Source organism: Moschus berezovskii, chromosome 12 (assembly GCF_049115385.1).
Source record: "Moschus berezovskii isolate FMDL1 chromosome 12, NW_MosBer_1.0, whole genome shotgun sequence".
NCBI lineage: Eukaryota > Metazoa > Chordata > Mammalia > Artiodactyla > Moschidae > Moschus > Moschus berezovskii.
Genome location: NC_142471.1, coordinates 1637579 through 1709667, shown reverse-complemented (window position 1 = coordinate 1709667; position 72089 = coordinate 1637579). Strand labels below are relative to the sequence as shown.

The window sequence follows — 72089 nt, the reverse complement described above, 5'->3', positions numbered from 1 at the left end:
GGGACGACAGAGAATGAGGTGGCTGGATGGCATCACCGACTCGATGGACATGAGTTTGAGTGAACTCCAGGAGTTGGTGATGGACAGGGAGGCCTGGTGTGCTGTGATTCATGGGGTCGCAAAGAGTCGATCACGACTGAGTGACTGAACTGAACTGAACTGAGTGAGTGTCCCACAAGGTCACATCTTTACTGACAGAGCTGCAGAATTAAATCCTTCCTTTGGCTCATTCACATGAAATAAGAGGACTTCTGTGGTGTCCAATGGTTAAGACTCTGCACTTCCACTGCAAGGGCCATGGATTTGATTCCTGGTCAGGGAAGTACTGCATGCTCCAAGGTGCAGCCAAAAAAAATCCACTTCCCTTTACTCCCACATGGAAGAAGATACATTACATTCTGTGAGAGCCACCTGTTATAAACCACAAAGATGACTGAAGAAAACTGTTGTCTATGATTCACAATAAAGATGTTTCAAAATATAATTTAGATGTACAAGATGTTAAAATAGCAAGAAAAGTACAGCACAAGATCCTGAGACCAATGGCAAGCATTACCCTTCATCCCTCGCTGTGATGTTGAAATGTACTATGTAGCACTCATCATTTCTGCTGCGTGACACCTCTCTCTGCAATGGACAACTTGCTGGAAAGTCTCCTCTTGCTCTTTCCTTTTCTTGTACAGACGCTTTGTCTCCTTAAAATGGAAATACGCATACAGAATATAGTGTAGAAGGACGACAGTGACTCGTGAGCGCTTCATGATTCATTTATTGGAGACCTGGGACTCAGATTTCACATCAGGATGAAGAACTTTCTGACAAACTAAACTGGGCCAGAAATGTGATTGACTGCTCTGTCAAGTAGACTGTGGAAGACCCTTGTTGGGACTCAAGCACTAGTGGAACTGAAGTGAAGTCGCTCAGTCATGTCCAACTCTTTGCAACCCCATGAACTGTAGCCTGTCAAGCTCCTCTGTCCATGGGATTTTCCAGGCAAGAATACTGGAGTGGGTTTCCATTTCCTTCTCCAAGGGATCTTCCCAACCCCGGGATTGAACCCGGGTCTCCTACATTGCAGGAGCAGGAGTGGAGAATAAACTATATCAGCAGAGTCACTTAGCCATTAGGAGCAAGGGCTCTGCAGTCAGACAGACCTGGACTGAGAACCCAGCTTCCCCACCTATCTCCACTGTGCCCCAGGGGAGCCACCTGCCTATGTAACCTCAGCTTTTGAACCTGAAAAATGGGAATGGTAGCAACTCCTCTGTCATAGAGTTGTTGGAACATTGCAGCAAGATGTACACTGGGGGATTCACAAGACTTCTAAAACTGTTTACCTCAGACTGGGACTTGAACCCGTGTGCCGGAATTCGAACCCAGCCAAGACCCATAATCTTCCAACTGAGATCACAGACCTGGTTTCAGGACCAAATGAAGCTCAGGTTCTTGATGTTTCATCACAGAAATAATTAAGTAGGAGACAAAGTGATAGCTAAGAAGTAGATTTATTCAGAGAGAAACACACTCCACTGACAGAGTATGGGCCATCTCAGAAGGTGAGCACAACCTTGAAATGTGGTATGGTTAGCTTTGATGGACTGGGGAATTGCATAGGCTAATTAGTGGTAGGATTCAGTTCAGTTCAGTTCAGTCGCTCAGTCATGTCCGACTCTTTGCGACCCCATGAATCACAGCACACCAGGCCTCCCTGTCCATCACCAACTCCTGGAGTTCACTCAAACTCATGTCCATCGAGTCGGTGATGCCATCCAGCCATCTCATTCTCTGTCGTCCCCTTCTCCTCCTGCCCCCAATCATTCCCAGCATCAGAGTCTTTTCCAGTGAGTCAACACTTCACATGAGGTGGCCAAAGTATTGGAGTTTCAGCTTCAGCATCAGTCCTTCCAATGAACACCCAAGACTGATCTCCTTTAGAATGAACTGGTTGGATCTCCTTGCAGTCCAAGGAACTCTCAAGAGTCTTCTCCAACACCACAGTTCAAAAGCAGCAATTCTTTGGCGATCAGCTTTCTTCACAGTCCAACTCTCACATCCATACATGACCATTGGAAAAACCTTAGCCTTGACTAGTCGGACCTTTGTTAGCAAAGTAATGTCTCTGCTTTTTAATAGACTGTCTAGGTTGGTCATAACTTTCCTTCCAAGGAGTAAGCATCTTTTAATTTCATGGCTGCAATCAGCATCCGCAGTGATTTTGGAGCCCCAAAAAATAAAGTCTGACACTGTTTCCACTGTTTCCCCATCTATTTCCCATGAAGTGATGGGACCAGATGCCATGATCTTTGTTTTCTGAATGTTGAGCTTCAAGCCAACCTTTTCACTCTCCTCTTTCACTTTCCTCAAGAGGCTTTTGAGTTCCTCTTCACTTTCTGCCATAAGGGTGGTGTCATCTGCATATCTGAGGTTATTGATATTTCTCCCGGCAATCTTGATTCCAGCAGTGGGAGGATTATTTCAACTATTCTGGGGAAGGGGTGGGGATTTCCAGGGGTTGGACCACCATGCAATTTTTGGTCTTTGATGGTCAACCTTGGAACTGTCATGCTGCCTCTGGGTGTGTCATTTAGCTTGCTGATGTGTTATAATGAGTGTATACTGAGGATCAAGGTCTAGTCAAGGTGACTTGTCTAACATCTTGGACCCATTTGGTTCTCATCAGTTTATATTGTGCCCTTGGGCTATGTCATTCTTCCGAAGGTTGTGCCCTGCCCCCTTCCCTTCTGTTTCACTTTCATAAATGTTAGGAAATTTCATTGATTTTGTGCCTTTTGAAAAAAGAGCAGAAGCATTTCAGTATAGACCAGGTCCGTCTAGTCAAGGCTATCGTTTTTCCAGTGGTCATGTATGGATGTGAGAGTTGGACTGTGAAGAAAGCTGATCGCCGAAAAATTGATGCTTTTGAACTGTGGTGCTGGAGAAGACTCTTGAGAGTTCCTTGGACTGCACAGAGATCCAACCAGTCCATTCTAAAGGAGATCAATCCTGGGTGTTCATTGGAAGGACTGATGCTAAAGCTGAAACTCCAATACTTTGGCCACCTCATGAGACAAGTTGACTCACTGGAAAAGACTCTGATGCTGGGAAGGATTGGGGGCAGGAGGAGAAGGGGACGACAGAGAATGAGATGGCTGGATGGCATCACCGACTCGATGGACATGAGTTTGAGTGAACTCCGGGAGTTGGTGATGGACAGGGAGGCCTGGCATGCTGTGATTCATGGGGTCGCAAAGAGTCGGACACGACTGAGTGACTGAACTGACTGATAGACCATCTGACAAAGGGCATTTAAGTGAAACAGATGAAACCAAGGTCACAGTCCCCACTCTCTGGAAAAGTATAGAAATCTTAGCACGTTTTTGCTGCCTTTCATCTCATTTGGATAAGATAATATTCTCCATAAACACTTCAGAGAAATATACCGTGTTCATGGATTGGAAGAATAAATATTGTGAAATTGAGTACATTACCCAAAGTAATTTGTAGGTTCAATGCAATCCCTATCAAGCTACCAATGGTATTTTTCACAGAGCTAGAACACATATTGCACAATTTGTATGGAAATACAAAAAACCTCGAATAGCCAAAGCAATCTTGAGAAAGAAGATTGGAACTGGGGGAATCCACCTGCCGGACTTAAGGCTCTACTACAAAGCCACAGTCATCAAGACAGTATGGTACTGGCATAAAGACAGAAATATAGATCAGTGAAACAAAATAGAAAGCCCAGAAATTAATCCACGCACCTATGGACACCTTATCTTTGACAAAGGAGGCAAGAATATTCAATGGAGAAAAGACAATCTCTTTAACAAGTGGTGCTGGGAAAACTGGTCAACCACTTGTAAAAGAATGAAACTAGGACACTTTCTAACACCATACACAAAAATAAACTCAAAATGGATTAAAGATCTAAACGTCAGACCAGAAACTATAAAACTCCTAGAGAACATAGGCAAAACACGCTCTGACAAATCACAGCAGGATCCTCCATGACCCACCTCCCAGAATATTGGAAATAAAAGCAAAAATAAACAAATGGGACCTAATTAAAATTAAAACCTTCTGCACAGCAAAGGAAACTGTAAGCAAGGTGAAAAGACAGCCTTCAGAATGGGAGAAACTAATAGCAAAGGAAGCAACGGACAAAGAATTAATCTCAAAAATATACAAGCAACTCCTGCAGCTCAATTCCAGAAAAATAAACGACCCAATTAAAAAATGGGCCAAAAAACTAAACAGACACTTCTCCAAAGAAGACATGCAGATGGCTAATAAACACATGAGAAGATGCTCAACATCACTTATTATCAGAGAAATGCAAATCAAAACCATAATGTGGTACCATTTCACGCCAGTCAGAATGGCTGCTATCCAAAAGTCTACAAGCAATAAATGATGGAGAGGGTGTGGAGAAAAGGGAACCCTCTTACACTGTTGGTGGGAATGCAAACTAGTACAACCACTATGGAGAACAGTGTGGAGATTCCTTAAAAAACTGGAAATAGAACTGCCATATGACCCAGCAATCCCACTGCTAGGCATACACACCGAGGAAACCAGAATTGAAAAATACACATGTACTCCAGTGTTCATCACAGCACTGTTTATAATAGCCAGGACATGGAAGCAAGCTAGATGTCCATCTGCAGACAAATGGATAAGAAAGCTTTGGTACATATTCACAGTGGAGTATTACTCAGCCATTAAAAAGAATACATTTGAATCAGTTCTAATCAGGTGGATGAAAGTGGAGCCTATTATACAGAGTGAAGTAAGCCAGAAAGAAAAATACCAATACAGTATACTAACACATATATATGGAATTTAGAAAGATGGTAACGATAACCCTGTATGTGAGACAGCAAAAGAGACACAGATGTATAGAACAGTCTTTTGGACTCAGTGGGAGAGGGCGAGGATGGTATGATTTGAGAGAATGGCATTAAAACATGTATATTATCATATGTGAAACGGATCGCCAGTCCAGGTTCGATGCATGATACAGGATGCTCGGGGCTGGTGCACTGGCATGAACCAGAGGGGTGGTATGCGGAGGGAGGTGAGAGGGGGGTTCAAGATGGGGAACACATGTATACCTGGGGTGGATTCATGTCAATGTATGGCAAAACCAACACAACATTGTAAAGTGAAAAAAAAAAGTAAAAAGAAAATCTAAAATGGGGGCAAAAAGAAACTTAAGATTCTGCTTACATCATGAGGAATGCTGGGCTGGAAGAAGCACAAGCTGGAATCAAGATTGCCGGGAGAAATATCAATAACCTCAGATATGCAGATGACACCACCCTTATGGCAGAAAGTGAAGAGGAACTCAAAAGCCTCTTGAGGAAAGTGAAAGAGGAGAGTGAAAAGGTTGGCTTGAAGCTCAACATTCAGAAAACAAAGATCATGGCATCTGGTCCCATCACTTCATGGGAAATAGATGGGGAAACAGTGGAAACAGACTTTATTTTTTTGGACTCCAAAATCACTGCGGATGCTGATTGCAGCCATGAAATTAAAAGACGCTTACTCCTTGGAATTAAAGTTATGACCAACCTAGATAGCATATTAAAAAGCAGAGACATTACTTTGCCAACAAAGGTCCGTCTAGTCAAGGCTATGGTTTTTCCAGTGGTCATGTATGGATGTGAGAGTTGGACTGTGAAGAAAGCTGATCTCCAAAGAATTGCTGCTTTTGAACTGTGGTGCTGGAGAAGACTCTTGAGAGTCCCTTGGACTGCACGGAGATCCAACCAGTCCATTCTAGAGGAGATCAATCCTGGGTGTTCATTGGAAGAACTGATGCTAAAGCTGAAACTGCAGTACTTTGGCCACGTCATGCGACAAGTTGACTCAGTGGAAAAGACTTTGATGCTGGGAAGGATTGGGGGCAGGAGGAGAAGGGGACGACAGAGAATGAGATGGCTAGATGGCATTACCAACTCGATGGACATGAGTTTGAGTGAACTCCAGGAGTTGGTGATGAACAGGGAGGCCTGGCGTGCTGTGATTCATGGGGTCGCAAAGAGTCGGACATGACTGAGCGACTGAACTGAACTGAACTGCAGGAGGCATACTCACTATGCTATTAAAGTGCTTCAGGGTACTGAATGGATTTGTTCTTACAGAGGATAGGGGTATTTTGATCTGGAATCCAAGGAAAGAGAGCCAAATAAATGAGATGTTGATTTGGAAAAAGAAAAATAATAATCTCCATAAATACTTCCTGCTTAGTCAGTGTATTAGATAGAACAGGAAACCACCACCTTCTTCAGTAGACAAACACAGACATCTCAGGATCTACTACTCAGCCAGAATGAAATAATGCTTTTTTGCAGTAACGTCAATGGACCTCAAGACTATCACAGTGTTACTGAGTCAGTGAATCCATGAGACTGAGGTGTTTAGGCAAGGAATGCAACTTTATTTGAAAAGCCAGCTGACTGAGAAAATGGCAGACTAACGTTTCAAAGTAACCGTCTTTTCCAGGCCTGCCTGGATGCCAGGTTCTTTCATAAAACGAGAGAGAGAAGCTGTGAGGAACTAAAGTCAAAAGAGAATACAGAGGGAGAGGTAGTGAGGAAGTAAAGAGGGCCTTCAGTCTTGCAGACATCTCTGGGAAGAGCCAACCTTTGAAAAGGGATGTATTAATCTCTTCTTTTCTGTAGCGGTTCACAGGTAGGCAGCGTCAGATTATCTATGAGCCTAACAAAGGCACTATAACAGTCATGGTAGAGGGATTGGGTCCCTTGAAGCAGGCCATTATATGATTATAATAAAATCAGCAATGAAAAGCAAGTCAAAGAAATGGTTCCAAAATGGAGTCAGAGTTGGTTCTTCTGTGCAGCAACACTAAATGAAATAAATCAATGGAGAAAGACAAGTACTGTATTATTTCAGGAAGGGGGGGCCCCTTTCAGGGCCCGAGAGTGGGCTCTTGTCTAACACTCAGAAATGAATTGTCTGAGGAGACACGCAGCTGACAAAGCAAAGATTTTATTGGGAAGAGGCACCTGGGTAGACAGCAATAGGGTGAGGGAACCAGGAGAACATGTGGCTCCCAGTCATGGGTTTTATGGTGATGGGATTCGTTCCTGAGTTGTCTTTGGCCAGTCATTCTGACGCAGTCCTTCCTGGTAGCACACGCATTGTTTTGTTCAGCCAAGGTGGATGCCAACAAGAAGGATTCTACGAGGTGGTCGGACATGTGGTGTCGTCCTTTGACCTTTCCCAAATTCTTCTGGGAAAGAAGTGGCTTACTGGTGGCTTATTAGTTCTGTGTTTCTTCCCAAAACCTCCTGTCATAAAATAATTCACACAAATGGTTATGATGGTGCCTGGTCAGGGTGGGCAACTTCAGTCAGTGTGCTTCCCCTAACAATATGATATTGTTCAGTTCACTCCAGTTCAGTCGCTCAGTCGTGTCCAACTCTGCGACCCCATGAACCAGAGCACGCCAGGCCTCGCTGTCCATCACCAACTCCTGGAGTTCACTCAAACTCATGTCCATCGAGTCAGTGATGGCATCCAGCCATCTCATTCTCTGTCATCCCCTTCTCCTCCCGCCCCCAATCCTTCCCAGCATCAGAGTCTTTTCCAGTGAGTCAACTCTTCGCATGAGGTGGCCAAAGTATTGCAGTTTCAGCTTTAGCATCAGTTCTTCCAATGAACACCCAGGATTGATCTCCTTTAGAGTGGACTGGTTGGATCTCCATGCAGTCCAAGGGACTCTCAAGAGTCTTCTCCAGCACCACAGTTCAAAAGCATCAATTCTTTGGAGATCAGCTTTCTTCACAGTCCAACTCTCACATCCATACATGACCACTGGAAAAACCATAGCCTTGACTAGACGGACCTTTGTTGGCAAAGTAATGTCTCTGCTCTTTAATATACAATCTAGGTTGGTCATAACTTTAATTCCAAGGAGTAAGCGTCTTTTAATTTCATGGCTGCAATCAGCATCCGCAGTGATTTTGGAGCCCCAAAAAATAAAGTCTGACACTGTTTCCACTGTTTCCCCATCTATTTCCCAAGAAGTGATGGGACCAGATGCCATGATCTTTGTTTTCTGAATGTTGAGCTTCAAGCCAACCTTTTCACTCTCCTCTTTCACTTTCATCAAGAGGCTTTTGAGTTCCTCTTCACTTTCTGCCATAAGGGTGGTGTCATCTGCATATCTGAGGTTATTGATATTTCTCCCGGCAATCTTGATTCCGGCTTGTGCTTCGTCCAGCCCAGCGTTCCTCATGATGTACTCTGCATATAAGTTAAATAAGCAGGATGACAATATACAGCCTTGACGTACTCCTTTTCCTATTTGGAACCAGTCTGTTGTTCCTTGGCCAGTTCTGACTGTTGCTTCCTGACCTGCATACAGGTTTCTCAAGAGGCAGGTCAGGTGGTCTGGGATTCCCATCTCTTTCAGAATGTTCCACAGTTTATTGTGATCCACACAGTCTTTGCTTTGGAATAGTCAATGAAGCAGAAATAGATGTTTTTCTGGAACTCTCTTGCTTTCTCCATGATCCAGCGGATGTTGGCTATTTGATCTCTGGTGCCTCTGCCTTTTCTAAAACCTGCTTGAACATCTGGGATTTCACGGTTCACATATTGCTGAAGCCTGGCTTGGAGAATTTTGAGCATGAATTTACTAGCATGTGAGATGAGTGCAATTGTGTGGTAGTTTGAGCATTCTTTGGCATTGCCTTTCTTTGGGATTGGAATGAAGACTGACCTTTTCCTGTCCTCTGGCCACTGCTGAGTTTTCCAATTTTGCTGACATATTGAGTGCAGCACTTTCACAGCATCATCTTTCAAGATTTGAAATAGCTCAACTGGAATTCCATCACCTCCACTAGCTTTGTTAATAGTGATGGTTTCTAAGGCCCACTTGACTTCACATTCCAAGATGTCTGGCTCTAGGTCAGTGATCACGTTATTGTGATTATCTTGATCGTGAAGATCTTTTTTGTACAGTTCTTCTGTGTATTCTTGCCACCTTTTCTTAATATCTTTTGCTTCTGTTATGTCCATACCATTTCTGTCCTTTATCGAGCCCATCTTTGCATGAAATGTTCCCTTGATATCTCTAATTTTCTTGAAGAGATCTCTTGTTTTTCCTATTCTGTTGTTTTCCTCTATTTCTTTGCATTGATCGCTGAGGAAGGCTTTCTTATCTCTCCTTGCTATTATTTGGAACTCTGCATTCAGATGCTTATATCTTTCCTTTTCTCCTTTGCTTTTCCCTTCTCTTCTTTTCACAGCTATATGTAAGACCTCCTCAGACAGCCATTTTGCTTTTTTGCATTTCTTTTCCATGGGGATGGTCTTGGTCCCTGTCTCCTGTACAATGTCACGAACCTCCGTCCAGAGTTCATCAGGCACTCTATCTATCAGATCTAGTCCCTTAAATCTATTTCTCACTTCCACTGTATAATCATAAGGGATTTGATTGAGGTCATATCTGAATGGTCTAGTGGTTTTCCCTACTTTCTTCAATTTCAGTCTGAATTTGGCAGTAAGGAGTTCATGATCTGAGCCACAGTCAGCTCCTGGTCTTGTTTTTGCTATCTGTATACAGCTTGACCATCTTTGGCTGCAAAGAATATAATCAATCTGATTTCCGTATTGACCATCTGGTGATGTCCGTGTGTAGAGTCTTCTCTTGTGTTGTTGGAAGAGGGTGTTTGCTATCCTCATTTTGCCCCAAATAAACCTTAACTCGCAACTCTCAAGTTATACATCTTTTTTAGTCAATACTGCCATCTTGGACCCATTTGATTTTAATTGGTTTATGTTGTACCCTTGTGCTATGTCATTCTGTCAAAAGTTGTGTCCTACCCCCTTCCCTCATGTTTCAAGCTCTTTTCCTGAGCCCCATCCAGGCCCACAATGTTGCCTCTACAATATTCTGGAGGGACAGCCAGAAAACAGTTGGCCCTTGGGAAGGAAATACTGTATAATACCCAATCCATTAAGAGATTCAGGCCTCATCTTCCCTGTTTCCCACAACATGTGTGTCAACAGCACCTCTCAGTGAACCCTCAAGGGTGGGTGACAGGCACACAATGCCTGCTAGACATCCATCTGTTGGTGGCATCCCTTCAAGGGCAACTGGGCTTCCAAGGACAATGTTTGCTACTTTGGGAGTTAGCTCTGTAGGCTGTTTGGTCCAAAACCCTTACCACCCTTCTCCTAAAGCTACAAACATATCCCCTGGATCACATCCCCACTCTGCTTTTATGGAACATCTGGTCTATTGTCTCTTATCATTTTGTGCTTAAGCCACTTACTAACTCCTACAACCATGACAGTGCCCCTTCTGTAGGCAACATCAGTCCACCCAGCCTATTATTAAAATGCTCTTAATGCCCCAACAGAACCAGATAACCCACTCCTTTGTCATTATTTCTGTTATTGCCTAAAGTGGGTCTATGACAATGAAATGTTTACCGTTAGAAACACTAAACTGCTCTTATGGAGGGCTAGGGGAAGAAATCAGTGACTTACATTCCCTCAGAGCAGTAAGAGGATAAGCCTCATGGCTATTTCGCCAGATTCCCAGTCTCAGGGCACAGGCTTGGATTGCTTTACATCATGGTATCTATTCCCCTCTGCTGTGGACAAACTGGTAATGAGTTAAGATTACAACCTCTTAATCCTACCCAGCACTAGTCATGCTGAAGACCTTGGGGATGCCCAGCTGCAGCCTAGGGATCCCAGGATGTCAACCTGCCTTGATCTGCCTAGGGATCTGGTCCCTGGGAGGCTGTCATGCATCAACCTGCTTGGGGATCCGCCAGTCCAGGGGTCCCAGGAAGTCAACCTGCCTTGAGCTGCCTGGGGATTCAATCTCCAGGAGGTCGTCATGCCTCAACCTGCCTAGGGATCTGCACCCTGACCCAGGTCTGCCTAGCTCTCGGTTGCAACAGTACTGGGTAGGATAAACTTCAGAAAGACTCATCCCTAAGGAAGTCCACCCATGGAAATAGAAGGAGGCTGTTAGTTGTGGAGCTGTGCCCGGTCTCAGCAATTATTCAGGAGCCCAACAAGAACCCCATTGCCCTTCTGGAAAGGCTAAAAGAGGCCCTCCAAAAGTTCACCAATCGGGACTTAGACTCTTACGAGGGACAGGTGATTTTAATGGACAGATTCCTGTCCCAATGTGCATCAGACATCAGGAAAAAGCTACAACAGCTACAGCAGCAGGACCCTGCTGCCTCTTTAGATGAGATGGTCCAGCCGGCCAACAATACCTTTTATAACAGAACAGGAGAGAGAGGCCAAGGAAGGAAAGAGACAAGCCATGCCCCGATGCTGGCCACCCTCCAGGGAAGCCCTGTGGCAAACCCCAAGTCCTTGAAGGACAAGGCACGAGGCAAATGCCTGATTTACAGACAGGCAAGACGCTGGGCCAAAGAGTGTCCAAACTGTGGCAAGTCTCCTAAAATGGCTTGCTACCAATGCCATCAGTTGGGATATTGGGTGGCACTCCGCCCTCAGGACCCAAGAAACTCAAGGTCAAGTGCCAAGCCTTCCCTCAAGATGGTTCAACAGGACTGAAGTGGTTGGCCCATCTGTCACAGATAACCATCACTGGCTAGAACCAAGGGTAAAACTGGATGTGGCAGGTAAGTCCAGGAATTTCTCGGTTGACACAGGGGCTACCTACTGTGTCCTGACCTCCTGTTCCAGAGCCTTTTCCCCTCAATCCTGTTCCATTTTGGATGCTAGAGGAAAAACAATTACAGAAAGACTCACTCGAGCACTTCTTTGTTGCTGGGATGGACAAATATTTTCCCACCAGATTCTAGTGGTCCCTGAGTGTCCTACTCCGTTATTAGGAAGAGATCTTTCCCTGTCTTTGAAATCTTGCAGCTATTTCAGTCCTGATAGAATATGTTTTAAAACTTCCTCTTAGGGGTAAACTAGCTATTTTTACTAGCCACCAAATGAAATAACTCCTAAATGGGAGAGACCATTCATGGATGTCTGATCAAAGGATCCTCAGATATCAAGTATTACTGATGGAAAATCCAGGCCTGACTATGTCCCCTTGTGAGGTTCTTAACCCAACTACCCTCCTGCCTACCCCCGAGGGCTCTCTCCCCTTTCACTCTTGCCTAGAAACCTTGGACCACTGGACAAAACCCTGAGAGGGATTGTCAGAAGATCCTCTGGCCAATCCTGAAGAAATCTGGTACACTGATGGAAGCAGCTGTGTCTTGGATTGAAAAAGAAGAGCTGTATATGCAGTAGTCTCCAATTTTGAGGCCATAGAGGCTAAACCTCTGCCACCATGTACTTCAGCCCAATTAGCTGAGCTCATAGCCCTGACTCAAGCTTTAGAGCTGGGAAAAGGAAAAAGAGTAGCCATTTACACTGACTCCAAGTATGCCTTTCTGGTGCTACATACACATGCGGATATTTGGAAAGAAAGGGGCCACTTGACCACCCGCGGGTCCCCAATCAAATATGGTGATCAAATTCTTGGAGGCAGTCCATCTGCCCACTGAGGTTTCAGTCTCCCACTGTAAAGGACACCAAAAAAGGAGCACAGAAGTGGCACGAGGGAACGCAAACAGCTGATCAGGCAGCTAAGAGAGCAGCATTACAGAACCATGATCTAATAGGGGTTGCCACCTTAGTTCCACAGACTAATTTGCCAGAAACTCCTTCATATACTGAAGGTGAGACTCTTAAAGCTAAGAGTGAGGGCTTTCAAGAAGATCATATGGGGTGTTTCCCAAAAGAAGGACTCCTTTTTCTGACTGGGAACCTCCAATGGAAGTTGGTTAACTCCTTACATGCCACCACTAATTAAGGGAAGAAGGCCCTCCAAAGATTGCTAGAAAGGTCCTTCAGAGGAACAGGCCTCCAAACGACTATAAGGCAAGTGGTCTCCTCTTGTCCCACTTGCCAATTAAACAACACCCAAGGAGCTCGAAGACCCGAGCTGGCCAAGCCCGTTCAACGGCATGGGACCAGGAGAGGACGTCACACAGATGCCAGTTTCTCAAGGGTATAAATACCTATTTGTCATGATAGATATATTCACAGGATGGATTGAAGGCTTTTCCACCTGGACTGAGAAGGCTAAGGAGGTGGTAAAAAACTGCTCCATGAAATCATTCCGAGATTTGGTTTGCCCAGGTCATTACAAAGTGACAGCGGGACATCATTTACTTGTAAGGTCACCCACGGGGTCTCTAAAGCATTGGACATTACTTATTACCTCCATTGTGCCTGGAGGCCTCAGTCTCCAGGAAAAGTAGAAAGAGCCAACCAATTCTTAAAATCAGCGATAAAAAAGATAACCCAGGAGACCTCCCTCTAATGGAAGGAGGCTTTACCAATAGCTGTTCTCCGCACCTGTATTGCCCCTAAGGAACAGTCCTTATGAGATGCTATATGGGAGACCTTTTGTTTATGTCAATAACCTCTTCTTAGATCCAGAGGCTCAGACCCTCTAGTGTTACGCCATGGCCATTGGGCAGTTCCAACAAGAAATACACATGTAGGGTGTCTGCTGCTGCTGCTGCTAAGTCACTTCAGTCGTGTCTGACTCTGTGTGACCCCATAGACGGAAGCCCACCAGGCTTCCCCATCCCTGGGATTCTCCAGGCAAGAACACTGGAGTGGGTTGCCATTTCCTTCTCCAATGTGTGAAAGTGAAGTCGCTCAGTCATGTCCGACCCTTAGCGACCCCACAGACTGCAACCTACCAGGCTCCTCCATCCATGGGATTTTCCAGGCAAGAGTACTGGAGTGGCTTGCCATTGTCTTCTTCCAGGACTCACCTGGAAGAAGAGCCACCACTGTATGTTCCAGGGATTCAAGTCGTACTAAAGTCTGGAAAGATGAGTCCCCAAAGGTTCAACTCTAGCCCACATGGAAGGGCCCCTACCCTGTAATACTTTCTACCCCCACAGCAGTCAAGGTACCAACACGACTCCTGAATTCACTACTCACGAGTCAAGCCATGGAAGAAAACAGAAGAGGACACTCAATATACCTGTGAGCCCCTGGGAGATCTCAGATACCTATTCAACTACAAATGAGTGCTATTCCAATAAACGCCCCCAAATTAAGTTTCTGGGGATAAGATTTCTCAGGATAGCTCTATCCCTTGAGGGGGGAACATTAGATAGTTAAAATAGGAAAAAGGAGTCCAAAATACTGGTGGCTAAAAGACAAAAAGAAAAGATATTCCAACTGTTCTTATCATTTTGGAAATTATGTGGGTTTTAGGAGTTTTATCCCTGGAACCAAGGACAGACACTATATGTGTGTGTGTGTGTGTGTGTGTATACATATATATATATATATATATATATATATATATATATATATATATATATATATATATCAGTTCAGTCGCTCAGTCGTGTCTGACTCTTAGCGACTCCATGAACCACAGTACGCCAAGCTTCCTTGTCCATCACCAACTCCCGGAGTTCACTCAAACTCATGTCCATCGAGTCGGTGATGCCATCCAGCCACCTCATTCTCTGTCGTCCCGGTCTCCTCCTACCCCCAATCGCTCCCAGCATCAGAGTCTTTTCCAGTGAGTCACCTCGTCGCATGAGGTGGCCAGAGTATTGGAGTTTCAGCTTTAGCATAAGTCCTTCCAATGAACACCCAGGATTGATCTCCTCTAGAATGGACTGGTTGGATCTCCTTGCAGTCCAAGGGACTCTCAAGAGTCTTCTCCAGCACCACAGTTCAAAAGCATCAATTCTTCGGCGCTCAGCTTTCTTCACAGTCCAACTCTCACATCCATACATGACCCCAGGAAAAACCATAGCCTTGACTGGACGGACCTTGGTTGGCAAAGTAATGTCTCTGCTCTTTAATATGCTATCTAGGCTGGTCATAACTTTCCTTCCAAGGAGCAAGCGTCTTTTAATTTCATGGCTGCAAACAGCATCTGCAGTGATTTTGGAGCCCAAAATAATAAAGTCTGACACGGTTTCCACTGTTTCCCCATCTATTTCCCAAGAAGTGATGGGACCAGATGCCATGATCTTTGTTTTCTGAATGTTGAGCTTCAAGCCAACCTTTTCACTCTCCTCTTTCACTTTCATCAAGAGGCCTTTGAGTTCCTCTTCACTTTCTGCCATAAGGGTGGTGTCATCTGCATATCTGAGGTGATTGATATTTCTCCCGGCAATCTTGATTCCAGCTTGTGCTTCTTCCAGCCCAGCGTTCCTCATGATGTACTCTGCATATAAGTTAAATAAGCAGGGTGACAATATACAGCCTTGACGTACTCCTTTTCCTATTTGGAACCAGTCTGTTGTTCCATGGCCAGTTCTGACTGTTGCTTCCTGACATGCATACAGGTTTCTCAAGAGGCAGGTCAGGTGGTCTGGTATGCCCATCTCTTTCAGAATGTTCCACAGTTTATTGTGATCCACACAGTCAAAGGCCTTGGCATAGTCAATGAAGCAGAAATGTTTTTCTGGAACTCTCTTGCTTTCTCCATAATCCAGCGGATGTTGGCAATTTGATCTCTGGTGCCTCTGCCTTTTCTAAAACCTGCTTGAACATCTGGAAGTTCACAATTCACATATTGCTGAAGCCTAGCTTGGAGAATTGTGAGCATGACTTTACTAGCGTGTGAGATGAGTGCAATTGTGCCGTAGTTTGAGCATTCTTTGGGATTCCCTTTCTTTGGGATTGGAATGAAGACTGACCTTTTCCAGTCCTGGGGCCACTGCTGAGTTTTCCAAATTTGCTGGCATATTGAATGCAGCACTTTCACAGCATCATCTTTCAGGATTTGAAATAGCTCAATTGGAATTCCATCACCTCCACTAGCTTTGTTAATAGTGATGGTTTCTAAGGCCCACTTGACTTCACATTCCAAGATGTCTGGTTCCAGGTGAGTGATCACACCATCGTGATTATCTTTGTCATGAAGATCTTTTTTGTACAGTTCTTCTGTGTATTCTTGCCACCTCTTCTTAATATCTTCTGCTTCTGTTAGGTCCATACCATTTCTGTCCTTTATCGAGCCCATCTTTGCATGAAATGTTCCCTTGATATCTCTAATTTTCTTGAGGAGATCTCTTGTTTTTCCTATTCTGTTGTTTTCCTCTATTTCTTTGCATTGATCGCTGAGGAAGGCTTTCTTATCTCTCCTTGCTATTCTTTGGAACTCTGCATTCAGATGCTTATATCTTTCCTTTCCTCCTTTACTTTTCGCTTCTCTTCTTTTCACAGCTATTTGTAAGGCCTCCTCAGACAGCCATTTTGCTTTTTTGCATTTCTTTTCCATGGGGATGGTCTTGGTCCCTGTCTCCTGTACAATGTCACGAACCTCCGTCCAGAGTTCATCAGGCACTCTATCTATCAGATCTAGTCCCTTAAATCTATTTCTCACTTCCACTGTGTAATCATAAGGGATTTGATTTAGGTCATATCTGAATGGTCTAGTGGTTTTCCCTACTTTCTTCAATTTCAGTCTGAATTTGGCAATAAGGAGTTCATGATCTGAGCCACAGTCAGCTCCTGGTCTTGTTTTTGCTAACTGTATAGAGCTTCTCCATCTTTGGCTGCAAAGAATATAATCAGTCTGATTTCGGTGTTGACCATCTGGTGATGTCCATGTGTAGAGTCTTCTCTTGTGTTGTTGGAAGAGGGTGTTTGCTATTTGTATGTCACTTCAATGGCCATGGATAGTAAGAGTTGGTGTGTCTCCTCCATTCCTGTGAAATTATAGAATATACGTACATATATATGTGTGTATTATATTCTATAATTTCACAGGAATGGAGGATACACACCAACTCTTACTATCCATGGCCATTGAAGTGACATACATCATTTTTAGAGGAAAATGTAGGGAAGCTGGCAGAGGTCTATTGACCATGTGTCTGCCAAGGTCAACCCCCTGGACCTGCAAACACGACCCCTCTGCCCCTCCTCCTGGAGCCACTCCTCTGGTGTCCTGAGCAAGCTCCGAGTTGTCCCTAACTCAATGCAGGCCTTTGTTCTCCCAGCCCTGGACTGCCTCTCAAATAGACCCTGAGCGCTTCTCCTTCTGGCCTGCCAGGACCTGCCTTGCAGGGTCAGGGCTTTCTCCTCTCAGTGAGGGCACAGCTTCTCCAGGCAGGAAGGGCAGGTTTGTGCATGTGTTTTAATCACATAACACTGTGGTTTATTTAACTTTCCAATTATTTTTCACATGAATTGCCAAGATATTTCTCCCACACTTAAATTTTGTTTTGTTTTTAATTTTTATTAGAATATAGTTGATTTACAATGTTGTGTTAGTTTGAGATGTATAGCAAAGTGAATCAGTTATATATATATACATATATCTCCTTCTTTTTTCATATTTAAAATTTTAAATCCAAAGTCCACATTCATCTTGGTTGGTATTTTATTCATTGATCTGATCTAATTTATTATTTATATTTCATATTTTATGAAATTGCAGAAATGCTTCTTGGGCCTCCTCTGAGGCATTAGCTGAGCAGCACTAACTAAACAAGTTGGGTTGTGAGGTTGGCATGACCTGCAAATTCTGAACTAGCGCAGACCTGCAGCCATCACCGGGTCCGTTTCATGATGGTTACAAATCACTCAACAATCAATCCCAGGAGTCTTCTGGGGAGCAATGCCGGGCAGACATACAGTTTCTTAGGATCTATTATAATTTCCTTTAAAAATGCTTTTCTTACCTTTTTGTTTGATTTCTACCATCCTCAATAATTCTTCAAAATCACTAAAGAAAAGGGGGTTCCAAATGACATTTAGGAGCATCTTCAGAAGGCTCAGCCATAGACTCTCTGGGCCTGGGGTCTGGGTGTTTTAAGCATCATGCCCTGCCCTGTTGTGCTGTTGCCTAGAAAGAACAAGGCAGAGGGAAACCTGATTTCCATTAAAATGTGCAAGAACTGCTCCAAGGGCATAAACTGAGAAAACTGAGTACTGGAGCATTCCCAACAACACTGCCTTTGACAGGTACAGAGTTTTCCAACCTACCAGCTGGGGTCCTCAGGGACTGAATTTCCCTTGGGGCCCTGGTTCCCTCAAGGGCTCAGATGGCGTCCCCGGGCAGCAAGCCACTTGGAATTAGGAGGTAAATGACATCATGGCCAGATTCAGACTGGGGTATCTGTTCTGACCTCCCCAAACTTCATGCTCTGTATGACCCACTTGCCAAGGCAGGCATCATCGTGTGTCACATTTGTAAATAGCTCCAAACACCTAGGGGCTTCAGGCCCCTGAACACAAAAGGGATGTCTGTCTTTCTTCAGCGGTTGCTTTGCATGAAATAAAATCAATGAATCAAACCCATACAGAACCGAGGATTTTCAGATCAATTCCTTTTTGAAGTTAGATTTGGGGTTTTAGGACAACAATGGTCAGCACCTGACCAGAATTTTTGTTGGAGGTTAGGGAGCTAAGTTTGGGAGATGTGTAAGAACCGAGATACTGAAAAGAAGACAGCTTCCAAAGAAACTAATGGCTTGATTGTGGCCAGGTGGGCGACTCTGTACCATCTCACTGATGGCGGCTGAAGGTCCTGATCTGGCTTCTCAGAACCGAAAACAAAGAAACAAAGGTGGACTTGACTGGGGAGTTCATTTGAAGAGTGGCCAGCAGAATTGATCGATTCTAACTGCCAAAATCCTTGCCCCATGGCTTTCTACACAAACTCAGGCAGCTTGTAAAGTGCCCAGGACTGTGATCTGGAACAGAAGCACTTCACCCGTGGAGGAGTGAAGGGCCTCAGAGATGCTGAGTGTCCCCTGAGTGGCTGCCCGGCTGGCTTGTGTGCCCAGCAGGGGGCTGCTTGCAGTTCAACCCACAGAACGTGGCAGTTCTGGGTCAGCATGGCAGTTTATCATTGACCACAGCCTCAGGTGTGAACCAGAATGTGTGTGTGTGTTGGGGGTGGGGGGGGCACCGAGGTCCAACTGCAGAGGGCAGCAGATCTGGTTCAAGCCTGTCCCTTAGTCCTGTGGGAAGCGAGGGCACACCTGGGCTGGATCAGGGTGGAGAGAAGCCCCCAGGGAGGATGCGGCCACCCAGCCGAGGAATGATGCAGGAGCCAGGTGGATCCAGCTCCCAAAGAACAGGATCCATCCAGTGGGGATCTTCAAGGCCACCCCTCACAGGGGCCGGAAGAAGAGTCTTGATTTCTAGATGAGCATCTGGACTTGCTTTCCTACAGGAGGTCAGACAGCTGGGTTCACTGGGAAGGTGGAGACCAGCAAAACTGCAAGGGTGAAAGCTTATAGCATGGCTTTCCTCTCTCAGGTCCCCCAACCCCTGACTCCTCTGCTCCCACTACAGTTAACATGTGGTGGCCAAACTTAATGAACTTGGTTCCCAAACCCACACCATGGGGCCACAAAAGTACCTCCTCTGGGGTCTGTCCCTCATAATCCAAGGTCCCCATGGGTTCTGATTTCCACTCAGAGCTCAGAAACCTGAATCTGCAGGCCTCAGCAAACCTACTGCCTCCCCACCTCCCCTTTCAGCCGCCACATGGACTGAAGAAGCAGGAACAGCAGCCCCCAGCCTAGAAGGTGGGGTTCCCGGATATAAGTGTGAGGACCACCGTGGAGCAAGAATCAAGGCCATGAGGGAGCGCAAGTACCTCTCTGAACAGTGTTTCACATCTGAGTGCCCAGGCCTAGGCTGACTCTGAGGTCAGCTCCAGAATCCCTGATGCCCAGGCAATGCCCAAGAAGACTCAAGAATCCATCCTGGACTAGATGTCCCAGGTCTCTGCACTGGAACAACAGGTCCTCCAGGGCAGGTGCCGTTCTGATGATTCTAGGACTGAGTCCAGCGTGTAGGAGTGGGAGAGGTGCTTTTCCCTATTTACCACCACCACGCAGGGCTCTGACCCCAGCTGGGGGTCCTACGAGTCAACTCGGTTCTGACACTCTTCACCCGGAGAGAGCATCAGGTCCCACAGGCTGAAGGCTCATCCCCACAAGACCACCCCCACTTCAGATGCCAGTCACAGGTCCAGGCTGTCACCTGTGCTTCTGACCAAATGCCTATAATTTGGAGGTTCCTAGAACCCCAGCCTGGGGCTTGATTAATTTGCTGGAGCAGCTCACAGAGGTCAGAGAAACATTTTACTTACTAGATTCCTGGGTTGTTGTTGTTCAGTTGGCAAGTTGTGTCCGACTCTTTGCGGCCCTATGGACTGCAGCACATGAGGCTTACCTGTCCCTCACCATCTCCTAGCTTTTCTCAAGTTCAGTCCATTGCATCAGTGATGCAATCCAACCATCTCATCCTCTGTTGCCCTCTTCTCCTGCCTTCAGTTTTTCCCAGCATCAGGGTCTTTTCCAATGAGTTGGCTAAGTACTGGAGCTTAGATTCCGCATCAGTCCTTCCAAAGAATATTCACGGTTAAATGGAGGAGATGCAGATGGCAAGTGAGGCATGGGGAAGGACTTGGAGCTTCTCTGCCCTCCATGAGGGCACCACTCTCACCAGACCACCAACCTGGAAGCTCTCCAGACTCTGTCTTTTTTGAGTTTTACGGAGGTCTTACTCCATAGACTCTATTGATCAAACCATGGGCCACTGGTGACTGAGTCAATCTCCAGCCCCTCTCCTTCCAGGAAGTCAGGGGATGGGGCTGAAGGCTGCACCCCTCTATTCATGGTTGGTTCCCCTGCAACCAGCCCCCATCTGCAGGCACTTCCAAAGGCCTCCTCACTGACATCAGCCCAGCAGTGGTGGAAAGGAGCTTGTAGGGAGTAACAGGACACCCATTTCACCTTGTGGATCAGAGGACAAGAGCCCAAGCAGAACAAAAGATGCTTCTGTGGCTCTTACTGTGCAGGAAATCCCAAGGGTTTGGGGAGCTGTGAGTCAGAAGCAGGGACGAAGACCAGATGAGTATTTCTCATTATAAATCACAGGGTCACAGTGTCCTTTACTCAAAGCAGCGCGTATTTTCTAAGCACAGAGGTGGCCTTTCACTTTGGGGACCACCCCAGTCACCTTGTTCCCTATCAAGGCTGTAGGAGGGATTCTAGTGACACTTTCAGAGAGTCATAGGTTTTGGTAAAATTTACCAAGTGAGATATTTTAACCACAACTTTCCCAGTGCACTCCCTCTCGTATGTGATGGGGTGGCTGCTGGTAATTTGGGGCCTGGCTGCTGGGATGTTGAGACAGGGATACTTAAGTTAGAGTTGGGGCTGGGGGCTTATGTACTTGGTTGCCCCCATCATCGCCATTCATCCCAGGGCTGGCTCTGACCCTGAACTCTGACCCTGCCCTCTGCTGACCAGCCAGGATTCCGAGGCCACGGTGTAGCCCCAGGGCTGCACTGTGACCCTTACAAGCCTCACTGATCCCAGCCCTGGGAGATGTGGAGCCACAGCCTCGAAACATGTGGCGGTGGGATTTCCCTGGTGGTCCAGAGACTAAGAGCTGCACTCCCAGTGCAGGGGCTCCAGGTCCAACCCCCTGGTCAGGGAGCCAGACCCCCACATGCTGCAACTGAGAGTTCACATGCCACAACGAAAGGTCCCACATGCTGCAACTAAGAGCCGGTAGAGCCAAATAAAACTGGTCTGTGTGAATGTGGTAGAGATGAGTCAGCCAGCTAGTTAATATGATTATACTTTTTTCCTGTATCTTGTGTATTTGTGGCCTTTGGAGGTTTTTAAACTCTTAGAATTTGCTGTTTTCTCATGCTAAATAATTTATTTTGAACCAATTTTTCAAAGAGTTTTGAATTCTTTTTCTTAAAGAGCCTCTTCCAAATCATGCAAGCTTCAGGCCCATGTGCTGACCATAAACTTGGTCTGGCTGGCGTTCTTCCAGGCTCTAGGGGTATGGCTGTGAGAAAAACAGACAAGTCCCCTGCCTTATAGGTTTGCCAGCACCCAGCACATGCCTAATAAGTACTGTCCAAACCCAGTTGCACCCTGGAAAGAGTCTGCCCCTTAGTGGGACCAAGGGCTGACCTCAGCTGTGCTCAGTGTCACCGGGACAGGCTTTCAGAACCGCTGCCGTCCCTTGGGAGTTGCGCATCCAGGCTGGCTGAGCCGCCCCGCCTCTGCAGGGCACACACTCTGGGAAACACTTCTCCTGAGGCGTGAGCTGATGGCCCGCCCTCCCCTGTGTCCTGTCCCATGACCTGAGACATTTCCTCACAGGTGACTTTTTGTGTTTCTTGGGTTCATCTTGTTCTTTCAAACATTCAACTTCTACATTTAAGGCCCACCATTTAATGTGGCAGTGTCTTTGAGAATATATCTGCTGCCTTATTATTCCCTTAAGAGAAATTCATGACAGTAAAATCACAGAATAAGAAATTGTTATGGCTTTTGATTTTACTTTCCCAAGTTACTTTCTTAAAAATCTCCAGTGTACAAGCCCCCAGCTGTGTTGGGGAGAGTGTACCTCACCACTCAGTACTGAGTTGGGTGTTTGCTTCTTAAATATGGCAAATTTGATATATGGAAAGTGGCAACTCTTTGCTTAAATGGTCATGACTTTGGTCACTAATAGAATTAAATATTTTTCTTGTGTAGTTTTTATTTTATATATTTATTTGTATTCTTTGTGCTTCTATATATTATCTGAAATTATTGTTTACACATGTCCTTTGCCTGTCTTTCTGTTGATTTTTTTTAATATCAATTTTATGTTTTCTTAGGTAAAACTGTATGAACCATTTCTCTAATTGTGGTGAGTATTTTCCCTACTGATTGTTAGAAAATGAATTTGATGGCTGGGTTCCATCAGTTCTACCGCCTCCATGGCAGACAGATGGCTGACGCTAGATCCATTCAGAGTACTGGGGCGTGAAGGGTAGTGGAGGATCTGACCTACAATGAGATGAGCACTGAAGTCTGCAAGGATTTTTCTGCTAGCACAGCACAGAGCTGGCACATCCCAAGGCCTCCCTCTCCAGGTGGGCAGCCACGCAAGGCCTGCCCGTGCCTCCTCCAGAAGCCACTCCTAAAGGGTCCCTTGCATAAAGCCTTAGAGGGGCTCCTGCTGGGAGTGGTGGGAGCCAACCCCCTAGGCAGGACAAAGGAAGCCTTTCCTGCTCCGGCCCCTGCCTGCCTTTCCATCCTCACCTCCTCGAGCCCATGCTGTTCTCAGCCTCAGCATCAGCATTGCTTGTTGCTTCTGGTGCCTTGAATGGGAGAGACCCTCCAGCGCCAGTGTGTTTCCCTATAAGACCCCTGCTCCACCTCCAGGGCTCAGTGCAGGCCTTGTGGCTTCAGGAAGCTTCCCTCCTGCTGCACCACCTCATCGCGCTCACGACAGGGGTTCTAACTGCCTGTCTGTCTCTGCACTTTGCCACGCGCACCCTGATGCCAGGCGCTGCTCCCCCTCTGTATTGGCAGCCGCATCTGGCAGGCACCCTGTGTATTCGAGGGGGCGGAAGCGGGTGGGGAGGCGGCTCTGGGTCTCTGTGGATCTGGTGCTGCAGAACTGCTCTTTCAAAGTGCAAGTCCTTTCACACACAAGGGCACCGTCACTGCTGTGGGAGATGGTGGTGACTTCAGGGTCATTATTAGAATGAAAGCAGAAATCATCCGCAGGTCCACCCTGGGCAGGCAGACAGCTTTCGTGGAAGATAAAACCATTGGTTAAAGGTGACATTTCTCACCTGACATGAGAAATGAATATATGAAGCAAGGGTGGTGTGATTACACTCTAATTTCACTCTTTTTCTAGAGTTTCAGCAGCCACTAGATGTAAGTGCCAAGAGGACCACACCATTTACTCATGTGATCAGATCCCTACATGGTTTGTCACCTGAAATTTTCAACTGTGGGGTCCAGTGAATGCGTGCTCTGCTGGGGGCTGGGGCAGGGCCAGGTCTGCTGTGCTAGATGCCCTGTGGGACAGTGCATCTTCTGGGAGTGCTGTGTCCACCATGGAGGGTGCTGGCGCTGCCCCAGGGCAGCATCCTTGGTTAGCAGCCAGAGCCCTGCGGCCGGCTCTGCCCAGTTCACCAGCCTCGTGCCTGCAGTGGGGGGTTCCCCTCAGCCTTCCAGGGATGCTCCATGGAGCAAAGTGGGGAGAGTCCTTCCCCACCATCTTCCCGCCAATGCCTTCCTAGGTGATTTTTCTTTTAGGTGGCATTTCCCTCAAAGTCTTCTTTATGTCAAGACTTAAACTGCTGCTTGTTGAAGCCATCCTACAAAGATGATCTCCTATTTCCAGGAATCGGAGGGCCAAAGCTGGAGGCCCAGAAAGAGGAGGCCATGCACAGAGCAGCAGCACAAACCCACGGGCCACTGTGACCCCGGCTGTGTCCCAGGGTTTATGAGTCTTTCTGCTCCTGGAGCAGCTGCTTGCCAACATCTGTCTGCAGGAGCATCATTTGGGACTTAATCAATCTGTTGCTGCCAGGTATCCTCCCTAGATTTCGGCTGCTTGGGGCCTAGCCACCCCACCACCACCACCACCAAGGGGACTCTGATGCCGATCTCTTGAGGACCCATTGGATAGAGAGAATGAACTGGAATCTAGACGGTCAGTACTGAAACTGTGTTCCACCGACCAGCAGCACTGCCTCACCTGGAGTGTGTTAAAAAGTGCAATCTCAGACCACCTAGGTCTACTGAATCCAAATCTTCATCTAAATAGGACCCTTGGGCAATACTATTCACCAAAAGAACTTAAGACACACCAACCCAACCATGGGGGAGGCAGAATTGAGCTAAAGACAAAGGAGCCCTATAAGATTCAAAAAGAAACCCAAGTCACCCTGGGGAATGTTGGAGATATTTGGAGGCACAAAGTGTTTGCTCCCAGGTTGTGAATTCTCAGTCTAGGAGACAGGCAAAGGGGTGCCTGTGTCATGTGACCCATGTGAATGAGCCGGGAGTGGCGTTCCCTCCAAAGTGCTGGATACTTATGGTCAAGCACTAACACACAGCCCAAAGCCTGTGGCTTTGAAATGGATGACATTCTCAAGTGTCATCAAAAGGAAAATGCAGGCTGATTTTGCTTTTCATTCCAAATTCACTTGCTTATTTGGGATAGAATACAGACATCCACTGTCGACCCTTACATCATAAGGTCTAAGCTTGTTTGGCTGAGACCCATCCCTCGCCGCATGATCAATCTTGGGGCCCATTCGAGTATAAGACTCCAATGTCTGTGACCCCATTCCACCACCACCATCGCTGCCTCTGGGTCCTCCATGAATGCAGGCTATGTGTGCCTGCTCCCTGGCAAAACGGAGCCTCTGCACCAGATGTTCACTTACAGATTGCAGAGCTTTTGGTGAGTTTATTTTTTTAAGATTGGGAATAATTCAGAGAGCTTATTTTTCTCTCTGGCACTTTTCCATCCATCTCTTCCTAGTCGTCCCCATTCCACCACCAAACAAAACAAGTACTGCTGGATCAACTTGGGACTCACCTGCCGCGGCTTCATTCTACCTGTGGGATTTCATTCTGTGGACACCTGCTTCCAGATAAATACCTGTGCTTCCCTAGGAGAACTTTTGATACATAATGTCTCCTGCACCTGTGGAATGGGATGCTCAGTTCTTGTTCAGGCTGAAGGGGAGATAAGGTGACCTGAAATAGATCCTCACTCATTTCTCAGACTGAAATGAAGATTCACCAACCAAGTCTCATTCCTCCTTGCCACCTCCTTAAAAACTAGTTTCCTGATAGGGAATCAGCGCTGCTCAGGCTTCAGTGGGACCCCAGCTGAGGCTGTTCTGTGACCCTGAGGATAGACCTCAAGGTAGCCAAATGGACCTCTGGCCATAGGTCTTCCTGGACTCTGGATATTGTAACCTGGGGCCGTTTTTGTGGACATAGTTGCCACTCGCAGTAACATCCAGAACGCCTGAGCCCAGGACCTTCCTGTTGAGGAGGCAGGTCTAGGCACACTGCTCACCCTCCTTCACCTATGCCCTGGAAGAGTAAAACCACGTGGTGCCTGGAAAGGAAGGCCACCCTCCCCCACCACAGCCTGCCTGGTGCAGGCCTACAGCCAAGGGTGATCGAGACAAGGCTAGGGGACCAGGAATTCTCAGGCTGGTTTTCCTTTCTCTTTAAATTAATATGGTGTGTTCCTTCTCTGCAGGGAGACTCTGGGAGCAATTTTTTGCAAATGAATTCAAGGAAAATAGCTTGAAGCAGTTAGGCCTTCCACTTAGGATGACTTGCAAGGAAATAGGCCACCCACAGTCTGTAGCCAATAATAACCCTCCGTTTTATTCCCTGAATAAGGACAATGCCCCCAGGTGAGGGGATGCTGTCATAACTTCCAGGAAGCATCTTTATTTCTTGAATATTTGCTTTTTCTTTTCCAGTTAGCTTCTCTGTGGGGAATTCTGAAATGCCGGAGCAGGTGAAGAAAAGGAGATTCTGCATCTCAAGCAGCACTTTCTCTGCCTCCTTGTGGAGCAAAACAGACCCCGTCCTTCCCCCAATGTTTACGCCCCATTGCACACCCCTGCCCCAAAGGACCAAAGGATGGTTCCGAGTATTGACAGCCCTGAGTGGCCCCTACCCTGTGCCAAGCAGTTGGGACCTTGAGTCAGATAAATCCAGATCACAGAAACATCTGACAATCAGTTTCCAGAATGTGGGGTGGGAAGAGGGTTCATCTTGCCTCCGCTGGAGGGGAAGTGTTAGTTGTTCAGTTGTGTCTGACTCTTTGCAACCCCATGGACTGTACCCACATGGCTCCTCTGTCCGTGAATTCTCCAGGCAAGAATGCTGGAGCGGGTTGCCATTTCCTTCTCCAGGGGATCTTCTCGACCCAGGGATTGAACCGCAGTCTCCTGCATTGGCAGGGCGATTCTTTACCATCTGAGCCACCAGGGAAGTCTGTTGGGGTGAGATGCTCCCTTGGTCTTTTGCCATCCCTTTCTGTCCCACTACCCCATCTGTAACTCTGGTTTGTTCATGCACAGGAGGGAGAACTCTGACCACCCCGCTCCCACAGTGTGCTCCGAGACAGCTGAGGCCCGCTTGGGCCCAAGGAGAGGACTCACTTTTTCCGCATGCCCTGGCACACGAGGACTGAGAAGCCACAGGAAAGGTGCCTGTGGAAGCGGCAGGCCAGGCGGGGGGCCCCCATGGAACCAGATCGAAGGCTGGAGGCTGCGTGACCAGAACCTGCTCAAGGGAGATGTCAGGAGCATCTCTGAGTTAGCCTCCAGGTGCGCCAGGGAGAGGCTAATCCCCAGCCCTCCTGGCTTAATGCAGCCCAGGTGAGAAGAACATGAGTGATCTCTCTATACACCCACTCCATCACTTACCACCAGATTGCTTACTCTTAGGGCAACAAATGATACTCAGCCCACCTACTCAGGACTCACTGACCTAGCTGGTGCGGAGAAGTTCTGCCCCCTGCCCCTGCACCCAAGCATGAGTATAAAGACAGCTAGGCGAGTGTTGAAGGGGTGGATGATGGCGTGGGTGGCTGGAGTAAGAGGAGGAGAGGAGAGGTGGAAGGAGATGGGAAATGAGGAGCAAGTTTTGCCTCCAGCAGGGCTCAGAGATTTGTATCTGCAGAATTGGAACAAGCCACCTGGGGATTAAAGAGCAGGATGAAGCATCAGTTATAACCTCCCTTGGCGCTGCCTCGTGACACGGGCCTGGGATTGTCCTTTATGCTGGCCTCTGCAGGATACTAGTCTCCCACTAGTGGCGGGAGGCAAGGGGCCTGGAGGGGACCACAGACCCCGGGCATTCTCCGGCACCAGTCAGCCCCTCCTCCCACGCATAATGAGCAGGGTAGACTCGGTAGCTTCTGAAACCATTCTAGTTTTAAGATTTTGTGGTTCTGGATCTGAGAGATTTAATACTGATTGATGATTCACACTCAAATCCTAAAGGTAACTGTAGTCTAGGATGCCTCATTAAGTGTCAGGTAAGTAAAACAATTATTTACCCTCAAAGTTCAGCATTAAGCAACACTGCTAGTGGAAAATACTTTTAATGCCTTTATTGTCTCTGCAAAGCCAAATCGGGTGGGAAAGGAAAGAAGAATGGCTGCTTCATCAGAGGGAGAGCAGCACAATGGGGTGAAGGCCTGCCTAGGAGGCCCTTCCCACACCTGTCTTGCCAGTGCCTGGCATGTGCTAAATGCTCCATCAATGTTTGTTGAATTAAATTGACTTGAATCTAACACCCCTACATATTTTGTTAGTGCTTGTTAGAGATTGCTAGTTATCTGTTTAAATCATTCCCTTTTCTTACATGTTTATAGAATTCCCAATTTTTGAATACACGGCTACTCAGATTAAAAACTGCTTTTCTTAGTAATCCTTAAAATGATACATATTGACCAAGATTTTCCCAATGAGATGTAAATGGCAGTATCCACCTGGCAGTCCCCAGGAACTTTCCAAAGAAGACAGGTAGGCATATCCTTTGTTTTCCCCCTTCCCACTAGCTAAATCTGTGTGTGATGACTGGACCTGGGCAGCCATGTTGGACCAGAAAGTGATTATGTGAAATGAGACCACATAAAGCAAGAGAAGAGTTCTGGATGCATGCAGACCTTGTGGAGTTGTGGAGCCACACTTCCAATTCTACACTGTCTACTCCCAGAGTTTTATAGGAAAGAGAAATACTTTTCTATCTTGTTAAAGTCACTGATATTTTGTCTGTTACTCCAAAGTGTTGCATGATGTCTTTGATGCCTAGAAATCCTCAGTGGTGTTTGCTGCTGCTGCTGCTGCTAAGTCACTTCAGTCATGTCCGACTCTGTGTGACCCCATAGACGGCAACCCACCAGGCTCCCCCATCCCTGGGGTTCTACTGAATGAATAAATGCCACAGCAATAATGTTCATTATGGAAAATTAATTAAAATGAGAAAATACAGACAAACTATTTTCCTATAAGGACAAAAGAGAAACTCTGAGACTCGTTTGAGTCTTGCCTATAGCTAATAATCAATAACTGGTATTAGTTGGAGTGAAATAGCTATTTTACTAAACACCAAAATATCTTACTCTGACTTCCCTAGTATCTGTGAGCTCAGCCATGAAAGAGAACATAATTTTTCCATGAAAATGTTTACTTTTGTCTTGAGCCTCTATTTTCTCTCAATAGTAAAAATAACTTCTTATTCCAGAAAAGCTTAGTTTGTGACTATGGAGCCATTTCAGGCTTTAGGTTCAGATGTTTCTCCCCTTCTCAGCCCTGGGGAAGAGTCAAGCCTCTGGGGGACCCAGAGAAGTGCAGGTGTGGAGAAGCGGTGCTGGCCTAAGTCCATCTCTGCCCACGTGGCCTATAGATGGGGTCCTAGTCTCAAGCCTAGCACCCCCCATAGCCCTGCCATAGAGAGCCCGGCTCTCTAAAAGCCTGTCCCCACTACCACCAGAACCATGATCCTTCACCTTCTCTAAAGGTCTGTCCCCACCCCAGCAGAACCATGAGCCTTCCCCAGGTCCCTGCTCTCTGAGTGTCTATCCTCACATCCCCAGCAGAACCATGATCCTTCCCCAGGTCCCTGCTCTCTGAATATCTATCCCCAAACCCCCAGCAGAACCATGATCCTTCCCCCAGGTCCCCTGCTCTCTGAGTGTCTATCCCCAACCCCCCAGCAGAACCATGATCCTTCCCTAGGTCCCTGCTCTCTGAGTATCTATCCCCAACCCCCCAGCAGAACCATGATCCTTCCCCCAGGTCCCCTGCTCTCTGAGTATCTATCCCCACCTCCACCGAACCATGATCCTTCCCTAGGTCCCTGCTCTCTCAGTATCTATCCCCAACCCCCCAGCAGAACCATGATCCTTCCCCCAGGTCCCCTGCTCTCTGAGTATCTATCCCCACCTCCACTGAACCATGATCCTTCCCCAGGTTCTGGGCTCTGAGTGTCTATCCCCACCCCCACCAGAACCATGATCCTTCCCCAGGTCCCCTGGCTCTCTCAGCACCACTTGGACCTCCTGGGGTCTCAACACCTTTTCCTGATCCACCCTGAACACCTTAGCTTTGGCTACCCAAAGACCGTGATTGGATGCTGTTCTGAGCCCTGGTCCATGCTGGCTCCTTCTTAGGGCACAGATCCCAGCGCTCAGTGGCCCCACCAACTTATCAAGGAGTCATATGATTCATTTGGCCTGTGTGTGCCTGACACAGAATTCCTTTTTAGAGACTCACAGATTCTGTGGCCTTTCCTGCTACACTGAGTGTGTGCTCCGTCACTCAGTCATGTTTGGGCTCTTCATAACCCCATAGATTGTAGCCCACCAGGCCCCTCTGTCCATGGGATTATCCCAGCAAGAATAATGGAATGGGTTGCGATTTGTTCCTCCAGGGGATCTTCTCCACCCAGGCATCATACCTGCATTTCCTGTATTGGCGGGTAGATTCTTTACCATCAAGCCACCTGGGACGCCCCCATTTGCTACACTACCATCTAATTGGAATGACTCTTCTCCCTGTAGCCCAGAAAAAAAGAATTCCTCCTCTCATTCTGTGGTGGAGAGATTGGTCTAAAAGGTATTCTTTCAGTCGTCACTTCCAGATAAACGCCATGCACTCAGCTCTCCACCGCGATCCTTCTGGCCCCCTCACCCCACCCAAAGGCTAGACTCCTGTCAATCAAAATCCTTAGCTTTCAAGACACTCCCTCTGCTATGATTTTTACAAGCCTATTTTATTTAGAGTCAAGGCTAAGAGTTTGACTCCATTTTCTTTCTCTGGACTTGACCTCTAATGTTCGAAAGTAAGGTCATGGGATAGAAAGGAATACCAAGAATAATAATGATTACTTAGTATTTCAAATATTTTCTTGCTACTTATGATAAGATCTACTAAGGCTTGGAAGGTAGTCGATGGTGAAGCCAAAGAACCCCAAAGAATCACAAAGAAACCCAGTTCTCCCAGAGCTATGAATTCTGTGGATCTGCCCAATCCTGACCTTTACTTTCTAAGCCTCTTTCAGTCAGTTTTTTTATCACTTGCTGCTGAAAGCGTCCTAACTGACACCAAGGCATTCAGGTGTGGATTTGCCTTTGAGGCTTTGCTTACACCATGACAAAACATTCTCTTTAAGAGGACTCACAGGAGATCATTACCTCTGGCCTCAATTTTGTGAGTAATTGTGCTTCTAATCAACTGTCTCTTTTTTTCTCCTCGGATGCCACAAATCACTGTTGTAAGACTATGCCAGGGATTTGTTTTACTCAGGTCTGGTAAGACACACAGACGTGGAAACATCTGTCACAAAGGAAGAATTTTTGCACTCTCACAGGTCTCTGGAAATGAGATGCAGGGCCATACAGGGAAGCCCCAGGGTCAGCCAGGAGACTGAGGGAGTAGGGAAAATTCAGCCAAGAGCCTATATGATGGTTTCCACAAGAAAAGTAAGGAGAGGTAGGGTAAGCAGATTTAATATTGGCTAATTTGATTTTGAATAATTGAGTTTGAATAATCTCAGTGAGCTGGGGACACAGGTGTCTGCTACCTGACCCTGGGTGATCAGGGCAGGGGGATCTTGGTCCAGAGTATGAGAGCCCCTTAGCCAAGTAGGGTGTGGTATTGGTTGGTTTGCATTTGAAAAGTGCCTGAAGGCCAGTTGTTTACTATCTCTGCTCAGTCATGTCCAACTCTTTGACTCCATGGACTGTAGCCTGCCAGGCTCCTCAGTTCATGGAATTTTTCAGGCAAGAACATTGGAGAGTATTGCCATTTCCCCCTTCAGGGTATCTTCCTGACCCAGTAATCCAACACACATCTCTTGCGTTGGCATGTGGATTTTTTACCACTGTGCACCTGGGAAGCCCAGCCTATCTCTAATTGTTTACTGTCTGTGGTCCTGGGAGGGAAGTGGTCGTCACAAGGTCATCAAGGCCCCAAGACATCAAAGCACCAGAATAAAAAGACATAATTAATACATACATATACTGACTCATCCTTCTCTGTGTAAAATGTTACTAAGCTCAGAATTAAATTTATGATTCATTTATACCCACCTGTCTAATTAATCTCCTATATTTATCTTAGATTTCCACCTTCCATGGTCCTGTTGCTTTGCTTATTTGTTTTTATTTTATCTTTTATAATCTTGTATAAGCTAGCATAAATCTTTTCTGGAACAAGAAAGTGTACAAACATTTCAGTCTCTTGTAAGGACTTTCATACAAATTACTATATGAATGAAAAGTGAAAGTCGCTCAGTCGTGTCCAACTCTGCAACCCAGGCCGGAATATTGGAGTGGTTAGCTGTTCCCTTCTCCAAGGGATCTTCCCAACCCAGGGATCAAAGCCAGGTCTCCCACATTGCAGGCACTGAGCCACAAGGGAAGCCAAAGAATACTGGTGTGGGTAGCCTATCCCTTCTCCAGGGGATCTTCCCAATCCAGGAATGGAACTAGAGTCTCCTGCATGGCAGGCAGATTCTTTACCAACTGAACTATCAGGGAAGCCCAAGTAGAGTGGAAAGCATATAACAATTTTATAAGGAATCTGAACTCTACAGAACACTGCCCTGCAGCTGGATCATGAACATGACCTCCTAGTGTACAGGCCATGATACATATTTTTTATACATTTTATAAAAATACTTTTGCCTTGGAATTTAGCAGAAAGCTTGGAGTAAGAAGGGTTTCCTTTCTTGGAGGGCTCTCTGAAGAAACGGGAAAGGCAGTGTTCCTTTTCTCTGGATAAATCCCCCTATAATAAGCAAATGGAGGCCTTTGGATTCACCAGCTGCTGCTGCTGCTGCTGCTAAGTCGCTTCAGTCGTGTCCGACTCTGTGCGACCCCATAGAGGGCTCCCGCCAGGCTCCCCAGTCCGTGCGATTTTCCAGGCAAGAACACTGGAGTGAGTTGCCATTTCCTTCTCCAATGCATGAAAGTGAAAATTTAAAGTGAAGTCGCTCAGTCGTGTCCGACTCTTAGCAACCCCATGGACTGCAACCTACCAGGCTCCTCCGTCCATGGGATTTTCCACTGGAGTGGAGTGCCATTGCCTTCTCCGTTGGATTCATCTAGTTACACTGAAATCTGCCTCAGAAATAAGAACATTCTTTTCAACAGCAAACTCTTGTTTGAAGCACATGACTTGGAGGCCTTAAAAAGACTCAGTCATATGATTGGCAGGTTTTGGAAACTTTCTTGCCTGTTATCACCTGTGCATGACCAGCAGGCTCTTTAAGGGTGGCCTCGCCCATCTCACACCTGAGAAAACAGGCTGGAGGCTTTAGCATCCTGCAATTAGGACCAGGATCACAACCCAGGCATCTGTGCCTTTAACCACTAGGTAGCTGCCTGGGTACCAGGGACAGCCAGGACAATTTTAGGTGAAAGTGACAGAAACCCAAATGAAACTAACTGAAGCCAAACAAAGATGGGAAGGAAGTAAATTCTCGTTACTAATACCACACAGGGCCCTGTGGGGCTCCTGGGCACAAGGCCTTTGTATCCCCCGTTTCATTAATTATAGGAAACAATGTTCATTCAGCCTCCATGACCTTCCCTGAGTTCCAAGAGGCAGATTCAAACAGTTGTTAATCAGGGAAAGGAGGGGACGGGAGACCCAAGGAGAAACAAATGATCTAGAGCAGCTTCACAGCACAGTCCTATTTCCCCATCAACAGGTACATACAACAAAATCTTTGAGCTGTTTTGCAGCTACTTGAAACCCTCCAGGAGGGAGAAGTTAACAATCAGTGATGGTATGCTGCCCACAAGCACGTAGACCCCAGAGAAGTTGGACCTGAAGGTTGATGATGCAGACTCCTACTTACCTTACCACCAACCCATCAGAAGAATGTCCACAAGCTGATCATGACTTCTTTGAACCATTACTATGAAACTTGTCACTATCTTCCCCAGGTTGGAACACTTGGTTTGAGGGCTGAGCTCACTGTGTCCCCCTTTGCCTGGCAAAGCAAGAAAGCTCTCCTTTTCTACTCCCCCCAAAACTCTGTCTCTGAGATTTGATTTGCCACCAAACAGAGAAACTGATCTTTTGGCATCATTACTCAAGCAATGGGAAGGGGTACAGGTATAGGCTGGGTCCTCAGACCCAAACCCAGCTCCTCCACCTGTCTCTCTGTCTCCCAACTCCTTCCCTGGGTTTGTGGGACCCTAGCCACACAGGACTCCCACCCAGATCCCACAGAAGCAGCCCCATATCTGCCCTCTGCAACCCAGCCTGAGTGAGGGCTCTCCCTGGACCATTTGATCATGGGTTCATCCAGGACTGAGTGCTACTTCTGGCTCATCCTGGGTCATGTGCCTGGTCCTGGTTTGTGGGGATGGGGGAGTACAACAATGTGATTGATAGTGCTGGGCAGCATCGAGAGCCAGTCCCCAGGAAGACAGAAGGTGTGGACAGATGTCTACCACAAAGGGTCCAGGCATTTCACCTTCCTGTGCCTGTGCAGTAGTGCTTTCTCCCTGGAGGCCTGCACAGCAGTTCTTTGCCCCAGGGAAGCCTCCATGCTAGAAATGTCAGCGCTCAGATCCTCTCACTAAGTCTGAGCAGCAGGGATGTGGCAGGCATTCTGCTAGCAGCCCCCTGCGATGGTGAGAAATCTTCCATTACAATGTAATGCAGGCATGATACAGGCAGCTGCCAGAGGTCGCTTAGAACCATGAGTTTTGACATTGAACCAGAAACACATTGAGAGTATGGCTCTCCAGCTCACCATCAAAGCTGAGAGGCTGCTGCACAGCTTCCTCTAGGGAGGGCAGCCTCCAGGGTCCAGGAGGGCTGATGGAAAGCAGGCACACAGTTACAGTGAGCACATGCCTGGGCTTACAGTGCAGAGGTGGTTTCAGTTACATGTGGCTGCTCCAGGGATCAGCCAGACCTCCGTATTTCCTTCCAAATACATGGATACTGACAAATGGCCCTAGGTGATGGAGACTTGGTTTGAAAGTCATCAAAGTCCTCCATGACCACAGCAATATCTCCTCACCCACCTGCAATCCCAGGTCTAGATGCTCCTGTAAAGAAATGAAGCTGAGCACAGTCTGTTGCATGGAATACACATGGGCCAAGTGAGGTAGATCTGTGATCAGGTTTCCAATGAGACTAGTTCTGTCCCTTGAACTCTGACGCTGGTTTCACGTGGAAAGAGGGTGCCAGCCCTGGGGTGGAGCTGTGGTAGAGCTGACACTGGGGCTCTGTGCCCTGTAGATGTTCCACATGGCTCTAGAAAGAGGGATATGTATGGCTTTTCAAAACTGTGAGATCAAATTCATTGATTCTGTCTGTCAAGGCTAGGTTCAAAGGCAAAAAGTATTTCAAAATGAAAAAAGAATTATTTGCAAAAAAAAAGCAAGGGAATCATACATCAATAAAACTGATTTAAAAATCCAACAATATCTAATATTACAAACCCCCATAAGATCGTCATTTTACATCTATCTGTTCACGGTGGGAAAAGATCAGCTCCTTACACGCTGATGTTGTGGTACAGCCTCAGACGTTAACCCAAAGCCAGGATGATGTGGCTCCTGCTGAGAGTCCTGGCTTACAGGAAATGCTCAAGATTTTGTTCTTTGCAGAAACCAAAACTAGACAGAGTGGCTATATTATTTTTCTTTTGTATGAAGTGCTTTTCTCCCTACTTGTGGGAAATAAGCTACACAGTGATAACAGGGCTGAATCAAGTGCTGATTTCCTCACGATGAACCTTATTTACATTTTGATCCATTTCTCCTTATTACAGTATCATCCAAACCCTTCAAAGATGTAATCGAAATCAGTATCACTCCTAAGAGTGATCAGGAAGTTCCTAGCGTGGTGAGGAAAAGTGGCTTAAACACACGACAAGTGTCATTTCACATTGAAGAAGTTAGACAAAGTGGGCCCAAGTTGCTTCGTTCTGTTTCTTTCTGTTTTTTCTTATTTCCTGAACACACTCTGAGACACACGGACCTTTACATCTGTTTATCTTGATGAAGCAGAATATCCTGAAATGTCCTTCTTCCCGCACTTCCTCTCTAGTCTGTGACTCTCATTGTTCAAGAGGCTGCTGTTCGATGCATAAAGAAAGGCTGAGTATCTTTGGCTTGATTTCTAACTTTAGTTTTGTGTTGTTTTTTTTTTAGTATAATTTTTAATTTTTAAAATTAATTTTTATTGGAGTATAGTTGATTTACAATGCTGTGCTAGTTTCTGCGGTACAGCAAAGTGAATCAGTTGTGCATACGCATGTATGCACTGTTTTCCTGTATAGGTCATTATGAGCATTGAGTAGAGTTCTCGGTGCTATCCAGTAGGTCCTTATCAGTTATCTATTTTATATATAATAGGGTATATACATCAGTCTGAATTTCCCAGTTTTATCCCTCACATTCTTTCCCCTTTGGTAACCATAAGTTTTTTTTCTACATCTGTGACTCTATTTCTGTTTCGTAAATAAGTCCACCTATACCATTCCACAAGCTGGAATCAAGATTGGTGGGAGAAATATCAATAACCTCAGATATGCAGATGGCAGAAAGTGAAGAGGAACTCAAAGGCCTCTTGATGAAAGTAAAAGAGGAGAGTGAAAAGGTTGGCTTGAAGCTCAACATTCAGAAAACTAAGATCATGGCATCTGGTCCCATCACTTCTTAGGAAATAGATGGGGAAACAGTGGAAACCATGTCAGACTTTATTTTTGGGGGCTCCAAAATCACTGCAGATGCTGATTGCAGCCATGAAATTAAAAGACGTTTACTCCTTGGAAGGAAAGTTATGACCAGCCTAGATAGCATATTAAAAAGCAGAGACATTACTTTGCCAGCAAAGGTCCATCTAGTCAAGGCTATGGTTTTTCCCGTGGTCATGTATGGATGTGAGAGTTGGACTGTGAAGAAAGCTGATCGCCGAAGTATTGATGCTTTTGAACTGTGGTGTTGGAGAAGACTCTTGAGAGTCCCTTGGACTGCAAGGAGATCCAACCAGTCCATTCTAGAGGAGATCAATCCTGGGTGTTCATTGGAAGGACTTATGCTAAAGCTGAAACTCCAATACTTTGGTCACCTCATGCGACAAGTTGACTCACTGGAAAAGACTCTGATGCTGGGAGCGATTGAGGGTAGGAGGAGACGGGGACGACAGAGAATGAGGTGGCTGGATGGCATCACCGACTCGATGAACATGAGTTTGAGTGAACTCTGGGAGTTGGTGATGGACAGGGAGGCCTTTCGTGTTGTGGTTCTTGGGGTCGCTAAGAGTCGTACACGACTGAGCGACTGAACTGAACTGAACTGAACTGTACCATTTTTTTAGATTCTATGTATAAGCAGTATCATATGATATTTATCTTTCTCTGTCTAACTTCAGTCAGTGTGATAATCGCTAGGTCCATCCATGTTGCTGCAAATGGCATTATTTCATTCTTTTTGTGGCTGAGTAATATTTCATTGTATATATGTACATCTTCTTTACCCATTCCTCTTCAATGGACATTTAGGTTGCTTCCATGTCTTGACTATTGTGAACCGTCCTGCAGTAAACATTAGTGTGGAAATAGTGACAGATTCCATTTTCGTGGCTCCAAAATCATTGCCAACAGTGACTGCAGCCATGAAATGAAAAGACACTTGCTCCTTGGAAGGAAAGCATTGACAGTATATTAATAAGCAGAGACATCACTGTGCTGACAAAGGTCCACATAGTCGAAACTACGGTTTTTCCAGTAGTCATGTACAGATGTGACATTTGGAACATAAAGAAGGCTGAGCACGAAAGAATTGATGCTTTCAAATTGTGGCGCTGGGAAAGACTCTTGAGAGCACCTTGGACTGCAAGGAGATCGGACCAATCAATCCTAACAGAGATCAGTCCTGAATATTCACTGGAAGGACTGATGCTGAAGCTGAAGCTGCAATACTTTGGACACCTGATGCAAAGAGCCGACTCATTGGAAAAGACCCTGATGCTGGGAGGGATTGAAGGCAGAAGGAGAAAGGGGCGACGGAGGATGAAATTGTCGGATAGAATCACTGACTCAAAGGACATGAGTTTGAAAAAACTTGGGAGATGGTGAAGAAGAGGGATGCTGGTGTGCTGCAGCCCACGCAGTCGCAGAGTCAGACACGACTTAGCAACTGAACAACGACAACACTGGGGTGCACGTACTGTGTCAAATCACAGTTTTCTCTGGATAAATATCCAAGAATGGGATTGCGGGGTGATATGATAGCTCTCCTGTTAGGTTTTAAAGGAAACTCCATGCTGTTCTCCGCAGTGGCTGTACCAATTTACATCTCCACAGAGTAGGAGGGTTTCCTTTTGTCCACAGCCTCTCCAGCATTTTGTTTTTATTTGTTTATGGTCTTTTTAGATGCGGTCAGTACTGAGGCCTAGAGAAATTCTGGTTCTTGCCCAGAACTTTCTGCAAGTCAGGAGGCCCCTGTCCCGAGCTCTGTGTTGCCAGCATCATTCTCCCTGTCACCCCATGACTATCTGCTGTTCCCCCACCTCATTCAGAAGCAAGGCTGTCACAGAGCTGCCCAGCCCACCGGAACTCTCCATCCTCTTCAGCCAGACTCCAAAGGAAGCAAATTTATCAGCAGAGAAGGCAATGGCAAGCCACTCCAGTACTATTGCCTAGAAAATCCCCTGGATGGAGGAGCCTGGTAGGCTGCAGTCCGTGGGGTCGCTAAGGGTCGGACACGACTGAGCGACTTCACTTTCACTTTTCACTTTCCACTTTCACACATTGGAGAAGGAAATGGCAACCCACTCCAGTGTTCTTGCCTGGAGAATCCCAGGGACGGGGGAGCCTGGTGGGCTTCCGTCTATGGGGTCACACAGAGTCGGACACGACTGAAGTGACGCAGCAGCAGCAGCAGTGACGAAGAGCTTTTCTCGCCAGCGTTAAATTCAAAACCAGACTAGCCTATATGTGTGATCCACACTGATAATCTGTAAATACCTACAAATCCACCACCACATCTCAAAATTGGAGCTGCAAAAAAAAAAAAAGATCACAACATATAAACTGTCTCAGAAGCTGGAGTGAAAAGTCCTTTCAGACTAATCAGGAAACTGGTCAAGTCTGGCCCAGTGAGCATATGCCACAAACACACCACAAAAACAAACTTCAACTCACTAGTGAACAAAGAAAAGCAAATGAAGTCAACAACCAAGGCCTTCATTCCCCATCAAATTTCTAACAGAAAAAGTGATGCTACCAGTGTCAGGAGGGTCCCCCAGCCCCGTTCCGTCCACACATCTCCCCTCCCCTTCCTCCCATTTTTTTATTCCTTTTTTTTTTGCAGCTGGGAGTTGGCAAGTATGTATCTCGAGTCCTCATTTTCTTTCAGTTGCAGAAGTTGCTTACTTGGCTCCTCAGCCAAGGGGAATTCCTCCATGTCTAGGCAAAAGCCAGCTGCACGTTAGGCCACTGTGGAGGGCTGGGTGGTCAGGAGCTAATTCTGTTGGGATTAGCACAGCATCACTTCCCAGCAGAGACCTGGTCTAGAAAACAAGTGAGCTGGAGACAACATATCCTTTTAGCTGAAGTGCAAGCTTCCCTCTCTCTTGATGCTTTCAAAGCAAAAACTGCCCCCAAAAGTGGGGAGAGGAGTTGATAAGAAAATATGACATGGGCTCCAGGTGTGCCTGCCTCCTTCAGCCTGCAGTTTCTCCTCCAGGCACCACTTTATCATGAAGTCATGGGTGGGAAAATTTGTCAGAACATTTGGGAGATCTGAGAGTACGGGAAGACAGTCTCCATTTCAGGACTGCCAGCCACTAAGACCAGTTGTCCCACTGAGGGAAAAAAAACAGACAAATCACACACATGTACAATTAGGGCCTTAGTAGAGGAGTTCTTAAAATTTCAGTTTTCCAAAGCAAACATAATTTCATTCACTTATTGATTCACTATTGGGTTTCTACTAAGTGCTAAACACTAGGAATACACAGGTAAAAACAACAGATGTGGCCCCTTCCCAGAGCCGGCGTCTATCGGAGGAACCAGTAGAAAATACCGTGGATGCTGTATGACTGAATCACTCTGCTGTACGCCTGACACTAACACACCATCATAAGTCAACTATACTTCAACACAAAATGAAAATTAAAAAAGAAGGAAAGAAAATACATTAGATGTTTTGGGGCTAGGAAGGCTTCTGTGGTAACGACGTCTCCTATTTTCTGTATTCTCAGACTTTAACGTGTGACGAATACCTGGTTGCTGTTGTTCAGTCACTCAGTTGTGTCCAGCTCTTTGCCACCCCATGGACTGCAGCACGCCAGGCTTCCCTGTCCATCACAATCGCCCAGAGCCTGCTCAAACTCATATCCATTGAGTCGGTGATGTTATCTAACCATCTCATGCTCTGCCAACCCTTCTCCTTTTGCCTTTCCACTTTCCCAGCAAACATTGGAGGGGCTGCCAATCCCCAGGGAGAGTTAACTTACCCCAGGAGCAAACTTTTAAAATGCAAAGCAGCCAACCCAGAGCCCACCCCACTGACCAACTCCTCTATGTGACTCCACTCAGGATCCCCATCCCCTGCTCCAATGGCTCCTGGGCCACAAGACTAGGGACCCCCACAGCCAGCATTCCCTGAATGATCCAAACCAGCACGCGTGGAGGCTGCTGACCCAGCCTTGCCCTCTCCTTCCCACACAAGCCATAATTAAAGCCCGTGCTCACATCTCCCCTTGTTCCCCTACCTCCTGACCAAACGGGCTTCCCCTTGTGGCCTTGCAGTGCTGGGCACCTCCTGTTTCTAGGGAACTTTGGTATAAAAATATTTCTTCTTCATGGCAGTCATTTCCGGGTCTAAGTGTCTTTCCTGATAAAAGAAAGCAGATCAAGGTGGGGTGGAGGTCTTCTGCAGGGTGGAGGTTTAGCTGCTCCCTGAAGCAGGAGGAGTTATTATATGAGAGGTGGGAGCAGGGGAGACATTGCAAGCATAGGCCTTAAGGCGGGATGAGACTGGCTTTCTGAGGGTCTGGGAGAGACCTTAGGGGCCGGAACCTGGGGAGCAGAGCAGGGGCCCCATTCACAGGGTGCACTCTTACGAGCACCTTCTGTTCTGAGACATGGGAGACTGTGGGGCCCACGGCTCCTTCTCAGGGTCCTTGACATGAGGGGCTGTGGTACAAGTGCAGATAGAATGTCCTCGTAGGGTTTGAGGGACCCCATTCTGAACAGGACGTGGCCTGAGCTCATGCCACAAACAACTCAACTGGAGAAAACACTCTGTGAACTGCCATAAAAAGGGTTTAAGAGGATATTTGATCGTTGGTGTGGTGTTTAATAAACAAGGCAGAAATAATCTGTCAAGCACTAAAGGTCAAAGCCCATTTTCCATGTTATTTTATGTTTTCTCATAAAGTCCTTCCTCGGTGCATTGCCTGCTGCATCTTCGTTAGGATTTGACAACTGGGTCCCGTCTGAGGACTGAGCCGTGGTGTGATGTCTCCAGTGGAAGCAACAGAACCCTCTTGAAAATCAGATCAGCTACTGGTGAAAAGGAGCCATGCTTGCCTCCCTCCCCAAACCGTGCTTCCAAAGCAGTGAGGGAACAGGCCCGGGAGTGCAGTGAGGGCTGCTGACCTATCTGATGCCCCAGGCACTGTCTGGGGCATCTTTTTTTCCATTTTATCTTTTTATAGATCTATAATACATATTCAGCAAAATGTCAGATGGTGAGTATGCAGCTCAATGAATTTTCACATTCTGAATTCACTTGTATATTCCACACCCTGATTAACAAACAGCATCACCAGCAATCCAGAATCCCCTCAGAGACTCACTTTGGTCACTATATGCTCTGTAGGCAATCACTATCCTAAGTGTTCTTATTGAGATGAAATTGATATGACGTCAAATTAACCATTTGAAAGTGAATAGTTCAGTGTCACTTAATCCATTCACAATGCTGTGCAACCATGCCCACCTCTGTTTAGTTCCAAACACTGTCATCACCCCAAAATAAAGCCCCTCACCCAGGAAGCAGTTCCTCGTCTGTAACCTACCTCACCTCAGCTCCTGGAAACCACCTCTCCACTTTTTGTTCCTAGATTTACCTATTCTAGATATTTCATACAAAAGGAGTCATACAGCATATGATCTTTCATGTTTTCCTTCTTTCACTTAGTGTAAGGTTTTCAAGATTCATTCACTTTATAGCGTGTATCAGGGCTGAACCATATGAATGGGCTACATTTCTTTATTCATTCATCTATTGATGAGTTATTATCACTTTCGGTCTATTATGAATAATGTTGCTCCAAACACTCATGTACAAGTGTTTGTTTTAGTACCTATTTTCTGAGTCATAAGCTAATCCTAAATTTAACTTTTTGAGGAACTGCAAAACTGTCTTCCAAAGTGACTGTACCATTTGACATTCCCACCAATACTTTGGCCACCTCATGCGATGAGTTGACTCACTGGAAAAGACTCTGATGCTGGGAAGGATTGGGGACGGGAGTAGAAGGGGACGACAGAGAATGAGATGGCTGGATGGCATCACCAACTCAATAGACATGAGTTTGAGTGAACTCCGGGAGTTGGTGATGGACAGGGAGGCCTGGTGTGCTGTGATTCATGGGGTCGCAAAGAGTCAGACATGGCTGAGCGACTGAACTGAACTGAACCAGCAATGCATGAGAATTCCAGCTTCTCCATATCCTTGTAAGTATTTTTTGTATTTTTTTGCACATCTGAGTGGGACAAAGTGGCCTCTCATTGCAGTCTGATCCACGTTTCCAGAATGACATTGAATATCATGTGCTTATTACCCATTTGTTTATTTTTTCTTCTGTAGAGAAGTCTAGTCTACATGCAATAAATGCTGGAGAGGGTGTGGAGAAAAGGGAACCCTCTTACACTGTTGGTGGCAATGCAAACTAGTACAGCCACTATGGAGAACAATGTGGAGATTCCTCAGAAAACTGGAAATGGAACTGCCATATGATCCAGCAATCGCACTCCTGGGCATACACACCGAGGAAACCAGAATCGAAAGAGACACGTGTACTCCAATGTTCATTGCAGCACTGTTTATAATAGCCAGGACATGGAAGCAACCTAGATGTCCATTGGCAGACAAATGAATAAGAAAGCTATGGTACATATACACAATGGAGTATTATTCAGCCATTAAAAAGAATACATCTGAATCAGTTCTAATGAGGTGGATGAAAGTGGAGCCTACTGTACAGAGTGAAGTAAGCCAGAAAGAAAAACACCGATACAGTATACTAACGCATATATATGGAATTTAGAAAGATGGTAACCTTAACCCTGTATTCCAGACAGCAAAAGAGACACAAATGTATAAAACAGTCTTTGGGACTCTGTGGGAGAGGGTGAGGGTGGGATGATTTGGGAGAATGGCATTGAAACATGTATATTACCATATGTGAAATGAATCACCAGTCCAGGTTAGACGCGTGATACAGGATGCTCGGGGCTGGTGCAGGGGGATGACCCAGAGGGAGGATATGGGGAGGAGGGAGGTGGGAGGGGTTTCAAGAAGGGAACACATGTACACCTGGGGTGGATTCATGTCAATGTATGGCAAAACCAACCAATATAATATTGTAAAGTAATTAGCCTCCAATAAAAAAAGAATTTAAAAATAAATAAATAAATAATCCTTTGCCTATTTTTAATTAGGTTACTCACTTTTTACTGTTGAATTTTTGGAATTATTTCTCTTTTCTGGGTACAAGTTTCCTATCAAATATATGATTTGCATGTATTTTCTTCCATTCTGTGGGTTGTCTTTTCATTTTCTTGATAGTATCCTATGAAAAACAAAGGTTTTTAATTTTGAAGCTCTAGTTCAAGATGGTCACATAGTAGGATCCCGAACTTGCTTCCTACCATAGACACACAGTCTATAGCTACATATGGAATAATTTCTTCTGAAAAAAAAAAAAAAGACCTCACAATTGTCTAAATAACTCTTAATACATTGGGTGAGTGAGAAAATCTCACATTGAAGTGGGTACGAGAAGCTGAGACACAGTCTCACCATATAACCCACGCTCAGCATGGAGACCCACAGTCGGGAGGGAACTCCCATCCCAAAGCTGCTCCCTGAGAAGTGAAGGGTCTGAACCTACATCTGGCACCCCTACTTTCAAGACTTGCAGTTGGGAAATGAGCCCCCAAAACATCTAACTGTGAAAGTCCCTGGAGCTATCTACAAGATACATGAGGCTGTCATGATCTGAGAAACAGCTCTTGAAGGGCAGCATGAACTTGCTCACCCTCCCAGGGCCTGGCGCAAGGGCAGTGGCTGAAAAGAGCCCAGACTTGCTGTGAAAGAGGCTTGTTCATCTTGAAGCATCAGCCTGAGGGGCCGGCCTCTAGCTTGACACCCTCTGGTGTTCAGACGGCCCTCTCTGCAGGCCAGCAGGGGCCATGCTCGCTCTCTGCCTCACTCCACGCTGCCACTATTGAGCCTGCACCCTCACCTGACACCCAAGTTTTTGCAGCTGCCACCCAGGAGACACCTCTTGATTGACTGGCTCTGCTGGCCGGTGGGCTGATGCTCGTGGGTCCCACAGGGCTGTAACAAATGAAGAAAGGGTTTTAACAGACACAGCACAGACAGCAGACCAAGGGCTGTCAGCTCATCTCCACAGCTAAAGCCTGAGGGGCAGGCTCCTAACAACATGTCTATGGAGACTGTAATCCTTCCCAGAGGCCTGGAGGGCAGGCACCATCCTCACACTGTCCTCTGCCATGTTCCAGAGGGCACAGACCTCCCAGAGAGGAGCTATACACATCTGGTACCCCAGTTTTCGCATCTGGTTTCCTGGTTTTCACATCTGATGCCCTGGTTTCTGTGGTTGACCCCCAGGGATGCCCCTGGATGCCCTGGGGGGCTTGTGTTTGTAGGTCGCAGGGGACTGGGACAAACAGAGGGACAGTTCTTGGCCAGCTGCCACCAGGGCACAGAGCAGACCCAGAAGACTGAAACTAACCCCCTTCTTTCTTTGAAAGGGGCCTATTGACTGACCTTCACAGCTCTAGCCTGAAGAGCAGAGTTCTAATTAAACTTGTATCTCATGGCTTCCCAGGCGGCTCTAGGGGTAAAAGAATCTTCCTACTAATTTCAGAGACCCAAGAGAAGCAGTTTCAATCCCTGGGTTGGGAAGATCCCCCTGTAAGAGGAAATGGCAACCCACTCCAGTATTCTTGCCTGGAAAATTCCTTGGACAAAGGAGGCTGGTGGTCTACAGTCTATAGAGTTGCAAAGAGTTGGATACAACTGAGCACACACACACATTGTGGAGCTGAGTGCGATCCTCTCCAGAGACCAGGGAGGCTGGTGGGTACCATCTTCAAGTCTGCTCTCTGCCCTGCTTGAGGTCACTGCTGTCTCCAAGAAAGGAAATTGTGGCTTTTCTGTGCTATCCAGACAGGGTCAATACGGCATTGTTCTGGATTCCCAGTGTAACTTAAAGGGAAACTTTCACGATACCTGGAACCCTTGATGTACTGCAAATGAAGGAGGAGGATATCCTCAAATTCCCGCAGGAACCCACTTAGATGGCATCAACCTTAACTTCCAGATGGAACAGTACATCTACAAAAGGAAAAGTGATTGTACCATAAATCTGAAGGGAACTTCAGAGAAGCTTCTGTTGGCAGCTTGTGCCGCTGTTGTCACTAAAAACTCAGCTGATGTCAGTGTCACATCCTTCAGGAAGCTTATTGCAGCCACTGGAGCCACTCCTATTGCTGGCCCTCTCACTCTGGGCGCCTTCCCTAACCAGATCCTGATGGCCTTCCAGGAGCAAAGATGTCTGGTGCTCACTGGTTTCAGGGCTGACTGTCAGCCTCTGTGAGAGGCTCTACATTACCCTGCCTATCATTGTTCTGTGTAACACAGACTCTTCTCTGTGCTATGTGGACACTGTGTCCCATGCAACAACCAGGGAGCTCGCTCAGTAGGTCTGATGTGGGGGATGCTCGCCTGAAAAGTTCTGCACGTGCATGACACAATCCCCAGTGAACATCCATGGGAGGTCATGCCTGATCTCTACTTCTACAGAGATCCTGGAGAGAGTGAAAAGGAAGACCAGGCAACAGCTGAGAAGGCTGTAACCAAGGAGGAATTTCAGGGAGAATGGACCACTCCAGCTCTGGAGTTCACTGCTGTTCCACCTGAGGTGGCGGACTGGTCTGAAGGCATGCTGGTGCCCTCAGAGCCTACTCAGCAGTTCCCCACTTGAGACTGGAGCATCCCAACCTGCCACTGAAGACTGGCCTGCAACTCCCACTGCTCAGGACCCTGGATGGGCAGCAGTGGTCTTAAGCTTTACAAACTCATAAAATGGAAATAGGTTGACAGAAAATAAACTGTTTTGAAAGAAAAGAATAGAAGAGATTGTGTACATGTCTGTTGCCTAGCTTTTGTGTTTGCTGCCCAGAGGACACATTCCTTGATAGCCTGGCTCTGGTAGCCAGTGGGGCTTGTGCTCACAGCTTCAACAGGATGGTAGCAAACAAAGAAACAATTCTTCACTGGCTACTAGCCAGGGCTCAGTGAAAAAGGAGCAAAGAAGAATGCCCATCTCTCAGCTTTCTCCAAAAGAGGTATATTTATATATTTTAAATGCTGCTGCCAAAGAATCTGGCTTTCAATCAGCCTTCATCTAGATACTGACCACGATCCTCCCCTTTGGGACACTGACAAGTATTGGTACAGCTTCAGCTCCTGGGAGCAACTAAGAATAGACAGTCTGGACAATCACAAAGGTTTGAGACACAGCCAAGAGCTAGGGCGGGGTTGAGTAACAAGGTTCATCTCCTACACAAGGTCTCACCTTCAAGACTGAGAAAAGTGGCCATTTTATCTAATACATAGAAACCAACACAGAGAATCAAGGAAAATGGAGTAATACGTTCCAAATTAACAAACAAGATAAAACCTCAAAAAAGACCTTAATGACACAGAGATAAGTGATTTACCTGATAAGAGTTCAAAATAATGGTTTATAAAGACGCTCATCATGCTTAGGAGAAGAATGAATGAACAAAGTGAGAATTTCAACAGAGATGGAAAATATAAGAAAGCACTAAAAGAAATCACAGAACTAAACAACACAGTAACTGTACTGAAAAATACAGAAGAAAGGATCAGCAAACTCTAATACACGGCAATTGGAACCCACCTAATCAGAGCAGAAGAAAGAAAAAAGAATGAGAAAGGGTGAAGGTGGCATATGAGACAGCATCAAGTGGACCAACATTCAGATTCTCGGGACCTCAGAGGAGAAATGAGAGAGAAAGGGTCAGAAGGTGTCTCTGAAGAAATAATGTCTGAAAACTTCCAAAAGCTGGGAAAGGAAATAGGCATCCAGATCAAGGAAGCCAAGAGAGTTCCAAAGATAAGCCCAAAGAGACCCACACCAGATTACGTTACAATTAAATTGTCAAGAGTTAAAGACAATAAGAGGATCTTAAAAGAGTAAAGAGAAAAATAACTTATGTCCAAGGGAACCCACATTATCAGTAGATAATCTTATTATCGGTAGAAAATAATTTTGCAGAAACTTTGCAGGTCGGAAGTGAGTGGCATCATATAATTAAAGGGCTAAAAGAAAAAAAACTGCAACCAAGAATACTCTCCACAACAAAACTGTCCCTCAGAACTGAAGAGATTTCTAGACAAGGAAAATCTAAAGGAGATCATCACCGCTAAACCTATATTATAAGAAATATTAACAAGACTTAAGTTGAAGCAAAATGCAGTAATTAGTAACAGGAAAACATATGAAAGTATAAATCTCACTGGTAAAGATATATATATATATATATATATATAGTAAAATTCAGAATAATCTAACATTGTAAATGTGGTGGATTAATCACTTACAAAGCTAGCAGGAAGGTTAAAAGATAAAAGTAGAAAAATAACTATAATTACAATGATTTGTTAAGGGATACATAAGATAAAAATATGCAAATTGTGACATCAAAAATATAAAACATGGTGAGAGAGTAAAAATGTATATCTACAGAATGAATTCAAGCTTAATTATTATCAACTTAAACTATTATAAATGTAAAATGTTTTATGTAAGTCTCATAGTAATCATAAAGCAAAAAACCTATAGTAGATAAAAAAGATAAACAGAAAGGAATCTAAGCATACTGCTACTGAAAATCATCAAATCACAAATGAAGGGCAAGAAAAGGAACAAAGGAATTACAAAATATCCAGTAAACAAGTAACAAAATGGCAGCAAGTAAATATCCATCAACAATTACTTTAAATGTTAATGGACTAAATTCTCAAATTGGAGTGACTGAACGGAAAAAAACCTATTTGCTCCCTGCAAGAGACTCACTTCAGATGTAAACACACACAGAATGAACATGAAAAGATAGGAAAAGATATCCCATGGAAAAGGAAATCAAAAGAAAGCTGGGTTAGCTACACTTTCATCAGACAAAATAGAGTTTAAGACAAAGACTGCAATAAGCAGCAAAGAAGGGGATTATATAATGATAAAAGGTTCACTCCAACAAGAGGATATAATGTTTGCAAATATTTATGCACCCAATATAGGAGCACCTGTTTTTCCAGTGGTCATGTATGGATGTGAGAGTTGGACTGTGAAGAAAGCTGATCGCCGAAGAATTGGTGCTTTTGAACCGTGGTGCTGGAGAAGACTCTTGAGAGTCCCTTGGACTGCAAGGAGATCCAACCAGTCCATTCTAAAGGACATCAGTCCTGGGTGTTCATTGGAAGGACTGATGCTAAAGCTGAAACTCCAATACTTTGGCCACCTCATGCGAAGAGTTGACTCACTGGAAAAGACTGATGCTGGGAAGGATTAGGGGCGGGAGGAGAAGGGGACGACAGAGAATGAGATGGCTGGATGGCATCACCGACTCGATGGACATGAGTTTGAGTGAACTCTGGGAGTTGGTGAAGGACAGGGAGGCCTGGCGTGCTGTGATTCATGGGGTCGCAGAGAGTCAGACACGACTGAGCAAATGAACAGAAGTACATAAAGCAAATGCTAACAGACCTAAGGGAGAAACAGAAATGCACTAATGAGGAGACTTTAATATTCCAGTTTCATCAATGACTAGATCATCCAGACATAAAATCAATAAGAAAATATTGGCCTTAAACAACATGTTAGACCAGACGGACTTTGTCGTTCAGTTGCTCAGTCGTGTCCAACTCTTGGTGACCCCATGGACTGCAGCATGCCAGGCTTCCCTGCCCTTCACCATCTCCCGGAGCTTACTCAAACTCATGTCGATTGAGTTGATGGTGCCACCCAAACATCTCATCCTCTGTCGTCCCCTTCTCCTCCTGCCTTCAATCTTTCCCAGCATCAGGGTCTTTTCTAATAAGTCAGTTCTTCACATCAGGTGGACAAATTATTGGAGCTTCAGCTTCAGCATCAGTCCTTCCAATGAATATTCAGGACTGATCTCCTTTAGGATTGACGGGTTTGATCTCCTTGCAACCCAAGGGACTCTCAAGCGTCTTCTCCAACATCACAATTCAAAAGCATCAATCCTTCGATGCTCAGCCTTCTTTATGGTCCACTCTCACATCCATACATGACAAGTGGAAAAACCATAGCTTTGACTAGATGGACTTTGTCAGCAAAGTAATGTCTCAACTCATTAATAACATCTAGGTTTGTCATAACTTTTCTTCCAAGGAGCAGTCAGTTCAGTTCAGTCGCTCAGTCGTGTCCGACTCTCCGCGACCCCATGAATCACAGCACGCCAGGCCTCCCTGTCCATCACCAACTCCCGGAGTACACTCAAACTCATGTCCACAGAGTCAGTGATGCCATCCAAGGAGCAAGCATAGTTTAATTTCATGGCTGCAGTCACCAACTGCAGTGATTTTGGAGCCCAAGAAAATAAAGTCTGTCACTCTTTCCATTGTTTCCCCATCTATTTGCCATGAAGTGATGGGACCAGATGCCAGATCTTAGTTTTTTGAATGTTGAGTTTTAAGCCAGCTTTTTCATTCTTCTCTTTCAACTTCATCAAGAGGCTCTTTAGTTCCTCTTTGCTTTCTGCCATAGGAGCTGTATCATGTGTTACAACTCCTGATGTTATTGATATTTCTCCTTCCAATCTTGATTCCAGCCTGTGCTTCATCCAGCCTGGCATTTCAAATGATGTACTCTTCATATAAGTTAAATAATCAAGGTGACAATATACAGCCTTGATGTACTCTTTCCCAGTTTTGAACCAGTCAATTTCTCCATGTCTGGTTCCATACCCATTAACAGCATGAAAAGGCAAAAAGATATGACACTGAAAGGTGAACTCCCCAGGTCGGTAGGTGCCCAAGATGCAATTGGAAAAAAGTGGAGAAATAGCTCCTAAAGGAATGAAGAGGATGAGCCAAAGTGAAAACAATGCCCAGCTGTGGATGTGATTGGTGATGGAAGTAAAGTCCGATGCTGTAAAGAACAATACTGCAAAGGAATCTGGAATGTTAGGTCCATGAATCAAGGTAAATTGGAAGTGGTCCAACAGGAGATGGCAAGAGTGAACATCAACATTTTAGGAATCAGTAAACTAAAATGTACCAGAATGGTTGAATTTAATTCAGATGACCATTATATCTACTACTGTGGACAAGAATCTCTTAGAAGAAATGGAGGAGCCCTCATAGTCAACAAAAGTGTCTGAAATGCAGTACTTGGGGGCAATCTCAAAAACGACAGAATGATCTATGTTCGTTTCCAAGGCAAACCATTCACTATCACAGTAATCCAAGTCTATGCCCCAACCACTAATGCCGAAGACAGACTTAGCAGATATTTATAAAATATTCCCTCCAAAAGAAACAGAATACAGATTATTCTCAACTGCACATGGAACATTCTCCATAAGAGATCATATGCTAGGCCATGAAACAAGTCATAATAGTTTAAGGAGATTGAAATCATATAAAGTATCTTTTTAGACCACAATGATATAAAACTACAACAGTTGTATAAAGTAGTGTGTAACTACAATAACATTAAGAAAAAGCTGAAAAATTCAAAATATGTGGACAGTAAACACACGCTACTGAACAAACACATGCTACTGAACAATCAATAGGTCAAGGAAGAAATTTAAATGCTCCATGAGACAAATGAAAATTTACAAGATGCAGCAAAAGCTGTTCTAAGAGGGAAGCTCATAGTGAAAAATGCTTACATCAAGAAGTAAGAAAAATCTCAAACAAACAATCTAATATTAAAATTCAAGGAAGTAGGAAAAGAAGGAAAAAAACGAATTCCAAAGTTAGCAGAAGGAAGAAAAAAAAGATCAGAGTAGAAATAAGTAAAATAAAGACTAAAAAGGAAATAGAAAAGATCAAGGAACCTAATAGTTGTGGTTTTTTTTCTTTTTATGATCAAATGTGACAAACCTTTAGATGACAAAGAAAAAAATTAAAATAAAATTAGAAAGGAAAGACACTACAAAAGATCATAAAACACTATTTATGAACAATTACACACCAACAAATTAGATAACTTAGAATAAATTGATAAATTCCTGGAAACAAACTACCAAGACTGAATCATGAAGTAATAGAAAATCTAAACAGACTGATTACTAGTAAGAAGATTGAATCAGTAAACAAAACCTCCGAAAAAACAAAAGTCTAGTACCATATAGCTTCACTGATGAATTCTTCCAAATATTCAAAGAGGTATTAATACCAATCCTTCTCAAACTCTTCCAAAAAACAAGAGGAGAGAATTCTTCCAAACTCAGTTTGTTAGGCCAGCATTCAGTTCAGTTCAGTCGCTCAGTCGTGTCCGACTCTCTGCGACCCCATGAATCACAGCACGCCAGGCCTCCCTGTCCATCACCAACTCCCAGAGTTCACTCAAACTCATGTCCATCGAGTCGGTGATGCCATCCAGCCATCTCATTCTCTGTCGTCCCCTTCTCCTCCCGCCTCCAATCCTTCCCAGCATCAGAGTCTTTTCCAGTGAGTCAACTCTTCGCATGATGTGGCCAAAGTATTGGAGTTTCAGCTTCAGCATCAGTCCTTCCAATGAACACCCAGGATTGATCTCCTTTAGAATGGACTGGTTGGATCTCCTTGCAGTGCAAGGAACTCTCGAGTCTTCTCCAGCACCACAGTTCAAAATCACCAATTCTTCGGCGATCAGCTTTCTTCACAGTCCAACACTCACATCCATACATGACCACTGGAAAAACCATAGCCTTGACTAAACGGACCTTTGTTGGCAAAGTAATGTCTCTGCTTTTTAATAGACTATCTAGGTTGGTCATAACTTTCTGTCCAAGGAGTAAGCGTCTTTTAATTTCATGGCTGCAATCAGCATCTGCAGTGATTTTGGAGCCCAAAAAAATAAAGTCTGACACTGTTTCCACTGTTTCTCCATCTATTTCCCATGAAGTGATGGGACCAGATGCCATGATCTTTGTTTTCTGAATGTTGAGCTTTAAGCCAACCTTTTCACTCTCCTCTTTCACTTTCATCAAGAGGCTTTTGAGTTCCTCTTCACTTTCTGCCATAAGGGTGGTGTCATCTGCATATCTGAGGTTATTGATATTTCTCCCGGCAATCTTGATTCCAGTTTGTGCTTCTTCCAGCCCAGCGTTCCTCATGATGTACTCTGCATATAAGTTAATTAAGCAGGGTGACAATATACAGCCTTGACGTACTCCTTTTCCTATTTGGAACCAGTCTGTTGTTCCATGTCCAGTTCTAACTGTTGCTTCCTGACCTGCATATAGGTTTCTCAAGAGGCAGGTCAGGTGGTCTGGTATGCCCATCTCTTTCAGAATGTTCCACAGTTTATTGTGATCCACACAGTCAAAGGCTTTGGCATAGTCAATGAAGCAGAAATAGATGTTTTTCTGGAACTCTCTTGCTTTCTCCATGATCCAGAGGATGTTGGGAATTTGATCTCTGGTGCCTCTGCCTTTTCTAAAACCTGCTTGAACATCTGGAAGTTCATGGTTCACATACTGTTGAAGCCTGGCTTGGAGAATTTTGAGCATGACTTTACTAGCGTGTGAGATGAGTGCAATTGTGCGGTAGTTTGAGCATTCTTTGGCATTCCCTTTCTTTGGGATTGGAATGAAGACTGACCTTTTACAGTCCTGTGGCCACTGCTGAGTTTTCCAAATTTGCTGGCATAGAATGCAGCACTTTCACAGCATCACCTTTCAGGATTTGAAATAGCTCAACTGGAATTCCATCACCTCCACTAGCTTTGTTTGTAGTGATGCTTTCTAAGGCCCACTTGACTTCACATTCCAAGATGTCTGGCTCCAGGTGAGTGATCACGCCATTGTGATTATCTTGTTACCCTGCTACCAAAACCAGACAAGGATACTACAAGAAAAGAAAACTATAAGTAAATATCCCTGATGCAAAAATCCTCAACAAAATATTAGCAAACCAAATCCAACAATACATTTAAAAGACCAAAAACTGTTAATAAAGTAGAACTTATTCCAGAAAGGCAAGGATGGCTCAATATCCACAAGTCAACCAATGTAAGGACTAAAAACCATATGATCATCTGAATAGATGCAGAAAAAATTCACTTGACAAAATTCAGCATCTATTTATGATTTAGAAAAAAAATTTTCAACAATATGGTATAGAAGGAGAGTACCTCAACATACTAAAGATCATATATATGACATACCCACTGCTAACATCATACTTAACAATGAGAAGCTGAAAGCATTTCCTTTAAGATCAGGAACAAATATGCAGAGAGCAAACACATGCTAGGATTCCCATTCTCACTACTTTTATTCAACATATCGGATTGGGCAGAAAATATTTGTCTGCATTTTTTTTTGACCAACCCAATAGTCTTGGGAGTCCTAACTACAGTTTTGCTTAGACAAGATAAGCAAACAGAAAGCATTCAAGTCAGAAAGAAAGGAGTAAAACTGTCACTATTTGCAGATGACATGACACTACTTATAGAAAACCCAAGAGACTCCATTAAAAAAAAAAAAAGGTTGGTCTATAAACAAATTCAGTAAAATTGCAGGATATATTATGTCTATACATATGAAATAATAAGGAATATTCATATATACTAGTCTTTGTCCCCAGTTTCCAGCACAGAGCTCCTAAAACCCTTATAAATCCTAAGTGATAAGGAATCATCTAGGATCACCTCTTATTCCAATATTTCCCTTAGACTTTATCCCTGACACAGGGCTACAAAACTGTAAATTCCTAAGTGGTAAGAGCCCCAGGAGCATGTTTTGTTCTACTGAGATGACTCTGGGTGGGCCTTTGCATGGGTCCTGTATGGGGGCTGGTAACCACAGAAAGATCAAGCAATGATCAGAAGTTTGAAACTTTCTGCCCTACTCTATTTTCCAGAAGGAAGAGGGTCTAGAAACAGAGTTAATAATCGATCATGTCTGTGTGAGGAAGTTTCCATAAAATCCCAATATTACAAGGTTTAGAAAGCTTCCAGATTGGCAACACATCCACAACGGGAGAGTTATGCACCCCGACTTCATGAGGTCAGAAGCTCATGCACTTAGGACTTTGATCAGTTAATACCCAAAATATATAAAGAAGTCAGGATAGTCCATATCTTGTAATAACCTACAATGGAAAATAATTTCCAAAATAATATATGTGTCTATGGATGACTGAATCACCTTGCTGTGTACCTGAAACATTGTAAATCAACCATACTTCAGTGAAATACATAAAAAAGAAAAAAGAAGTCAGGGACTTCCCTGGTTATCCAGTGGCTAAGACTGCACTTCCAGTGGATGAGGCCTGGGTTGAGACCTCGATCAGGGAAATAGATCACACATGCTGCAACCAAGAGTCTGCATGCTGCAACTAAAGATCACCCATGTCAGGACTAAGACCTGAAGCAGCCAAATAAATAAATATTTTTAAAACGACCCACCAGAGGCGGTCCTAAGATGGCGGAGGAATAGGACAGGGAGACCACTTTCTCCCCCACAAATTCATCGAAGGAACATTTGAACGCTGAGCAAATTCCACAGAACAACTTCTGAATGCTGGCAAAGGACATCAGGCACCCAGAAAAGCAGCCCATTGTCTTCGAAAGGAGGTAGAACAAAACATAAAAGATAAAAAGAGAGACAAAAGAGGTAGGGACAGAAATTCATTCTGGGAAGGGAGTCTTAAAAAAGAGAGAAGTTTGCAAACACCAGGAAACACTCTCTCCTACAGGTCTGTGGAGAGCCTTGGAATCTCAGAGGCAAAATAACTGGGAGGAAAAATAAATAAATAATTAAACCCCACAGATTACGTGCCTAACAGCAACTCCCAGTGGTGCAATAGCCCAGGCTCTCGCATCCCCCACTAGCAAGCGAGGGAGGGACAGGCAGGAGTGGGCAGCATAAGGACAGGACAAGGATAAGGACAGGGCCTGAATGCCCTGAGGGCAATCTGAGGGAACTAGCTTGAGATAGCAACCCAGACTGTGGGATAGCTATCCCACAATCCCCCGAAAAGCCTTAACTACTGTCAGGCACACTTACAGAACAAAGGACTGAGCAGAGCTAGCTGACTGCAGACCAGCCCATCCCCTGCCGGAGACAGGCAAGCGAGGGGAGCCAGAGCCGGAAGGGGGCAATCACGGCCCCAGAGAGGCATCCTACACCAAACTGCAAGCAGACTTCGTTGCTAACCAAGACTTCTTGGGATTCTGGACAGTCAACATCCAATGGGAGGGTCACAGCCAGAGATCAGCTTCCCAGAAGAGACACACAGCACACCTGAAAAGGCGAGCCCATTGTACACCCAGAAAACCAAGCAGCTGGGACAGGGGAGGGGATAAGTTTGCAACCTTCAACTGGGGGTGACTACTCGCGCCAAGGACCTGGTCACTTGAGCTGCTGGACCTGGGACGAGCGCAAAATGCAGGCCCAACCAAGTCTGCGCCTTTGTGGAGTATCTGAGAACCTGAACCTGAGTGGCTTAGACCTGGGAAGTGCATGCAAACCAGGACCCACATCAGACAGTTCCTAGCATAGCAACCTAGAGTCTGAGCAGTGTAGACTGGGAAAGCACACATGCCATGAGCAGGGGCAAACCCAGTGTGGCTGAATCACTGTGAACACACAGTGATATTTGTTTCCAGTGTTCCTCCCTCCCCAAAGCACGACTGAACAAGCGAGCCTAAAAAAAAGTGACCACCACTGCGCCCCTTGTGTCAGGGCGGAAATTAGACACTGAAGAGACCAGCAAACAGAGGAAGCTAAAATAAACAGAGGGAACCGCTTTGGAAGTGACAAGTGCAATAGATTAAAACCCTGTAGTGAGCACTGACTACATAGGAAGGGGCCTATAGACCATGAGAAGTACAAGCCGGACCAAAAAACTATCTGAAAGTGAACTGACACCACACCATCCGCAACAGCTCCAGAGAAACTCTTAGATATATTTTTACTATTATAATTTTTTAAATTTAAAAAAATTATTTTATTTTTGTTATTTTTAAGTCCCCATTACTCCTTTAATTTTCATTTTTATAACCTTCCATTACCATGCAAAAAAAAGACCCTATTTTTAATGCAAACTTCATATATATATTTTTTATAATTTCTGTGACTTTGTGTTTTTCGTTTTGTGTTTCTGGGTTTTTTGTTTTTGTTTTGTTTTAACATTGTATTTTTGAGAATCTAACCTCTACTCAGGGCTTCCCTGGTGGCTCAGAGGTTAAAGCGTCTGCCTCCAATGCGGGAGACCTGGGTTCGATCCCTGGGTCGGGAAGATCCCCTGGAGAAAGAAACGGTAACCCACTCCAGTATTCTTGCCTGGAGAATCCCATGGATGGAGAAGCCTGGTAGGCTACAGTCCACGGGGTTGCAAAGAGTCAGACACAACTGAGCGACGGAACGGAACGGATGGAATCTCTACTCAAGATTTTTAATATTTGCTTTTTTGGTATTTGTTATCAACTTTGTACCTTTAAGAACCCAATCTTCAGTACCCATTTTTACTTGGGAGCAAGATCACTGGCCTGATTGCTCTCTCCCCCTTTTGACTCTCCTTTTTCTCCACCAGGTTGCCTCTATCTCCTCCCTCCCCCTTCTCTTCTCTACCCAACTCTGTGACTCTCTTTGTGTGTTCCAGGCTGTGGAGAACACTTAGGGGACTGATCACTGGCTGGATCTGTCTCTCCACTTTTGATTCTCCCTCTTCTTCTCCGGGCCACTTCTGTCTCCTTCATCCCTCTTCTCTATGTGTAACTCCATGAACTTCTCTGAGGGATCCGGACTGTGGAGAGCACGTAGGGAATTGATTACTGGCTAGCTTGCTTGCTCCCCTTTTGATTCTCATTCTTCTCCTCCTGGTCACCTCTATCTCCCTCCTCCCTCTTCTCTTCTCCATGTAACTCTGTGTATCTCTCTGGGTGTCCCTCCCTGTGGAGCAACTTTCCATCATTAACCTAGATGTTTTACCAATGGTGCTATATAGATGGAGAAGTCTTGAGGCTACTTAAGAATAAGACTGAAAACCGGAGGCAGGAGGCTTAAACCAAATCCTGAGAACACCAGAGAACTCCTGAATTCAGGGAACATTAATTGATAGGAGCTCATCAAACACCTCCATACCTACACTGAAACCAAGCACCACCCAAGGGCCAACAAGATCCAGAGCAAGACATACCATGCAAATTCTCCAGAAACACAGGAAAAGAGACCTGAGTTTCAACATACAGGCTGCCCAAAGTCACTCCAAACCCACAGACATTTCAAAACTCACTACTGGACACTTTATTGCACCGATGAGAGAAGAAATCCAGCTCCACCCACCAGAAAACTGACACAGGCTTCCCTAACCAGAAAACCTTGACAAGCCACCCGTCCATCCCCACCCACAGCAAGGAACCTCCACAATAAAGAGGAACCACCAACTGCCAGAATACAGAAAGGCCACCCCAAACACAGCAATATAAACAAGATGAAAAGCTAGAGAAATACCCAGCAGGTAAAGGAACAGGATAAATGCCCACCAACCCAAACAAAAGAGGAAGAGATAGGGAATCTACCTGATAAAGAATTCTGAATAATGATAGTGAAAATGATCCAAAATCTTGAAAACAAATTGTAGTTACAGATAAATAGCCTGGAGACAAGGATCAAGAAGATGCAAGAAAGGTTTAACAAGGACCTAAAAGAAATAAAAAACAGTCACTATATAATGAACAATGCAATAAATGAGATAAAAAACACTCTGGAGGGAACCAACAGTGGAATAACGGAGGCAGAAGATAGGATAAGGGAGGTAGAAGATAGAATGGTAGGAATAAGTGAAACAGAGAGGAAAAAAATCAAAAGAAATGAAGACAACCTCAGAGACCCCTGGGACAATGTTAGATGCCTCAACATTCGAATCATAGGAGTCCCAGAAGAAGAAGACAAAAAGAAAGGCCGTGAGAAAATACTTGAGGAGATAATAGTTGAAAAAGTCCCTAATATGGGGAAGGAAATAATCACCCAAGTCCAAGAAACTCAGAGAGTCCCAAACGGATAAACCCAAGGTGAAACACCCCAAAACACATATTAATCAAATGAACAAAGATCAAACACAAAGAACAAATATTAAAAGCAGCAAGGGAAAAGCAACAAATAACACACATGGGGATCCCCATAAGGATAATAGCTGATCTTTCAATAGAAACTCTTCAGGCCAGAACAGAATGGCAGGACATACTTAAAGTGATGAAAAAAAAAATAACCTACAGCCCAGATTACTGTATCCAGCAAGGATCTCATTCAAATATGAAGGAGAAATCAAAAGCTTTACAGACAAGCAAAGGATGAGAGAATTCAGCATCACCAAACCAGCTCTCCAACAAATGCTAAAGGATCTTCTCTAGACAGGAAACACAGAAAGGGTGTGTAAACTTGAACCCAAAACAATAAAGTAATTGGTAACGGGATCATACTTATCAATAATTACCTTAAATGTAAATGGGTTGAATGCCCCAACCAAAAGACAAAGACTGGCTGAATGGATACAAAAACAAGACCCCTATATATGTTGTCTACAAGAGACGCACCTCAAAACGAGGGACACATACAGACTGAAAGTGAAGGACTGGAAAAAGATATTCCACACAAATAGAGACCAAAAGAAAGCAGGAGTAGCAATACTCATATCAGGCAAAATAGACTTTAAAACAAACGCTGTAAAAAGAGACAAAGATGGACACTACATAATGATCAAAGTATCAATCCAAGAAGAAGATATAACAATCATAAATATACATGCACCCAACATAAGAACACCCCAATACGTAAGACAAATGCTAACAAGTATGAAAGGGGAAATTAACAATAGCACAATAATAGTGGGAGACTTTAATACCCCACTCACACCTATGGATAGAGCAACTAAAGAGAAAATTAATAAGGAAACACAAACTTTAAATGATACAATACCAGTTAGACCTAATTGATATCTATAGGACATTTCACCCCAAAACAATGAATTTTACCTTTTTCTAAAGCACACACAGAACCTTCTCCAGGATAGATCACATCCTGGACCATAAATCCAGCCTTGGTAAATTAAAAAAAATTGAAATCATTCCAAGCATCTTTTCTGACCACAATGCAGTAAGATTAGATCTCAACTGCAGGAGAAAAACTGTTAAAAATCCCAACATTTGGAGGCTGAACAACATACTACTGAATAACCAACAAATCACAGAAGAAATCAAAAAAGAAATCAAAATATACATATAAATAAATCAAAATGAAAACACAACAACCCAAAACCTATGGGACACTGTAAAAGCAGTTATTAAGGGGAAGGTTCATAGCAATGCAGACTTACCTCAAGAAACAAGAAAAAAGTCAAATAAATAACCTAACTCTACACCTAAAGCAACTTGAAAAGGAAGAAATTATGAACCCCAGGGTTAGTAGAAGGAAAGAAATCTTAAAAATTAGGGAAAAAATAAATGTAAAAGAAACAAAAGAGACCATAGCAAAAATCAACAAAACCAAAAACTGGTTCTTTGAGAAGATAAATAAAATTGACAAACCATTAGCCAGACTCATCAAGAAACAAAGGGAGAAAAACCAAATCAATAAAATTAGAAATGAAAATGGAGAGATCACAACAGACAACGCAGAAATACAAATGATCATAAGAGACTATGATCAACAACTATATGCAAATAGAATGGACAACTTGGAAGAAATGGACAAATTCTTAGAAAAGTACAACTTTCCAAAACTGAACCAGGAAGAAATAGAAAATCTTAACAGACCCATCACAAGGACGGAAATTGAAACTGTAACCAGAAATCTTCCAGGAAACAAAAGCCCAGGTCCAGACGACTTCACAGCTGAATTCTACCAAAAATTTAGAGATGAGCTAACATCTATCCTATTCAAACTCTTCCAGAAAATTGCAGAGGAAGGTAAAATTCCAAACTCACTCTATGAGGCCACCATCACCCTAATCCCAAAACCTGACCAAGATGCCACAAATAAAGAAAACTACAGGCCAATATCACTGATGACCATAGATGCAAAAATCCTTAAGAAAATTTTAGCAAACAGAATCCAACAACACTTTAAAAAGATCATACATCATGACCAAGTGGGCTTTATCCCAGGAATGCAAGGATTCTTCAATATACACAAATCAATCAATGTGATACACCACATTAACAAATTGAAAAATAAAAACCATATGATTATCTTAATAGATGCAGAGAAAGCCTTTGACAAAATTCAACATCCATTTACGATAAAAAACCCTCCAGAAAGCAGGACTAGAAGGAACATACCTCAATGTAATAAAAGCTATATGTGACAAACTCTCATCAAACATTATCCTCGAGGGTGAAAAATTGAAAGCATTTCCCCTAAAGTCAGGAACAAGACAAGGGTACCCACTCTCACCACTACTATTCAACATAGTTCTGGAAGTTTTGGCCACAGCAATCAGAGCAGAAAAAGGAATAAAAGGAATCCAGAATGAAAAGAAGAAGTAAAACTCTCACTGTTTGCAGATGACATGATCCTTTACATAGAAAACGCTAAAGACTCCACCAGAAAATTACTAGAGATAATCAATGAATATAGTAAAGTTGCAGGATATAAAATTAACACACAGAAATCCCTTGCATTCCTATACACTAACAATGAGAAAACAGAGAAATTAAGGAAGCAATTCATTCACCATTTCAATGTAAAGAATAAAATACTTAGGAATATATCTTCATAAAGAAGCAAAAGACCTATATATAGAAAACTATAAAACACTGGTGAAAGAAATCAAAGAGGACACAAATAGATGAAGACCTATACCGTGTTCATGGATCAGAAGAATCAATATAGTGAAAATGAGTACACTACCCAAAGCAATCTATAGATTCAATGCAATCCCTATCAAGCTACCAATGGTATTTTTCAGAGAACTACAACAAATAATTTCATAATTTGTATGGAAATACACAAAACCTCGAATAGCCAAAGCAACCTTGAGAAAGAAGAATAGAACTGGGGGAATCAATCTGCCTGACTTCAGTCTCTACTACAAAGCCACAGTCATCAAGACAGTATGGTACTGGCACAAAGACAGAAATATAGATCAGTGGAACAAAATAGAAAGCCCAGAGATAAATCCATGCACCTATGGACAACTTATATTTGACAAAGGAGGCAAGAATATGCAATGGAGAAAAGACAATCTCTTTAACAAGTGGTGCTGGGAAAACTGGTCAACCACTTGTAAAAGAATGAAACTAGGACACTTTCTAACACCATACACAAAAATAAACTCAAAATGGATTAAAGATCTAAACGTCAGACCAGAAACTATAAAACTCCTACAGGAGAACATAGGCAAAACACTCTCCGACATAAATCACAGCAGGATCCTCCATGACCCACCTCCCAGAATATTGGAAATAACAGCAAAAATAAACAAATGGGACCTAATTAAAATTAAAAGCTTCTGCACAACGAAGGAAACTATAAGCAAGGTGAAAAGACAGCCTTCAGAATGGGAGAAAATAATAGCAAATGAAACAACTGACAAAGAATTAATCTCAAAAATATACAAGCAACTCCTGCAAGCTGAATACCAGAAAAATAAAAGACCCAATCAAAAAGTGGACAAAAGAACTAAACAGACATTTCTCCAAAGAAGATATACAGATGGCTAACAAACACATGAAAATATGCTCAACATCCCTTATAATCAGAGAAATGCAAATCAAAACCACAATGAGGTACCATTTCATGCCAGTCAGAATGGCTGCTATCCAAAAGTCTACAAGTAATAAATGCTGGAGAGGGTGTGGAGAAAAGGGAACCCTCTTACACTGTTGGTGGCAATGCAAACTAGTACAGCCACTATGGAGAACAGTGTGGAGAGTCCTCAAAAAACTGGAAATAGAACTGCCATACAACCCAGCAATCCCACTGCTGGGCATAAACACTGAGGAAACCAGAATTGAAAGAGACATGTGTGCCCCAGTGTTTATCGCAGCACTGTTTATAATAGCCAGGACATGGAAACAAGCTAGATGTCCATCTGCAGATGAATGGATAAGAAAGCTGTGGTGCATATACACAATGGAATATTACTCAGCCATTAAAAAGAATACATTTGAATCAGTTCTAATGAGGTGAATGAAACTGGAGCCTGTTATACAGAGTGAAGTAAGACAGAAAGAAAAACACCAATACAGTATACTAACGCATATATATGGAATTTAGAAAGATGGTAACGATAACTCTGTATACGAGACAGCAAAAGAGACACAGATGTATAGAACAGTTTTTTGGACTCTGTCAGAGAGGGCGAGGGTCAGATGGTTTGGGAGAATTGCATTGAAACATGTATATTATAGTATGTGAAATGAATCGCCAGTCCAGGTTCGAGGCATGATACAGGGTGCTCGGGGCTGGTTTACTGAGATGACCCAGAGGGATGGGATGGGGAGAGAGGTGGAAGAGGGGGTTCAAGATGGGGAACATATGTACACCCGGGGCAGATTCATGTCAATGTATGGCAAAACCACTACAATGTTGTAAAGTAAAATAAATTAATTAATTCATTAAAAATAAATAAATAAAAATAAAACAACCCGCAAAACTCAATAGCGAACAAAACGGACAATCCATTTTGAAAGATGGGCAGAGGATCTGAATATACATGTTTCCAAAGAAAACATGTAAGTACATTAAAAGGCCAACAGGTACTTGCAAAGATGCTCAACATAACTAATCACCAGTAAAATGCAATTAAAACCACAATGAGATATCACCTCACACCTGTTGGAATGCTTATTATCCAAAAGACAAGAAAGAGATCCCTCATGCACCGTTGATGGGAATATAAATTTTTGCAGCTACCGTAGCAAATAGAATGGAGGTTCTTCAAACAACTGAAAATAGAATTGCCACATGATCCAGCAACTCCTATTCTGGGTATTTATCCAAAAGGAAACAAAAACAGTAACTCAGAAAGATATATAGACCCCTATGTGCAGTGCAACATTATTTACAGTAGGTAGCATAAAAGCCACCTTAGAGTCCATCAATGGGTAAAGAGAATGTGAATATTATGAAATTATGGAATACTATTCAGCCATAAGAAAGAAGTCAATCTTGCCATTTATGACCACATAGATAATCTTTTGAGGGCATTGTGCTAAATAAAATAAGTCAAGCAGAGAAACGCAAATACTGTGTGACCTCACTTAAATGCGGAATGTAAAAAAAAGTACAAAACAAAATCAAACTCATGGATACAGAGTACAGATTAGTGGTTGCCAGAGGCAGGGGTGAGGGGTGAAAGGTGAAATAGATGAAGGTAGTCAAACAGTACAAACTCCTAGTTGTAAAATAAATAAGTCCTAAAAATAAATAAATAAATAAGTCCTGGTGATGTTATGTACAAAAGGTCACTATAGTTAATAATGTGCTATTGTATGTTGGCTAAGAAAGTAGATCTTAAACGGTCTTGTTACAAGAAAAAAATTGTAAGTGTATGTAGTTCTATGTCCATTATATCTCAGTTAAAGAAAAAAGAAGACACAGAACTTGGAAAAAAGTTTTTCACTTTGATGAAGTCCAATTTACCTATTTCTTTTGTGCCTTGTGCCTTTGGTGTCATATCACCTATTCTAAGGACACAAAGATTTATTGCCATGTTTCTTTTAAGATTTTTATAATTTTAGCTTTTGCATTTAGATTTATGTCTGATTTTGTGTTAATTTTGTGTTGGTGTTAAGGTAGGGGTCCAACTTCATTCTCTTGCATGCAGTAGTTTTGCAATTTTGTTGAAAATTAATGGAGCATCCCTCAGTCAAAAAGGATACAAGACTCAAGGTAATCCAGATTGAGTTATAGGCTCCAGGGTGAGGCAAGTGAGGCATCTGACAACCACCCGGCTTTCGACCAAAAACCTGCCTCACCACCACATTAGACAAGGGGCCCAGTGCAGTCCTGCCATATCTCTCAGAGACGAAGAAGCAGCTCTCAGTTGTGAACTGAGAATAGGTTTAAGATGCTATATGATGCGCAGGGCTGCTGTTTGAGCGCCACCATGAATGGCGGGGCATGGGGCGTGGGCTCTGCTGGTCTCCTCACAGCATGTCTGTGACATGCCCAGGACCTCCATCTGTGGAAGATTCTGCCTGCAGGGAGCCCTCCCCAAAGGGACGTGCTCCTCATTAAGTGTGAAACCAGTTAGAGTGCACAGAGAATAGTTGGTTTGTTGCTTCAAGGCTTTCTCAATTCTCGTGGAAAATTCAGTCCATCTATTTCTGGAGAGGTAAGAGCACATGACACCCACACCCTCACATACACGTACACACAGAAATGTCACCATTCTGAGTGCCCGGCTCCGCCAAGTCGCTTCTCCCTCAAGACACTTTGTTACTGAGAAGGGAAAAGCAATGTGTGAAAATAAATCCTCAGGCAGCAGAGGGTCTGCCTGCGGGGTATTGTTGTCATCCTGATACTCAGGAAATGAAGAGGTTCTAAATAGCAAAGGCAGATGATTATTGCCTTCAAAAAGAGAACAGAAAGCAAGTCTGCTTCCATATGAGTAAAGTGGATGCACATTATCAATGTGCTTTTGATGTGGAGGTGGTGGGAGCCCAGTGTCAATCCCTAACACAGACCTCAAAGAAATCAGTCCGCTTCACAACACGGTCTCCATCACTTCTGTACAGCCTGTGGTCCAGGCCGAGAGGGAAGTCAGTCCTAGAAAGGGTCATTTTTCATAAAGCACTTGTGTTAGTTTCTTATCACTGCTGTAACAAATACCGTTTGGCCTTTCTGGGGGCCAGAAATCTGAGAAGGCTGTCAGCAGGGTTGCGCTCCTCCTGGTGGGAGCGGCTGTTTCCTTGGAGGCTGCCTGTCTTACTTGGTTCCTGGTCCCGTGCTGGAATTGCATCACTCCCATAATCACTTTTCTGACTCTGAATCCCTGCCTCCCTCCCATAAGGACTCCTATGACTACACTGGGCCCAGTCAGATAATCCAGGATAACTTCCCTTCTCAAGGCCCTTTCCTTAGTCACAACTGTGGTCTCCTTGGACATACACGGTACAAGGATCACAGGTCCTGGGGATTAGCATATGGACATCTTTGGGGGCAATTTGTCCTCAGTATCACCCCATTGTAGGCTTTTCTGCTTCCAAAGGAACAGGTAAGGAGTCCCGTCTGCCTGGCCTGCCATTATTTGAGGCAAAAGCAGAAGGGCCCAACATGGGGCATGTGCTCCTCCCTTCGTTCCTGTTTGAAGATTCCCTGGGAGCTTGCAATGAGAGTGGCAGGCTGGGGCCTTGGACTCAGTCTTGAGGAGGTGGGCCTGTGGAGGTGTCCCTGCCAGCACCCCTACTAACAGGGTGGTTTCTCGTGCCTCTTTCTTTTGGAAGCAATGGGCTCTTCAGGCAGGAAGGATGTCTCCTCTTCCTTTGCCGTCTCCCCACCTGGTCACAGTGCTAGGTACACAGTGGGTGCCCAATAAGTGTCTGTTACCTTGCCTTGCCTGCTCCTGATTCACATTCTGTTTCCCTCCCTGGGAGCACGGTTGCCTCTGGGATCAGCACTGATGCAGCCCCAGCCTGGAGTGCCCTCCACCAGCCCCACCTGCACCAGGTCTGAAGCAGGAGTTATAATTCATTTTTACAATAGTCATGTCTCTTGCTCTCCCTTCAGTCTTGATGCTTCCAAGATCTCTGAGTCCCACATATCCTTCAGATGTGCCCTCTGTCCTGACTTGCAGAGGGGACCTCAGGCCTAGGCGGTGTAGCCCTTCTGTGCCCATGCAGAGGAGGCGGCTGGCAGCAGACTGGCCATGTGGCTGGCGGCCGGTCATTGCCAATGTCCCGAGAGGTGAAGGCAGAGCTCTGCTACGATGGCAGAGATGGACAGGACTGTGCTGGGCGAGACCCTGGGCTAAGCTTCTCCTACAGAAGTGAAGACCACATTTTTTAGGATCCTGGGGTTAGCACCTTGTAGGCCCCTTCCTGTGGGCTCTAATGACCCGGCCTCCTGGGCTTTATGGAAACTTCATCATAAGTCATGTGTGTGTGTGCTAAGTCACTTCAGTCATGGCTGACTCTTTCTGACCCTGTGCACTATAAGATCCTCAGTCCATGTGATTCTCAAGGCAAGAACACTGGAGCGGGCTGCCATTTCTGATGGATCATCAACTCCACTTTCAGCTTTTCTCAATGGGAGATGGGGCTGACAATTCCAGGATTCTCATCCTGCCTGGATCTTGCTGGTGACCCATCCTTACCCAGGAGCATCCCTCAAAGTAACCTCATTAGAACAGAAGACACTCCTATCACTCAGGAAATCACAAGGATCTTAGGAGCTCTGTGCCAGGAACCTGTGGCAGGGACCAAAAATACATGTATTTCCTACCTTATCCAACCTGAAAGAGTTTCTATTGCCAAATCCAGAAGGATTTGAACAGAATAAATAATATAGTATTGGATTATAACCCAAAGTACAAAATAACTATATATACATATTTATATATATATATATAAAACCCATACTAATGAAAATCATGATTGAATAAGTATATAAATGGGTGAGAAGGGGCCGCTTCTCTTTACAAAGGATTTCTGACAGTATATGGATACAGTGCCCACTCCACGGGGCTGGCGCTTCACCCCCCTCCTTTATGCCTGGGAGCCAAAGAATATTGTGGGGACAGTGGGAACAGTCCCCGGGGTGGAGAACGCTGTCGGGCAGCCCTCAGCCATGTGCCATGCTCTTCCTGAAACCCATAACCCAAGCCTGATCGTGAGGAAAACACCAGCATAACCCAAATTGAAGGACCTTCTACCAAATACTTGACCACAGCTCCTCAAAACTGTTGAGGTCACAAGAAACAAGAAAAGACTGAGAAACTGCCACAGACCAGAGGAAATGAAAGTGACAGCCCTGTGCAACGCACTGTCCATCCCGGAGCAAAAAGAGGGCAGCAGAGGGAGAACAGGAGAAACCCAAAGGAAGCCTGGCCTGGGTGACCGCAACGCACTAAGGCTGGTTGCCGACAGCGACGAATGTTCCAGGAAACAGAAGCGTAACCAGAGGGGGAGTCTACGTCCTCCCAGGGAAACTTTCCTTCAAAGCTAAACTGTTTCCAAAATAGAAGTTCTTTTTGAAAAAACTCTAATTGAGGTTTTTAATAATAAATCCCCAATGCATTCAACAACCGTGTATGTACTGCCCCTCCAGGATGGTCTCCTCCAGGCAGCCCAGACATCACCTCTCCCCCTGCATGGCAGTGACCGTGGTGGCCCACACTGGCAGGCAGAGGACAGAGGACACAAAAAGGCCCCTGGCCCTGATGCTGCAAGCTGGGAGGGGCAGATCTCCTCCCTAAGGGCGGAGGGTCCACCAGGACGGCCATAGCCGAGGGCCTTCAGCAGCCTACCAAGTCCTGAGCTTGGAGTCGAAGGGCAGGCAGGATTTCAGGGCTGGGGCTGAGGCCTCCGGGAGTGACCGCGGTGCCCCTTGTTTACAGATGCTGAAGATAAGACTCAGGGGCTCAGAGTTAGGAGGGACAATTCCCAGGAGCAAGGGGCAGAGCCCACATGCGTGTCCAGTGCCCCCTGGGGCCAGTGCCCACATCTGTGGTGGAGGGTCCCTGCAGGAGGTGGGGGCTTCAGGGCCATGAGAGCCCAGGGGAGACTGGCCCCTGGGCTGCCTGCTGTGGGGGAGGCACCCTCTGAAGAAAGGCTGAAGCTCTCATCCCGGACCACCCCCTGGGAAGGGGTCTCACCACGGGCTCAGGCAAGAGATGAACATGAGGCGCCTGCCCCTAGGGGTGGCTCCTCCTGCAGCTCCCGCCTCAAGCCCGGCCTCCCCAGACCAGATTCTCACATGTGCTCAAACCCAAGTGAGGAGTGAAGATGAGGATCAGATCTCTTGGAGAATTCCAAGAGCCAAGCAAACTGAACTGAGTCAACATCAGAAGGTGACAAAACCCGAGGATGTAACTGGGAACTGCCATTCTGTTATGGCTCCTTTTAAAACTTTTGTTCATGAATCTGATAAAATCTAGATCTCCAGTAGTTTTAAGTCCAAGCCCCCTGGACACTGCAGTTCTTTTCACCCTTTGCTTAAACAATTCATTCTCCACAGCTCACTGAGCTGAAGAAGCCTGGGAATAAACCTTAAAACAAATGTTAATGAAGTTCTTTGCCTGTAAACAAAAGAGTAACAATAATAATGATAATCAAATCAAACTAAACTTGCCCATTAGGCCTGGCCTTGGCTCTGAGCCCCCAAGGCAGCAGGCAGTGAGCTTTCCTTGTTGAAAGCAGAGAGTGAGGGGCCTGTCACTCCATCCCCTTGGTGGCAAAGCTGCTCAGCTTCTCCCCTCTCATAGTCATTGTGGAATAGTGTCCAGGCATCCATCCCTTCCCAGGACTCAGCAGCCAGGCCGGGCCTGGGCACGGGGGTGCCTCTGTGCCCACCAGGGCAGTGTGGTCCCAATTTCCAAAACTAACTCTCCTTGTAGAGTCATGGCATTAATTGCCCCAGTAAACATAAACATGCCCCAGTGTTACCAGGGAAAGAAAGCAGTGAAGCCTCCATCAGCCATGAACTAGTTTATAGAACAGAAACCGGCCCCTGGGAGGCAGTGGGCGCAGGTGGGGATGGCTGAGCATCAGGAACTCAGAGACAGGTGGCGGAACAGCAAGAAAAGGCGCTGATAGCTCCTGAGGCCCCTTCTCAATCTGCTGGCAGGAGCTGGTCGGCCTGTCCTCTCAAGTGGGCTGGAGGACCCCCGACAAAGTCCAAGTTCCGGGACACATTCCCTTCACAGACAGGCTGGGCCCCACCCTCCGAGGCTCACCCAGGGCTGCAGGAGTCCTGAGACCTAATAATACACACAAATCAGAACACGGGCTGCGGGCCCTGGCCATGCAAGGACAGAGGGAAAGCTGACGCCCAGCCCGGCCTGCTGGCCTTGCCCTAAAGCAGCAGGGCGCCCAGTCTTGGAACCAGGCCCCCGGCTGTGCCAGCAGCCCCTATATCGAGAGAATGAGCCCGCTGGGGGGAATGGCAGGCATGCGGCCCAGCTGTCGCTGAGGCGGCCCAGAAAGCCAGCTCCCCCCACACCCTCCTTCCTGTCCCCAGGCTGTGGCCCAGAGTGAACGGTAATGAACCTGTGAAACGGCAAAGCAGGAGCACAGAGCGCAGGGAGGCCACTTAGAAGAGGGGAAAACAACAGACCCGTTAAACGAGGTGGTAGCTTTGTCCTCAAAGCTGACGCTGACTGAGGGGATGCGGGAGGGTCGTGCCCCTTTAGTCTTTCTGCATAAGGACCCTGATTTCCAGGGCTGCCTTAGGCTAGCCCACCATCCTCACACCACAGTCCCCCCCCATCCTAGGAGAAATAACCAGCTTCTGTACACAACAGCAGCCTGAGACTGTATCATCACCTCTCAGCCTTGACTTTCCAATCTGCAAAACGGGAGAACGTCTAGCTTTCCTCTGGGGTTGGCAGCTCCTTGACACAGGGGCAGGGGGCAGGGAAGACCTCCCAACCCCAGGTCACCGTGGGAAGAGACCCAGCGCTGGGCCAGCGGCCCCGGAGCCAGCCCCACAGGAGGAGCGAGATTAACGAGATTGGCAGAGATTAACGAGATTAACGAGACCGTGGCCAGGCACCCGAAGACAAGGACAGCCTCCAAGGAGCTCAAGACCCGACTGCCTCTCCCTGGGGGCCATGCCTTGCCCACTGACTGGGGCCATGGGCAGGATAAGCTTTCCAGACACCCAACAGGAAGGGGAGGGCACAAAGTGCCCAAGGAGAAAGGGGAAAAAACTGGCCACTTGTCGCTGTCCCTCTGCTTCCTTCTAGGGTCAGGTGGAGTGTGTGAAGGGGAGGACAGCTGCCTGCCCCGGAGTCCCCAAAAGGAGAGACTGTGCCAGTGGCCAGGCGCCTGCTCTGCGGCCGTGACCCTCGGGGCTCTGCGCTGCTCCGGGTCAGGGTTGGCCTGGCTAGCCCCAGCCTCAGGGCACAGGCAGGCCCGGGGCCTGGGCCACCAGGTTCACGCTTGGAACATCAGGGGGGAGACCCGAGACTCATGGCTGTTCACCAGGCCTTGAAGCTGGGGGGCTGGGGGGGCCAGCACCCACCCCACAGAGCAAGCGAGAGGGAGCATTGTTCCCAGCCCACCCCTTCCCTGCCGATGAGAGTCAACCCTGACTCTGTCTTCCAAGGGCCTCTAGACCCCAGACTAGCAATATTCAGCCTGTGATTTGATGCAGACACCTATATTCAGGAGCCAAGAACCAGTAGCAGACTCGGATCGAATGCACCAAATAAACAAGAGATTGAAAGTACAGGACCTCAGAGACGCTATGACCTCTAAGAGATGGTCTTGTTCTACCTGAGTGCAGGCTGAGCCCCAGAGGGGCCCAAAGGGCCAGGGCAGAGCACCTCTAGCCTTTGACCCCTGCCAGTGACCGCAGAAAGGCTGCTGTACCCCTCACAGAGACAGGCCAGTGCGCAGAGCTCTTCTCAAGACACAGTGGAGAGGAAGAACTAGTGACTTGCTGAGATCCTCCCGCCCTGCAGGGCTGGGCTCGCTGCTCCCTCCCTGGCACAGACCAGAAGGGGGCTCACAGACGCCACGGGTTTGCAGGAGGTGGCCCTGCCCAGAGGAGGGAGGCTCCTCGGGCATCTGACTGCCAACCCCAGGCTCCTGCCCGAGTTTCTGAGGGCTTCTTAGAGTCTGTTATGCACCGCTGTTCACCGAGGCCTCATGCCGCCGGGCAGCACAATTTCCACCCAGCCCCCCTGCAGCTGGCGCCGTGCTGGATTCGTTCGCTGCCAAATCCAGGCTGGTGTCCGGGGTGACTCTGTTCTGTCCCCACAGCTCTGACGGCCTGGCAGGGGCACCGCAGACCAGGGAAAAGATGAAGATCTCGCAAGAGAGAGGGATGGCTTCATAATTCCCCTGTACCACTGGGAGGCTGATTCAACCCGCTAGATATGACCAGGCACTGATATAAAAATAGAGGCAGGTGGGGGGGCTAACTCCGCGCCCTGGGCAGGGCGGGCAGTCGCCGTCCCTCCCCTCCCCCACCCTCCCCCCGCCCCTCTGAACAAACGCTGGATAAAGCAGTGCTATTTGAGGCAGGTTTCTCCGAGGCTCATTTATCATTTACGATTTCCTTGCTTCAGGGCCTGGAGATGGGAGGAAAACAGCACAAACCCTCATTCTCCTGTGGTTTTCCTGGATTTTCTATGGAGAACGTTCCAGAATGGAATGAGAGAAAGTGAGGGGCTGCAGCCCATAGCACACTCCCCCCTCAGGACTCAGACTGTATACGCCCTTCTCAAGGTCCAGGCTGCAACCCCATCCTGGGACCCAGCATGTACCCCTGTCTCGAGGCCGGGCTGCACCTCCCCTCAAGGTCTAGGCTGCATCCCCCCAAGTCCAGGACCCGTCCTGCCTGGGACCACCAATCTACCTGGTTCCCACATGAGCCACAGCTCACAAACTCCAGGAGCCATTGCTTCAGTGGGCATCCAAGGGTAAGTCAGAGGCCCGAGAAGCATCCTGGAACCCCTTTCTGCCCCAGCAATGCAGGTTCCCGCTCTCTCTTTGCTTGAAACAGTTTCAAGGTTTCCCATCACTCTCAGAATAAAGAGAAAATATACAC

The 72089-nt window shown here is 45.5% G+C and overlaps 1 long non-coding RNA gene and 1 pseudogene across 1 annotated transcript; both read left to right on the top strand.

Moving 5' to 3' along the window:
- The first annotated feature begins 16811 nt into the window (after window positions 1-16811).
- On the top strand, window positions 16812-43273 carry LOC129555900 (uncharacterized). Its single transcript, XR_008685848.2, has 3 exons — window positions 16812-28375; window positions 40094-42578; window positions 42712-43273. It is a non-coding gene; the product is annotated as an uncharacterized LOC129555900 (long non-coding RNA).
- Window positions 43274-45386: 2113 nt separating this feature from the next.
- On the top strand, window positions 45387-46238 carry LOC129555215 (small ribosomal subunit protein uS2 pseudogene; annotated as a pseudogene).
- The last annotated feature ends 25851 nt before the right edge of the window (window positions 46239-72089 follow it).